At 45.3% G+C, this 58,955-nt stretch overlaps 1 protein-coding gene and 1 long non-coding RNA gene across 3 annotated transcripts; both read left to right on the forward strand.

The window, feature by feature from the left end:
- The first annotated feature begins 8,352 nt into the window (after window positions 1-8,352).
- On the forward strand, window positions 8,353-27,307 carry WSCD1 (WSC domain containing 1). 2 transcript variants are annotated; one of them, XM_068210784.1, is made up of 9 exons: window positions 8,353-8,487; window positions 14,379-15,068; window positions 17,894-18,008; window positions 18,486-18,670; window positions 21,257-21,378; window positions 23,361-23,526; window positions 24,024-24,188; window positions 24,852-25,052; window positions 26,084-27,307. In XM_068210784.1, exons 2-9 carry the CDS (start codon window positions 14,645-14,647, stop codon window positions 26,434-26,436), a joined length of 1,731 nt encoding a protein of 576 aa, XP_068066885.1. In that variant the 5' UTR covers window positions 8,353-8,487; window positions 14,379-14,644; the 3' UTR covers window positions 26,437-27,307. The 2 variants fall into 2 exon arrangements, with proteins under 2 accessions (XP_068066885.1, XP_068066884.1); XM_068210783.1 differs by lacking the exon at window positions 8,353-8,487 and having other exon boundaries at window positions 14,148-15,068.
- Window positions 27,308-28,587: 1,280 nt separating this feature from the next.
- LOC137485964 (uncharacterized) lies at window positions 28,588-29,446 on the forward strand. The gene is made up of 2 exons (XR_011005524.1): window positions 28,588-28,963; window positions 29,067-29,446. It is a non-coding gene; the product is annotated as an uncharacterized lncRNA (long non-coding RNA).
- The last annotated feature ends 29,509 nt before the right edge of the window (window positions 29,447-58,955 follow it).

A 58,955-nucleotide genomic window follows, 5' to 3' on the forward strand; every position in this document is an offset into this window, starting at 1 on the left:
TTATAGTTCTTCCTTGAAATATTTCTCAACAGTCCTCTCATCACATGCATTTAAACAACTGCAGTCTCGGGGGTGTAATAACCAATAGCAAATCCACTGACTTTTCCAGGGCAGAAATGCAAGTCCTACATGCAGGTCACAATTTAATGAGTTCACAGACAACAAACCAGAGGGGAATCAATGCTAATTACAGCAGGGAATCCCAGTGTCTCCATTGCATCTGTAGTGTCACTCACCTGCAACCACCAACTGCTCACATATTGATTTTAAGGTTAGCATCAGGCACAACACCTTGATGTGAAATGTGTCCCTCTGCCCTCAGATTTGCACTGACAGGGATCAAACAGCCAGTAATCGGTAGGGGGGAAACATCCCATAATCCCCAGGCACAACTAGAACAAAGGAAATCCCAGATTCATGAATATTTAGCAAGTTTCCACACTCCTATGCATGACAGATGTATTCTGGTTTTAAAAGAATGTCAAAACCATTCACTGCAGTTCCCTTGAGAGATTAGACTGGCCCCTTTTCTGGGAGCAGTTGGTTTTGTGGCTTCAACCTGCATCTTCCTGCGGATTGGTTTAGGGCTGGAACTCTATTTAACTGGAACTTTTTCGGGGAGGAAAATGGCATCCATACAGACATTTTTATTTTCAATTTTCATTTCAATTGCATTTATATTTGGGCTTTGAGGTTGTTTACAGCTGAAATATATCTGGCAGGAGTTCGAGTATTTCCTAGTCATTGCTCACATTAGTTCTTTGAAAGGATTGTCAAGACAAAAGGAATCACACACAACCAAAAGTGTCACCTGAGCAGGATGTGTGAGCAGCAGGTGAGGCCAGAGGACAAGCCCTGCTGGCATCCTGAGCAGCCTGGCTGCTGGGGGCTGGCACAAAGCACTGCCCTGGGCTACAGCCAGAGACTGGAGCTGGGGACATGAGAGCTTGGTGTGCCCAGCTGGCTGAGACAGGGCGTGGAGCCATGGCCACCCCTCCCTGTGCCAGAGCAGCCACAGCCACCTCCCCGTGGCTTTGCCCATCCCTTGGGAATACAGGCCTGGAGTGGCCAGGAGAGCTGTGCAAGGAGCAGAGGGGTGCATAAAATGCTCTATTGGTGAATTTAATGCCTGGTGATAAAACACTTTATCCATTCCAAAGGACGGTGCTTAAACAGATGCTGTTAGTGGTTGTATTTCAAAAGTCAATGGGGCTAAATAAATCTAAAATTTACTTCTACTAAAAGTGTTATGAGGCCAAGGTCTTTTTATTCTTTAGGTGTTCAATTAAGCAAAAATCCAGAGATCTGCTGGAGAATTTAAGACTGCCATGAACAAGAAAGCTTTTTAGTTAAGCTTTCATCTCTTCATGTGAAGAACTAAATTGATGATTTTAAAATAATTTACATCCCAGAAGTAGTATTTAAAAAATGTCCCAAATGGAGCTAAAAGCATCGTAAATATAATTTCCTGTCAGATTATATGAAATACCCTGATAAATGAACAGCTCTTAAAAGGACACTAACAGTGGACTTGGAAGGTCTGACTCCAGCTTTCTGAAAATGCCAGCTCTGAGCAGCTGCCATTTGACTTCAGCTCTGCGTGCCCTGAGCAAGCCACGAGATATAGAAGTATGAGTGTGCACTTTTTTCCTTTCTCTGACTTATTACATCAATGCTTATGTTTTGAAGAGCCTTATCCATCTAAGAATAAAAGGGAAACTAGTCATCAACCCAGAACTTGGGGAAGGGGAGAGAGACATGACTGTTTATTTGCTCAATAAGGATCTTTTTGAATGCATCACCAGCTGCCAACAAACACAAATGACTTTTATTTTCCTTTCAGCGAGTGCATGTGGGAGGGGAGGAGAGAGAGGAGGGAGTCTGTGTTAGCTCTGCTGTTACACTGCTGAATTAAGACAACCACCTACCCATCATCTACTTCCAAATCCCTCTTGATTTTCAGACACATCTGACATTTCACAGCCTTCTGTTGCCCATCCTGTTTAAATATTAATGCATCCAAAGGTTCAGATGACTCCAGCCATCCAGAACAGAGAATCAGAAATTAAAAGCAAACAGGCAGAACAAAGCCCAGTAACGAGTGTGCGGTTCTGAACTTGCTGGGAAGGCTGAGATGAGCATACAGTCAGCTTGAGCTGTGAGTCACCCTTTCTTGTTATTAATGCAGTATTTATCAGCACTCACTCCTTTCCTCATGATTTCTGCCAGCTCTGTTTTCACACCACATTCATCACCACAGCTTTCCTGTTTCTCTGCCCAGCTCTCACAGTGCCTGTCGTGCCCAGCAGGCCCAGCTCATGTTCTCAGGCTCTGTCCATGTCCCATACTCCCATTGTGTCAGCAGCCTCTTTCTCTGGGTGTTGTACTTCTTTTGCAACTGTTTGTGTTTCTATGTGATGGGGCAGCAGTGGTGAAATAAAAAGTGACAGCCTACACTGAGCGTTGTTATGACACCGTCATTTCAATTCTCAAGCAGATGGAGCCAGCACGAGTTGAGCGCAGCTCTTCGGACACACTAAATGGCTTCAGCACGATGGCTGACCTGACCTCTGAGCCCGAGACGTGGCACTGACCTGCAGAGCACAAGGGATGATCTCACTTGTCCTACTACTGCCGCTGCCACCCCAGAGATCGCGGTACCGCTGGACAGGGGCTGTGCGTCTCTGCTCAGGAGCCCTCTCAGCACAGCGCTGACACTGGGGCTGCTGCTCCCTGCACATCCTGCCAAGTTGCATTGTCCTGTGCACAAGGAACGACCGTGGGCTCTTCCTCCAGCATCCAGATCACCAGCACTGAATCTGCATGCAGAACCTGACCTGTCCCCATCCCCACATGGACAGGGACAGCAAGGCCTGAGGAGCACACAACATGTCCAACGGGGACATCAAGCAAGCCGTCACAAGAGCTGAGAACAGACACCAAGCACTTCTATGACACCAGTCCCACCTTCCATACTGACCTGTCAGCTATGGAGAGAAAGATAGAACTCTTAGAAGGGGAAAACCATGCTCAGGAAAGAGAAGATGGCAAATGCAGACGTTATGGGAAGTGCTCAATGTTTCCTTCCATTCAGCCTGAAAGTCAGAAATTATAACAGCTGAATCCTAAGGAGAGGAGGATGAAAGGGCTTCGCTCCTGGGCATGTGACACTGCTCCCCTTTGTGGTACCAGATGCAGGGAAAGAGGAGAGAAGAAAAGCAAATCTGGAGCTGAAAGGCTCTTTCCCCCCCCACTCCCTTTTTTAAAGAAAGAACAAAATTAAAACGGTCCTGAAAGAACAACTCTTCCTTTCAAAGACATTAGTTTGGGAAGCTGGCTGTAAAAGGGTACATTTTTGAAATGTGGCTGCAGTTACCAAGCAACCTGCTCTGCTGGCAGCAGCGTGTCCGAATTCGGGGGAGGCAGAGCCCACGGCTCTGCCCTCCCAGGACAGTGAGTGCAAGCTGGGCAGCCTGGACAGCTGGCACACCACGGTGTGTGCAGCCAGGACCCTCCACCCAGAGTGGCCTTCAGAGCTAGCTGGGCCTTTGGAAGAAGTGTGGATGGCAAAACAATTGAGACATTGCACTGACAGAGGATGGAGGAACAATGAGAAGAGGAAAATCTGAAATCAGCCCAGTAGCTGCAGCAGAAGAGCTCTGGGTTTTTGTGGGCGCAACTATAAGCATAATTTCATGTATATTACTAAAACTAAGGCAAACAACAAACAAAATTCTCAATTAACATTCACAGTTCTCATATGCATTGGACACATTGCAGTGCTTTGCAGGATTTTCTATAGCCCAGGGACCTAAGAGCGGGAAAAAGAAAACAGATGCCCTGGCACCCAATCTTTCCAGGCTGAAAATCCCCCAACTCTGCCTGGGTCCAGAGCTCCACCAGAGTTTTCATTCCATTAACTCTGCACAAGGATATCATTACACTTTTCTAATCATGAGCTGTTTTGTTGCATCCATTACTGTTCTAAATGGGAATTAGGCACAACATGCACTTAATTTAGGTTATGAGTTGAGCTGGAAAAAAATCCAAGCATATATATCCAAGACAAAGAGCTGAGATGTTTTATTTCCCCCCATGTGGTAAAGAGAACTGACCCCAAAACTTCACAACCTCACACTGTCCCAAATGTCTCCTGGCAGCCTCTGCCCTCAAAATGTCCTGAGCTGCCTGGTGCCGAGGGCTGGGTTCAAAGCATTAACAGAAAGGCTGTGATTAAATGTTGTTTGAGACACCTGAGGATGCTAATAGTAAAGAGGGGAGCACGTCCCAGCACCTCTTTCTACCCTTTTGAGCCACCCTCCCCCATCACCTGAGCCAGCAGCAGCAGCATGAGCCCCTGTGCTGCAGTGTCACTTGCACAGAGCACTGTAGCACCTGCCCTTACTCCAACAGCCAAAGCAAACTCAGAGATACCTTGGAGTGTAAGATTGCTCACTGATCTGCACAACCTTCAACAAATGTTCTGTGCCTGGCACTTGGCATACTTATAGGGTGCTCTGAGATCATGTGAAAGTTTGTCAATAATCGTATTAGACTTCATAGTTTTTCCTTTGTTACACCTAACATGGCATGTATGTTATAAACACAGTCGTTGTGAAAAGAGAGTGATGTCACTAAACAGCTGGTTTGCTAGTTCTTTCATAAAATAACTGAAAATTGTAGGTAGGCATTACACGGAATGCCTAATCCCTGAGTATTTAGGATTATTAGATTAAAAGGACAAGAAGACTATTTGCTACATTACATTTCTTTATGAAACCACACAGTCTTTTAGATATTTCTTCTTGAAACCGCACTGGCAAAACCTGTCACTTTCCTGAACTGATCCTTAATGTTACAATTGAGACTATTTTCTGAAGTGACTGAAAGTTTGAGTCATTTAGCACAAGAACTGCTCCCACAACAGGATTCTAAAAGTAATGCCACTCATTCAAAATTTCTTTGCTGTATTTTGTGCAACAACCATGCAGAACTATCAAGCAGAGAAAGAAAGTGCCCAGAACTTTACTGAGACACAGACTGCCTCCAGCTGCCACTTCTCCATCAGCGACTGACTTCACAACATGACCATAATGCACACAGGGTTTTTTCCCTATGTTTTGCTCCTTTTCTCTTAGTATTATTAGGTATCATTTTTCCATGTCTGCACCCTGGTCAGAACACCCTTTGGGTTTACAGTCCGACCCACTTCCCTCTTAATTTAGTAGGAGCTGCAGTGGGCACTCAGATGGGTCTTGTCAAGGTACATCTTCTTTGCAGACAATGGGGTAACACAGGTAAGAAAACAGTGAGAGTAAATAATGACAATAATTTCCTACAGGTCTGACCCTGAAAAACATTTGAAACAATCTCACACATCCCTCTTCATTATCAACACCACTTGTGCCTCTTCATTCTCTGCATTTCCAACTTCCCCATCCCAACAGTGGGTGTTCCCAGCAGTCCCCCCTTTGCGGGGCCGGGCTGGTGGCACTGGGGCTGCTGGTGGGTGCTGAAGGCACAATATTCACCTTCACCACACAGCTTCAGGTGGCCTCCTCTGCTCACCCTTCACAGTGATGGCTTTGCTCCGCCAGGCTCATGTCTGTGCTGGTGCCTGAAACACTGAACAAGTATTTCTCTTTAAGGCATTTAAATTGCAGCTGGGAACAAAGTACAAAAACCAAACACACCACCCCCCTCTGCCATCAGGCTGGGCTAAACAGAGCTGAGCATCTTTCAGCTGTGACAAGTGTGCATCACAAAGCCAACCTCTCACAAAGCTGCTTGTGAGAGACTGAAAGATTCCCCAGCGAGTGAGAAAAAAGCTGTATTGCTAACCAGACTGGAAATTAGGGAGTTGGAGATGTTACGGCCAGGACAGGGAGCTGCCGGTGCTCACACTGAGGGGCCGCGCCCCGATGGCAGCTGCGGCTCTGTGGCTGTGAGAGTGACACAGCACCAGCCAGCAGGGGACACCGAGCACCCCCTACCCCCACCACCAAATACTCCACCGCAGTGATTTCAGGAGAAGGGACTGCTGCCCTCACCCCTGGATACAAGACCACCCTTCCTTTATTTTCCTGCTCATTTCCCCTAAGTGGGGCTGGTTGGAGTCCGAGTAGTGGCTTGACACTGCTGTTTGCATCCCATAACCCCTCAGCCAGGTTATCTTGAGGCAGCAGGACTCTTGCCCAGGGATGTAGCGGGTCTTGCAGTTCCCCACGTGGTACTTTGTACACAAAGTCCTGGAAACAAACTGCCATTAGAGAGGGTTCAATGCAGCGGGGCTCTTGCTTTATAAACCCCCTGGGCTTCACCTGTGTTTAGAAATCGAGGCAGAGCAGCTGTGAGACCCCCCCCAAACAACAGCGCTTGTTTTCGTGTCAAATCTGAAGTGCAAACAACTCCTGTGTCAAAGTGACAGCATCTCCCTGGGATGCTCCTCACACCGAGCAGGACTCCCCGGTGCTCTCAGCGTGCCAGGTGACTGCAGACCCCACCGCCGCTCCTCCCACAGCAAAGGTCCTGAGTGGCCGTTCCTGCCCACACACACCTCCATACACCTCTGCTGCCCACGCACATGCTGTGGGGCACGTCAGGAGTTCGGTGCATTTTCAGCTTTGTTTTTCTCACTGAGAATGCTGACTGCATTTTCTGCCACTGCTTCACCTGGGCACAGTCCTGTAATTCTATTGATTTAGGCCCCAACCCAGCACATTTGAAAATGTCATTACATTTAACATTTGATTAATTTAATTTCAGTAAAACTAAATTAATTTCCCAATTTTACAGCCTTAAAGCTGTACACCCACATGAAGGTTGGATGGGTTGCAATCTAACAGATGCACAACTTCTTGGGGTTGAGAATAGATCTCTACCCATCAGCATTTTAAAATTTGAATGTTACACTGCTAAGCCTCAGGGTTTTCCGTTAATCAAAATTCACCAAATCACTCTAGGATTGCAGCCCTGTCAGTCCATCAGGTGCCAGAGGACACTCGTTATGAGCAAAAGCATGTTGAGCTGAACAACCAGTCTCCTCCAATGTCATGTGGAGATGGGAAAGCCAAGTGTCATTTAAGTAGTGTCAGCGTCCCATTGTGGGGTTCAGACCCCACTCATGGGGTGCACTCATGGTGATGCATGATGCACACATCTGCATCACTCAAGTCCATGGGACTGGTCAGAGCATGAAGCAATGTGCAACAATTTGAGAGGAAATAGGACCAGTCCAAATGTGGCATCCCAATTCCCTCTTTCCTCCCACATCCAAGAAACCCCGAGTGCTGTCTTCTCACAGCCAGGCAGGTGTTGGGTCTGATGTTTCTGATCCACATTCTGTTTTGACTCCAAGAGATGGATCTCCACAGGTTTCATTAGATATGTGTAGACCATAGGGTATTTCAAAACCCTAGGCAGGGGTGCAGCCAACCCCCATTTAAATGCAGATGCTTTAAGAATGATTATCAATTGCTCAATCTCCATGTGAAGCAGCAGCACGATGGAGCTGGAACATGCAGGAAAGGTGGCAGTGCAGGCAATCCTGAGGACACCAGCAACTGCCTTTCAGCTCTCACATTTATAAATAATTTATTTCCAGCCACCTGTGCCCAGAATAACAATTCTCTGCCCGAAATCTCCAAGCTGGTGCTGGGAGGCCGTCAGGGACTCGCTTTCCCGGGACCCTCTCGACCTGTTGGGAAGGGGTCCGCGTCTCCAGAGGGGCAGCTCTGAAGGGATGTGCCCCTAGAGGGAAGAGGCACGAGAAACAAACACGGGAGCATCCGTTCAGCTGATCGCATTAGGGCTTCTCGCTGCTGCTGCTGCCACTCAGCTCTCTGCCGATGCAGCCATCCGTGCGTTTGGACAAACACCCAGGCAGAGGGAATGGGTAGGTCTGGAAACGTCGGCAGCTGCAGAAGGCTGCAGAGCTCTGCTGTGAAGCAGCCTTAGAGGAGAGGCTGCTTCCCCGGGCAGGGGAGCGTTATGAAACACGAGCGCACTGGCTGTGCTTGAGGGTTTTGGCGGCGCAGGCGGACGCCGCTTCCATCCTGCCTGTTGGCGCAGGAGGCCATGGAGCGGCTCCCTCCGGCCGGCTCCTGCAGGGCGCAGGACCCCGGCGCCCCGGCCCGGTGAGCCGCAGGGACCCCGGAGAGCCGCAGGAACCCCGGAGAACCGCAGGGACCCCTCGAGGGACACGGCGGCAGCGGTGAGCGGGGCGCGGAGAGGGGCTGGGCGAGTTCCCGACAGGGGCGGCGGGAGGGAGCGGAGCGCCGCAGAGCCGGGCACGGCACCGAGCGGGGCGCGCAGGATTACGGCTCTGCGCGCTGGAAGCGGGAGGCAGCGGAAGGATTAGTAGGGAAGGGCAGAGGGAGCAGGATTTATCAGCTTTTCAGAGATGCATTACGGCCCTTTGTAATATTTCACTGGATTGCACAGGACTTTGCCTGGCTACAACAGGGGCTCCTCAGCCACAAAAGAGAGGTGAGGTTTTTCCTCTTTTTCTTACACCGTTCAGTATCTGCCTCTGTGAGCCGTGTGCCAGCTGGCCTGGGCACGAGCAATAACCGGACAACTTTTTCGAGGCTGAGGTATCAGCATTCATTGCAGTCTCAATGACTATTTGTTTCACTAAATTAATCCACCGCATCTAAGTAAAGGGGCTTAGCGGCATTATTTACAAAGACTGCAGGTTGCTCTCGAGATGCCCTTCCCCAAGCATCCATGCAACATTATACTTGAAAAGTCAGCAATGGATACTGCAAGTGTGTGTGTGTGTGTCTCAGCCTAGTGAGGCAGGCTAGAATATTCAGCTTCTCCCATCAGTTTCTGGAGCATCACTGTGCTGAATAAATAGACTCTATCAATGTTTAGTAGATGAATGTTGCAGGAATTCAGATATTGAAGGTTTTATGAAAGACACTTCTAAAACACCTATGATTAAGTTACAGAGCTGTGTGTAATTTTAATTCTAGTAATTTCTTTGTACACAGGTAAAGATCTCATCTGTAGACCCTGTGGGCTAAGGCAAACATAAATATATGGTACATTTGTTACAACATTCTTGTGCAAAACTTCAGCCACAGACCACATAGGAGCTTTTGGAAACTGCAGATAGAGCATTATTTGCTGGGTGGTTGATGTCTTAATACCTAAGAACGTACATCATTCATGAATGTTTTATTGTTACTTAAATACTTTTGAGATACAGTAATAGTTTGCTGAAAGCTTTCAGTTTATCAGAGAATGGTGACAGCAGACTGTATGTTACCTCTGGAGCACACATCCCTCTGTTTACAGAATGCACACACATGGATGTGGATGCACATGCACACCTGAAATGTGGGTATGCATATGTCTGCATGCATCTCTTCCGTACCGGCATGGATTTAGTCCTGCTGATTACTGCATTATTACTTGAGCTAGGTAAAAAGTGTGGGATTAATGGAGAAATACCACAGTGTGATCTCTGCTCAAGCTGCCCCTGAGCACTTTCCAAGTCAGCACTCTCACAATAAGTCTTGCTGAACCATCTGCCTCCCACAGGATCCTTTGCATCCCTCACCTGAGGCTCACAACAGCATTATTGTCTGGATTTATACCTACGTATGCTAAAAAGCCAAATATCTGGTGAAAGAGCCACTGGGACGGGATTTGCACGAGTTAGTGCCAACTTCTCCAGCCTCAGGTTGCAGCTGTGCTCTGTGGCATTGCCTTTCCCTTCCAAAGCTGAATTATCTGTCTCTGTAAAACACCTCCTGTATTGAATAAATAGGGTATAATATATATTTTAAATTTGTGTTACTTTCAACTTGATTTGACCGGTTAATGGACTATAGAGTTTTTCTCCATCTTTCTGCTAACTCTACTTAAGATTTTTTGTCTTATTTGTCACAGTTCAGTGTTATTTAAAGGTTTTAACACAATCTCACCATCAAAGGTAACTTTGCAATCTGATTACATCTTGTAGCAAGCCCACGTGTAGCAAGCAATGGTAAATTCGCTGGCGAGTCCTCTCAAGCTGCAAGACTTGTCACCACAGCATGTGGAGAAATTTGTGTGCTTCTACCTAATTTCCAGCTTGTTGGCAGACCTCCCTTGTTGGAGGGAGGGAGATGTGTGGGTTCAGCACAGTCACATCCTCTAGCAAGGAAAACATTGTAAGTTGTAAGAAGTGCTTGAAGTTTCTCAGAATGATTGGAATAAAGGGAACTGCAAATAGTTGACAGGGTTCCAACATCAAATCTGTGGCTTAAGAGTTTTACTTCCTATGTGCATTCACACAAGTTGATATTTGTCTTGACTTTCCAAAACACTGAGAAAATGGCAGCATATATCCAAGGAAAAGGCTGCAAGACAGAATCCTTCAGCTGAGGCCTGACTGCATTTGTCCTCAAAGAAAGCTGACAAAAGAAAGGAGAGACATGGAAGAGGGATGGATTTTTCTAAAAATAGTAATCATGATTCCAATTCTCTTCAGTTTACAACAGGAAACATCATCTTGCTTCCTTGCCAACAACTCTGAATTTGCAAAATCCTGCTGGTCTTTAGACAAGGACCAACTCTTGATGACCTGCGGCTGTCAATGCAGCAGTGACCTGAGCTTCTGCACTGAGCACACATCAAGGGACAGTCCTCAGTTAAGCAACCCTTCACCTGCGAGTCTGGGGCTGTTTTTCAGTGTCTTCAGCCTTCACCAGCATTCATGGCATCACTGATAATATTCAGTCTTTCCTTAAAAATTCTGTAAATGCTCCTTCAGCTAGAAGAGTAGAATTGCCAAGAACTTGATCATATTTCTTTTATTTCTCTCTACAAATACATTAATGCAGCTGCCTAGAGGGATATCCTCTGTCAGATTTTGTGAGTTCATTTTGGAAGCAAGGTACTGATCTGCTTTTCCTTATAGCAACTCTTTTGGTGGCAAGAGATCCTTTCCCTGCTGAAGTCTCAGCACCCTGTAGATCTGTGCTTCCACTCTCCATGCCCAAAGCTGATAATTTCCAGTGCTAATTATTGCCCTTTTTTCAATGCAGTGTTAACCCTTTCATTGCCCTCTTCACCTAGAGGTCTCCTCTGCCCTTTAACTGTTCTCACTGCCCATCAATTATCCATCATTGTCCTTTCAATTATAATTTTATGATTTTACTAACAACTTCCAATTCTTATGGTCCTAAGCCCCCTTTGGCTGTGAGAACTGATATACAGGGATAGAAGACTTGTTTTCTTCCATTTTGCTTCATTCATTTTAGGTGAAACATGCATGAAAAAGACAAATGTTGCATTTTCTATTACAGATACTAGTTCTTTCCTCCTTAGTCTTTCCTTTTAAATATCATCATCAGAAGTGATGCACTTCAGCTCTTTTAGGCATACTTTGATGATATTGCAATATGCAGTTTATGGAAAAATCAAATGACAGTTTTTATTTCAGCAGCACTTTGCTATTTCCCCACTAAAAAGCAACATTTAATTTTTGAGTTGCACATTTGCAGCAGTGGTTGTGGGCGGAGAGTCTGCTTATTTATTTGGTTGGGTTTTACTACAATGTACTGTCATGGCAACTGCTCTAAGGGTGAGTGCATCTGGAGTTAATTCATACACATCATGTTGAATGCAGCAAAATTACCTTGTACCATTTAAACTTTTTCAACCACTGGGCAAGGGAAAAGTTACCCCTTTGAGACTCTGAAGCAGCTTCTCCTTACTAAACAAACAAATACATAAACAAACTTGGCAGAGCACTAGGAGCAATGCCAAACATTTCTTGATGTTTGGATGCAGAGCCTGCTGCACAGTTAATTTAGGTCCAATACCTTGGGTGTTTTCCCCAGTTCTGCTGATGCACAGCAAGCTTTCCATCCTGTTCATGTGGAGGCAGAACATTATGCCCAGCCCAGGTGCTGTTTGGGCAGGCATTGGCCAGACTAGTCTCCCTTGGCTCCAGGAGGCATTGCCACGTGCTGCCCAGGCAAGTGCCAGATCCTCTCATCCTGGCATTGATGTGGCCTCCAGCTGTTCCATTTTACATCACTGCAAGCCTGGAGAAACTATCAAAATCCACTGATCAACCACACAAGTGGCATTAAAAGGGACTAAATTGGGCCAGTGAGGCAGTTTCAAGCATAACATGCCTGACCTTTGCTACATGGTCTTGATGGCCCTTCTCCAGCCAAGTTGTGGGCACTGCTTGATGAGCCAGAAAGCTCCAGCTATCCCAGCAGAGCCTCTCCAGCACCAGCAACAAGGACTCATCTGAGAACTTGAAGCATCTCTCTCGGTGAATAAACTAAAAGAACTCTGAAACCCTGAATTACAGCTGGGTGGAAATTACTGCAAATCTGATATATTTATCTCATCTTTCTGCTGGGGGGGAAAATCTTAAACCTTTTGAACTGGTGTGTGACTGCAGCAATTGCCGTCTCACTGCTGAGGGTTCCCAGCAGCTGCACTGGGCAGGGCTGCCTTGGGCTGAGAGAGCCTGGCCACTGAGGCACATGGGCACCTGCCCTGCTGACCCAGCCTCACCTCGAGGTACTGCACGGAGCACGGGCATCCCCAGTCCGAGTCTCAGGTGGCCGATACCTGCGCACTGCTTGCTTTCAGATCACACAGCCTCCACTGGGAGCAGCTCAAGTTTACAGTAGCCCCATGGCAGGAACAACTAGTGAATCAAATCCCACCTATGCTCATAGACAGTATTTCTTCAGATGAATTAGTGCAGTAACATCCTGCAGGATCTAATTATGGCTAATTTTCCATTCATTTGTCTCGATACATCTGACCCTTTTACTGCAATTCTTGAGCACTCACAACATTGATCAGAGATTTAACTCTAAGGGTCAGCTCTTTAGCTGGTGTAAATCAATGCATTTTCTTTGGCTTTGGAGCTGATCCGAAGGGAGGTGTGTAACTTCTGCTGTAGAGAGAGCAGTCAGAATTCACTGAAGATGCTACAGCCTGGCAGTGCTTCGCAACTGCTCGTGCTCACCAGCCCTTGAATACTTCTGGATATCACTCGGTCCTCTACAATTAAAATCAGCATACTTTTCCTAAAACAAAAAAAATACCAGTAATAAAAGTACCTAAATCAGGTCTTCAACATCACCTGAATTGTAAGATTAGAGACAGAGACTCCTGGCTTGTGACAGCCTCATTTAGGAATTGAGGATAAAAGGTCACACAAAAGGAATTCAGGCTCAACTGACAAAAGATTTAATTGAGCCTTAATTAATTTTTGTCCTAGAAGTTTTGGATCTTTGGTTTGGTTGCTATCTAAGACAGAAAGAATTTGCACAACCAAATGAAAAAGGGAATGGGTGGAGACTAAATTGGTAACATTTATTTAATAAAGCAGCATAAGTGAGCATCCACAAAACTTTCAATCAACAACTGAAACAAGAAACAGTGAGCAGATGTTCGTTGCCAGGACTGTGGATTTCAGGAGTGTGCCCCAACTGCAAGCTAAGCAAAAGTCATAATATTTTCTTTTCTGGAAAACACTGCATCTTTTCTTAACACTTGCCTGGCTCCACAGAGAAAGGATAGACTGGGAAAACAGAAATTTATGGGGAGATGCCAGCTTTTATTTGCCATGGGAGGTTAAAGGTTCCCTAGAGTACAAAGGAGCTTTTCTTGCCCAGACAATCCCATCGTGGTACACATCAGCACAACTAAAGTTGCAAAGCTCAGCAGCAGTCAAGAGAGGTCTGCTGAACTTGAGCTGAAAATTTTTCAAACATTCATTAGTTTTTCTCCACATGCATTCCCACATCACCAGTTAGTAATATGAATCCACTAAAAAAATATATATAGCAGGATCTCTGGTTTCGGTTAAAGCAACACACACAGAACCCCCAAATATCCTTCCAACATAAAGCCCAATTTCTTTGTGCTGCATAGAGATTAATAATTATTATCTTATCTATTGTGAGTTGATGCAATTTCTTTTTTCCTCCCACACACCCACACTTCTGTTTCCTTCTGATCTTCATTTGTAGCTGAGCTACTGTTTAGCTGAAAGGAAGGAATTTGCTAATACCTCCCTAAAAAGATGCCTGTTCATCCAGTGACAAAGGATGGAGAAAATAAAGAACTTATTTTCCAAACATCCCCAGAGAAATAACCTCCTCATTAAAGTATTTCTTGTACATTCCAAGTTAAAAGAAAGAAAAGAAAAAAGTCTGAAGATCTGAAACTCACTTGAGCTCAATCAATCATTCTCATTTGACTATAGTTCTTAACATGCATAATTATAAACAACAGATGGAGAAATGCTCAGATAAAGCCAAAAGGGGTGGGTGGGGGAAAGTCACCCTGACGGTGGATGTTTTCAATTTGGATGTGAACCAGCCTTACACCCCTTGGTCTTTCAGGTTTCAGCATTGGCTGTTCGGCAGCTTGGCAGGGCACGATGAAGGCATCGCCCCAGGAGCCCACGGAGCCCCTTGGCCAGCCAGGCGCCTGAGGCTGGCAGCAGTGCCACACCAGGCTGGTGTCTGCTGCAGCCAGCTGGGAAGAAGCTTTTCATCAGGAGAAGGCACCGAAGTGATGGGCTGAACTTATGGGAGGAATGAGTGTCTGGCCAGGCGAAGGTTTGGAGGCCTGTTGGGAAGCGTGAAGGGCCAGTTTCAGTAAGGGCATGGCCAAAGCTTTCTTCAGGCTACAGAAGTTTCTCCGTCGGATCCAGTTTCTGCTCTTCTTCCTCACAGCAGCTTACCTGATGGCTGGCAGCCTCTTGCTACTGCAGCGGACCCGCTTGGTTCTCCAGCAAGGTCCGCGTGGGACCCCCACTAACCAGGCCCTGCCCGTGCCGGAGGAGATGAGCAGGGCTGGGATCATAGACCCCAGGGCCCTGCAGAACCCCCCTGGCCCCAGGCTGCTGGTGGGCATGGATGCGCTGCAGGAGCCGGCCCTGGAGCAGCGGCACAGCCCGCACTGGCTCATGTCCCGAAACTCGGAGCTCAGGCAGCTGAGGAGAAGGTGGTTTCACAGGCTCACCAGCGACCAGGAGCCCCTGCAGACAGCAGGATTTAAAGCAATGAAGCACACTGCTGAACACAAAGGTAAGGGACGGGCCCTGCCCGTTTTCTGGCACACGCACAGCCTACACTTTGCTGACCCCAAGCAGACACAGGCGAGCACCACACGCCCCTGCAGGTCTGCCTTCCTCCTTGCTCATCACCACTTTCAAAACAGCTCTTAGGCATATGCCTAGGCCAAAGTACAAAGGATCCATGCTGGGAGACTGCTGTGCCCTCACTGCAGCGGCAAAGTATTGAGTTATAATCTTTGATGCTTTGCCTTTTAGAAGAACTAGTTGTTCTTGGAGATGTTTCACTGATAATAGAACAGGAATGAGATCTGGATGACTAGACACCACATTTCAGAACTGCTTTTTAGTTTGTTGAATAAATTTGCCCAAACAAAAGGGCACAAAATCCCACAAAATGGGTGCCACATCATGCTAGTGACTGAGGGAATTGTCAGAAATGAGAATGAGAAGGTGATAGTGGTGGGAGATGAGTCATACAGTGTGAGTCGGGCGAACTGAACCGCTGGAGATACCTGAAGCTCCAAGCTGGAGCTGCTCCACAGATGCTTCAGAACACCCTGTTGGTGGCAGCTTTTGGTGGCAGGGGACAGACTGAGAGCTGCTCAGCCAGGGTCTTGCTGAGGTTCTAGCTACTGATTAGAGGGGCCAGAAGGACTATTTATTTTTACATCTCACCATATTGAACTGTAGATTAAAATATGCATCATTTGAATATCTGATTGAACATGAAGGGACATTATTAATAACAATATTGTTAACAAGCATTGGAATGCCTTTGAAGGTAATTAATTAAAACTTAACTACCTACGTAGAGCATGTTATCTTCTCCAATTCATTTCTAGTAAACTTAGACGCTTGTTATTTCATTATGGATCCCTTTCAAGACCTAATGAACTCCTCCGTGCTTATAATGCTTAATGATGTTTCAGGGATGCCCTGTGGTTCCTGCTTAGTGGAGCAGCGCTGCCTGACCATGGAGGTTGAGCTTGTGCACCCCTCATGGGTGTCATCCTTATAAGCCCGTGGTGGCTCTGAGGCAGTGCAGCTCTGCCCGGGGGCTGCTAGCCAGCCCTTCAAAGGCTTCCCCAGGCAGACCCTTAACCCAAGCCACAAACAATGGCATGTCCCCAGCCTGTTGTGAACCTCCCAGCTCATTTTGCCTCACTCTGTCTCCATCCAGGAACACACGGCCTTTGGTGAGAAAATCGAAGTCCTTTTTGTCTCCAGGTCAGGCTATCTCACCTGGTGACATTGGAAGTGGCTCAGGGTAGGGACCACACTTTTCCTGACAGAGACACTGACAAATACTCTTAGTACAACTATGAGAGTTTTCTATTCTGATTGCTCCCAGTGGATGGAGTTTTGCAGTTCCCCATGCCTGGTTCTGCCTTTGAACAGGATGCAGAGGTGGCAGGGACTGTATCACTGACATGACATGACATGCCACTCTGAGACTGTGGCATCTCCGTGACTCATTCACGGGAGGATGCGAATGAGAAATTGCTGCCAGGCTGGCAGTGCCTTGGGAGGGACACAGGGAGGAGGGCACACGGTGCCTGGCCTGCCCAGGACTCCCCCTCAGGCTCTTTGGCCCCACATCCTCAGTTTTCTGCTGCTACAGGTTTGAGACAAAGTACCCAAATCAAAAGTCTCCAGTAAAATGTGGTGCATTGTTTCAAGTGCATGACTCCCACCTCCTTAATGGTGTGCTGGGGGTGTGTATTCACAGCTTGTGAATTTTCTAATTACACGTTGGCAAATTACCGTGTGCAGGTCTTTGAATCTACAGTTGTGTTTGCAATATTTAAATGTTTGATTTATTATTCCTAGCTCCAAAATCCCTGATGGAGCAACTCAAACTTCCTTTTTCTTGTGGATTAGTTAATATAATGTTTTTAGTTTCACTTTTCACCATATATTCTTTTCCTATCCACATTATTTAATGTGTGCTTACATTATTTAACTTCCCTGTGTTATCATCTCAATGTTGTTATTTCTAAGATAAAATTTCCTTTTTTCCTTTGTATTTTGATGATAAAATGTACTTTTAGACATACAATTGCTGTATAATAGTGGGAATCCATATCATCATTCCAATTGTATATTAAAAAATGGGCTGGATTTTTACGGTATTTTGTTCATAACAACAAAAATTAGGCTGAGCACTGAATGCAGTCTAAGAGAAACATTTATCTTTCCTATGCTAAGTAAAGCAAGACATATTTGAAGAGATTCCTTTTGCACCAGAGAGGAGATAGCTCAGTGTGATGGCTATATTGTACTGCCTAGTTAAAAGTGAATTTATCTTTCCATTACAGCTTTAATGTAACTCCCTATATCCAAAGAAAATTGATTTTCTTAATATTTCTCTTGCACCATCTCATTATCAGCTAGAGATTTTAAAGAACACTTGGGAGAAATCCAAGAGGATTTCTGGAAGTTTTCAGCATTTGAAGGCTACATTCTCCTGTACTTTAGAGAAGTGCCCTGTTTTGTCAGCCAAAGGAGGGAGTTGAGCAGACAGCAGCTGCATGCAGGAGCTGCAGTCCTGGGTGGGTTGTGGACTCGGGGTATGCAACGGCAGGTCTGCTGAAAGGAAGCAGTGGAAGGGAAAGTCTCATTTCCTCTTTGCCCATTTCCACAGGACAGTGGCACTGACCCCTTACCGAGGGTCAGTGGCAATGGAGAGGTCTGCAGAGGGTGTGGGACCCCAAACAGTTTGGGACTTGACCAAACGCAGCCCTGCTTCCAGCATGAGGCACTGGATAAGCCTGGGATGGGTTTTTCCCTTACGTGCCATATGCATTGCCTAACCCTGGTCTTGTATGCACACAGGCACCTACATGGGCTGCTTCACTCATGATTTGAGGGAGAGGACACTGAAGGGAGCTGTCTTTTATGACTTAAGAAAAATGACAGTAGCTCACTGTCAAGAAGCTTGTGCTGAGAGGTGAGTGGTATTTTTTCACTGCAAGTTTTCTCTTTTTTGACAATAAGTGGAACTGAATTTGAAATGGGAAAAGCATTCCTATGTTAAACACACAGCATCTATGAAAACAGTGATTATCTCATACCTTCAGGCACAGCATAGCTCTGCTTCACTGCTTGAAGCAGACTGCTGCGCTGCTGCCTATTCTCTATGGCACCATGGCTACTTATATTATATTCTCTATTGTCCTGGACAAAAATGACTGGTTAAATAGTCTTTGTAAGATATCTATCTTTTGATAGATATTGGTCCTAGCCCGTATCTTGTTGGGGGGCTGCCCCTGCTGAGGAGGCCACGCTGTCTCCCGGATGGACTCGGCTCCAGAGCAGGAGCACAGGCTGTTTGCAGGGACATGGGGACAGGTTCGTCCCTTCCTCAGGTACCAACTGGGGAGCCGACGGGCCCCTCTGTGACAGTGGCTGGTGTTTGTCCTTGCAGAGCTTACAGCTACGCGGGGCTGGCATACGGAGCAGAGTGCTACTGTGGGAACACGCTGCCAGCTGCTGCCGCCAAGCCCGAGGAGTGCAACAGCGAGTGCAAGGGGGAGAAGGGCTCCGTGTGCGGGGGGGTGAACCGGCTCTCGGTCTACGGCGTGGAGCAGCTGCGGGCAGCAGCCAGGCCACGTAAGTGGGCGTGTGACCGGACAGGGGAGGCCACGAGGGAGAGATGTCACGGCCAGGCTGGGTACAGGGGCTGTCCCTGCTGCTTGTCTCACTCCATTTGTCACCAGAGTTTGAAGCAACAAAGGACAAAGGTGCCTGAAGGGCACAATGTCCATTTGCTGCTGGTCACCACCCCACAGCGGGGACATGTGCCTGGCACACTACCTCGGGGCTGCCACCGACGAGGTTCCTGTCACCAGGGAGGAAACTCAACACAGTGCAGAGTGACTGCAACGCAAGCAAAATTTCAGCTGAAAAAAAACCACTCCCTTTGGTAACTACTGAAGGAGTACAAACCCATGTGTGTTTAGGAAATAGCCTGGAAGAGGTGCCCTGTAGCAGGAGGGCAGATTATGACTCAGATCAAGGCCACCCTACGCTCAGATGATCCTAAACAAAATGAGTAATATGTGACTGCAAGGAATAAGTGGAGGTCAGAAAGAGCCACATCAATCCCTTTCCCAAGAGAAATGAGACCAGAGTTTTGTTTTTCCATGGAGTTCTGTTTCAGCAGGAGTTGGGAATTTTGTTCCATCTTTAGATAATCCATCGCTACCCCATCGTTCAGTTAACTTCCATGGGACACTCAATGGATAAACCTTTAGGCAAACACAAAGCACATACGAGATCTAAGCTGCTGATCACTCTTTGCAATTGGCAAGCTCACAAGACCTTATGGATGTTACTTGCTGAGAAGAAGCACCAAGACCTTAGGTTGAGCCAGTATTGATGGTCTTTCATTTCTTCTTAAAGACAAGTCAAGGTTTGTACAATAATCCAACCAGCTACATATAAATTATATATCAAAGGTACACAGACCTAAATTGCTACTGTCAGGCTGACAGGCATGTTGGCAGGTTTCCCAGGACATGCATCGCTGTTTAAACCTCCAGTATGAAATATATATACACATTCCTCAGGTAAAGACAGCATTTAATTTTTTTTTTAAAGTATTAATGAATTACTCCTCAAATTAGTCTAGCCTGAAGCTAGAGTTGTAATTTTCTTGCCCTTAGTAATACCTGATAGTTGTCTGTTTGAAGAATCCCCCTGACACAAACCAGCTGAGGGGCCAACAGAATTATTAATCACAATGAACAAGTATGCTAGAAAGCAACTCTGAGACTGTAAAGGCCCCCATGATTTACGCTGTGTATTGTAGAGCGCAGACCTCACATAAGTCTTTTACACGGAGCAGATTCAGTGACATCTCCACTTAAACCTTCCCAGACAGGGCTTGCTGTCTCCCCTTCTGTCTCTCCCCTCCCTCTGCCCACCGTGGTTCCCTGGACACCCTGACTCCTGCCCCCACATCATGGTAAGGAAGGCCAGAGTGTGCAGCTGTGGCAGCCAGGGTGGCCAGGGTGGCTGTGGTGGCCAGGGTGGCTGTGGCAGAGTCCTGCATGCCTCAGAGTGTCCTTCCCCCAGAAAAAGTGGGCAGACCACACAGACCTGGCTGTTTCCAGTGGATGCATCCTGCTCCCTCCTGATGCCGCTGTAGGCAGGTCAAGCTTTCTTCCTGACCACTGAGGTAAACATTTTGTTTCAGGAATTATATATCAGTGTGAGATTTAGTAGAATACCTTTCAAGAACATTCTGAGAAGTCCAAACACTCCTTTTATTCTTTGTTGCCATGCTCAAAGGGACCTGGTTCTAAGTAGACTTCTGTTCCTTTCAGCTGGGGTGGAGTTATTGTATTTTCACATCACCTGAGTCATCTCAGAGATCCAGCTCTGCTTCTAGTAAATGATCTGAATAGTTACAAGAACAAAATTTAAGCAGCTTCTCCTCAGATTGCTCTAGGCTCTTGCTAGAGAGTCTGGCCTTTTCTGCCAATAAATTCATGCAGAACCAATTTTTTTTTTCATACCTGCACCACGTCTCTCCTGTCATTCAACTCACTTCCCACATCAGTTCTGGCAATACCGTTTAAGGAAGCAACGACAATAGTGCAGCGCTCTGTGGTGTTTCTACAGAAGCAGGTGCAATCTGAGGCTGGTGCTGCAGACACAGTGGAAGCTGATCTCCCCGAGCAGTTGACAAAAGCCCGGTTTAGAGTCTGAAAGACTGCAGCAAACTCCCTTGGCCCGAAAAGGCGTGGGAGCAGAGGGGCAGCTGAAGAGGAAGGTGGGTCCATGACAGGGTTTTCAGGAGTCATTTACATTCCTTTCCTTTTCTAATGCAGTAGCTCTGTAGATTTTTACCAGGGCTTTTAACTCATTGAGGGGAAAGCAGGCCTTCAGAGGAAACTAGGACCTGCAAACAATAGCAATGCCCTCCGCTGGTGGAATTTAACTCAAGCTCGGTAATGCAGCGCTGCTTCCCGAGGTTAGTACAAAGATAAAGACATGTGCTCCTTTCAGTACCACAGGATTTGCAACACGTTTTTCTAGCGTATATTATAGTTTCTCTTATTTCTGCAGCCTTTATAATATGAAATTTATTATATTATTTTTGGCTTCTGAACCTAATATTATTCTTTGTGAAAGAGGCAGGATACTACGGACATCATTTTCTTAAGAGAAATCTATTTCATATCCCCGCAGGGAGGAATGTTATCTATCGAGGATGTTTTAGAGCTCCAGAAAATTTAACAGACACCTTTCCAGCCTCTTTGATACAGCCCAATTTGACGGTGGAGATGTGCTCTGAATTTTGCTCCAAGAAAGTAAGAACAGCTCTCATTTCACATCCTTTCTTTTATTGTTATTTTAATTTCTAATCTACTGAGGGAAGGACAGAGATTAGTGCCTTAGAGCTTTGAATTTGCAAATGAGTTTCTAAAGGACAAAACTCATCAGAGTAAATACCCAGTGATGCATCTGGTCCAACTGCTGGAGTGGGGATGGTGGGAGTGAAAGTCATCAGAGTGGTGCCACCAGACATGAGACACAGGCAAGCTGCTCCAAGTAATGAGTATCGACCGAGAGGAAATCGATACCTTTTCCGTGTCACATTCCAATCAAGCCCCGAGCCACATCTGCCCCCGGTGGGGCTGGCTGCAGTTCATGGGGAGGCGTGCTGCCAGAGGGTGGATGTGGGCTGGCAGCATCCAAAACGAAGCTCTAGTGCTCCAAGGGAGCCCGCTCCACTCAGGGAGCCATGCACAGGCCACGGGCAGGGCACCCTCTGCTTCAGTGGCTGTTGGTTCCCTTCCCTTCCTCCCCACTCCAATGGGGCTGGTATTTTCTACTCAGGGTTCACTAAATGGTCAGATTTTGCCTGCAGCCACATTCAGCCTCATCCACTAAACTCAGTGTTCAATTACTTTCTGCAGCATCACAAAATTGATTAAAACTATTAGCTGGCTGATTACAATGCTTTGACCAGGACCCATGGCCTCAGTGCAATCTCCTCTCCCATGGAATAAGCAAATGGCCTCAAGTTGCATCAGGGGAGGGTTAGATTGGATATGAGGAGAATGTTGAGATTTCTCATGCAAAACCCACTCCAGGTTTCTCTCCTTCCTCACTCATGTGCTGCCCAAGCCGTGGGGAGGTTGTGCAGGTCAGGGTCAGCCTGCCCTGGGGACAGACACTGCACCACTGGCACCCTGCACTGACCACCTTCTGAAGATGCAGGAGTACAGAGGAGCAGTTATTTTGCTGCCTCACAGAACCTCCAGCCTTACAAAAAAGTTCATCACTTGCAGAGGCCACTTGGCATGAGGTACAAGGAACACTTTTATTCTAGGTTGTGTTTGAGGACAGCGACACTTACTAATTTCTCAAACTGAGAAACACTGCTTCATTGTAAAGGAAAAATTTCTGTTTGCAGGCAAACTTAGAACTGTTTTGCCCTTGGATCAAATCTGTAAATAGTTTTTGACAATGTCATATCTCATTCCCTAAGTAAATGTTGGCTGTTGGGCACACACAGCACACGAGTTGCATTCGACTCCTTATCAGAGGATGAATGCATGGGAAAGAGCAAGAGATAAGCTGCTCAGCAGTCCTGTCACATGCTCCCCGACTCCAAAAGACTTTTAAAAGGCAAAAAGTGTTGATATGGAATAGATGGACTGAAACATTCTGCACTCAAATACTCCCTGAACTCCTTCAGCCTTCTGCCCACCCACACAGCCCCTTGCCACCAAGAGAGCCCACAGGACTCTAAGGCAACCCAAATCTTTCTGGTAAACCTGAAAGTAGAAAACCTGTATTTTAGGGCCAGTAAGCAACTGCTAATTTCTTCGGCAAATATTTAGCACATTTCCCTCAAATTTGTTTTAATTTTTACCACTATTAGCCCAGAAGCTGGGGTTTGGTACCCCACCACTACACAGCTTTGCAGCCTGTTACCCTTCCTTGGTAAGATTGGCACACCAAAACATTAATTACTCTGCATCAAATCAATTAAAAACTACTTCTTACAGACAAGAATTTTCCTTAGGAATATATTCCTTGCAAACAACATTAACTTCCTCATGATTGCACACCTCAGTAGGCTTCCTACCTAGAAGCAAGGTGAATTTCAAAATTTACAAATATGAAGACAGTAACAGGAAAGTAGCATGAGCTTTAGAATGACAATGCTTTGATCTTGACAGTGGCCTTGTGAAGATTTATTTTCTTTGCATGGCAGCATCGTTCCCTGCAGGCTGTTGATGCCATGGCATTTACACACTGATCCACTTTCCCTCTTTTGCAGGAATTCCCGTTGGCAGTGATCCGAGGGCAGGAATGCTACTGTGGATACCCCACCAGGCGCTTCTCGCTGCGCGAGGGCACGGACGGGCGGCGCTGCAGCGGGACCCACAATGCCAGCAGCGCTGCTGGGGGAGAGTACTGCCTGGTCTATCAGACACCTGTGCAAGGTACAAACTCCAGCCTCACAATGCCAGGGCCACCACTGCTGGGAACAGACCCTCTGCACCTTCTGCTGTGGGTAAAAGTGATCTCGTTTACAGCAGTCTGAGCCACGCTAGTGGGTATCACCATACAGGCAAGAGTTTAGGAAACAGTCTTTCTCCAAATTCCCCTTTTGCAATGATGCTCGTGAAGATGCATCTTTCCATTCTCTCATTACGCAACACCTTTTAAGACAACTTGCTGGCAAGTACAATGGTTTGTTGCAGCTTTATCAAAAAAGTGTTGCTTTACACAAAACCAGCAGAAACCTCTTTGAGGATAATCTTTTTGGCCTCATAGAGCTGAATTAATTTTAGGAAGTAGCTGACTCATAACCAGACCAAATTCATACCCTATACTACTAAGAGAGAGAAGGAGGAAGTAATAAACTGTAATCAAGAGCTGTCTGTGGAATTATTAAAAAGCCACAATACTAACAATGAAGTATCTTCTCTCCTCACAGACACACGCTGCACAGACAGGAAATTCTTAACCACCAAATCCAAAGTGTTTGTTGCTTTGTCAAGCTTTCCTGGAGCTGGGAATACGTGGGCACGCCATCTGATAGAGCACGCCACAGGATACTACACAGGAAGTTATTACTTTGATGGAGCCCTCTACAACAAAGGTATCAAAGCCCAAGAGATGGGACACAGGCAGCCCTCCCAAAGCACAGGGCTTACTTATTGCCCTGTCATCCTTCTGCTTGAGCCAGCAATGGCTGTTGCTGTTGGCATGATGGTACAATTTAAACACGCCTGGCCTGAGCAGCCTCCCGCAGTGCAGATGGCAGCAGGGACAGCTCCAGCAGCACGCTGCTCTGACAGGCAGCTGCCAACACACCCACAGCCAGGCTCTCCATTTGCAAATGGGCACACTGCCTGCACTGGTGCCCTGTGCACACACTGCTCCCACCTGGCAGGCTGGTCCAAAAGACCAGTTACCTAAACACTGTGGGTAAGACCCTTCAGCAAATATGTAGGTTAAATTTTCAAACATTACTAATTATTCTGGGAGAACTGTATCCTGAGGTGGCAGAGGTTCAGCAAGCACCAAGCACTGGCCCTGTGAAAAGCTGCCTCATTGCAGTGTGGGGCTGAGGATGCCTCCCCCAGCAGAGGGATAGCCTGGCTGCCAGCACGTGCCCAGTGTGGTGGCTGGGGCTCCAGCCAGGGTTTAGCTGTCTGGTACTGTCACACCAGCTTTACACTACTGTAGGGAATGATTTTCTGGGAAAAGGCACAGACATATAATCAGGCAAAATAGCCAACAATCCTGTCTTGTAAAACAGGTTTTAAAGGAGAAAAAGACCACTGGAGAAGTAGAAGGACCATCTGTGTGAAAACACATGAAAGTGGCAAGACAGAGATTGAAATGTTCGACTCGGCAATCCTGCTGATAAGGAACCCATACAAATCACTGATGGCAGAGTTCAACAGAAAATATGCTGGGCATCTGGGCTATGCCACTGACCGCAACTGGAAGAGCAAAGGTGAGCATTACCCAACACAGGCAGGTTTGAAAGCCATCTCCTCAGTGTGCTGGGAAGGGGGGGACACACTAGGACCTGAGTGAGTGCTGCTAACAAATTCAGTGGGACTTGAGTCCTGCCACAGCTGAGATCAATCCCAAAACCTCTGACACTTGCACAGTGGAAGCAGTGTGGTCTTGCTGCATGTCCACCCCAGAGGAGAGGGGAGTGCAGCACCATTGCCACAGGCACACAGGAACATCACTGCCCTGTTGGGCATAGAAAACATGTCCATGCACAATACTCTTGTGCACAGCCCATTTGCCATGCTGAGGTGAAGAAAATTTGTCCCTACAGCATGTAATAACCATGAGAAATCTAACTTTAGATCTGGAGGAACCAATGGAGCATGACATTTCATGAGGGATATTTTACAGTGCTGCACAGGTGCTACTGCACTGCAGAAAAATAAGGATAACAGCAATAAGTGGACCTGAAATTCAGTGTCCCCTGAACACGTGAAAAGGCTCCAGAACCTGCCTGCCAGACTTCACATGTTTGACTGGCAACTGGCTGGTGACTGCAATTTCCCCACTGGATACACTGCTGCATTGAGACACTGCAGCAGAAAAGCCATTTGGCTTCCATTTCTCCTTGTACATATTTTAGGCATTATAGCTGTGGCTTGGCAGGGGGCTGGGGGAGAAAGTGTCCTGTGTCACAGCACATTTCTTTCCTAAGCTGATGTATCACCTTTCATCAGTCACAACTGAAGACCTATTAATCAAAAACTGACAAAATAGCCCCAAGAAAAAAGAAAAAGTCTGCTGGGAATGGCTTTCCCATACTGCAAACTGCAAATTGTTATATTTCAGCCACAAATGCTCTTTGTCCAGCCCAAAAGGTTTCACTAGGACTGTCTTGACTTCAGGAAATTAAATTATCAAAGAGAGCAAATAGAGATCAAGGTATCATTAATTTTCCTAAAGGAAAATTGCTGACATGCAGCATGGCTAACAATGTCTCATTTTCCTGGTTTCCTGCTCATCCAGAGTGGCCGGATTTTGTGAACAGCTATGCCTCCTGGTGGGCCTCCCACGTCCTGGAGTGGCTGAAGTATGGGAAGCGCCTGCTCGTTGTCCATTATGAGGACCTGAAGCAGAGCCTCATCCCCAAGTTGAAGGAGATGGTGGAGTTTCTGAACGTGACAGTGACAGAGGACCGGCTGCTCTGTGTGGAGAACAACAGGGACGGGAATTTCAAGCGGTCTGGTGCTAAGCAAAAGAATTTTGAGCCATTCACCCAGGAGATGAAAGCTCTTATCAACAGATATATCCTGACAGTGGACGAAGCCCTAAGAGGAAGAAACTTCTCAGGGCTGCCCAGGGAATATGTGCCAAGATGATAGGCTGAAATCAGACTGCTGTGGTTAAAAATGAAGTTATTTTTTTTTCTTAAAAAAACAGACAAAAAATAAAAAAAATAAAAAAAAAAACAAAAAAAAAAAAAAACCACAAACAAACAAGAAGAAAAAAGAAAAAGAAAAAAAAAAAGACCAGACCTCTTTAGCAGTTATAGCAAAGATATTTGTGAAGTCTGCTGAGCAGTGCAGCAGTTGGGAATGCCTGGGTTTTGTCAGCCCCAAATCTGGCTCCAGAGGCATGGAGGAGACCCCAGAGGGGTAGCAGAGAAGGGAGTGCCACCTATGCTAGGGCCTTGACACAGGTTTCTGCACCTCCATCTCTTCATCTGGAAAGTCATGGTGGGTCTAGGGGGACACCAGGGCCAAATGTCACTGTGGTCAGTGCTCTTGGTTCTAGAAATGGTCAGCTGGGAAGACCTGGGGAACAGGGACAAAGGGGGTGAATCCCAGTCCTTCTGGCCCCAGCAGGGGTAGGATTACACCTCCTACCTCATCCCTGAAATCCCTGGAGGAACTCCAAGGCAGTCCAGCCTGGAAAACCACAGCTACTTAGAGCTGCCCTCTGGAGCCCCTCCAGCAGCCATACAGGTTTGATTTTTAACTCCTGCAGTCACCTTGGGTTTGTTTGACCCTGCAGGGGGCCCCTGTGCACTGGGGCGAGAACAGGGGCACCCAGGGCTGGCAGGGCAGCTGTCCCCATGATCCTGGGCCACTGGGCAGCTTGGAGGGGGTTAATCCCTGTGGCCAAAGGGGCTGCCTTGCAGCAAGATGCTTCTGTTCACGTGAAGTAAAGGATTTCTTAAAAATTTGAGAGAAAATACTAATTTTAATAAAGCAAGTTTATATAAAGGGAGCTGAACTTCCTCTGCCTGTGTATCATTGGTGCTTTGAAAACAACACAAGACATGGAGTACCCTTCAACCCAAGTCTCTCCCCCTTTACATCCCACACGTGGCTCATCTCTGTGCCACCTGCCTGGTATGGGGCTTGTTGTGGGGCTGTCACATCCCCATCCCTAATGCTCAGTGCCTTCCTTGGCAGTAAGGGTCTCAAGGGCCACAAAGGTGTGAGAGATTGCGGTGGACTGAGCTGGTTCACAAGAAAAACTGGAATTCTTTTGGTTTATGCAAGGGGTACAGCTCAAAAAAACCAACTCAGTTTGGGTGCTGTAAGCCCAGATAAAGGCAAGTGGTGAGACCCTGTGGTGCCTGCGCAGGGTGGTACAGCCCTGCCTGGGACACCATGCAGCCCCTGCACAGGAACACAGCTCACACACACCTGGACACCGAGGAAAAAACCCCAAATAATATTGTGCCAGTACCAAACACTACAGACAGTACAGAAACACCCAGGTACAGAAACATTCCCATAAAGCAGATAAAATAAGGATGCTGCAGAACAGGACTATCACCATCTCCACTCTGCCTTAGTAAAGAACTGATTCTTTTGGAAATTATGCATCAAAGGTCTTCCAAGTTTCATTTGGCGGCGGTTGCTGTTGATGGATATGGGTCACATCCCACAAAGTTTGAGCCCAGACTATGGACAGAGGACAAATACTTCACAGAAAGAAATTGCTCTTAGCCTCACTGAATTACATGCCTGAGAGCACAAAACAGGATTTGGGCCCACCACAAAACATGAAGATTATGAGAATGACATTTTATTACATTGACTTTCCAGTCTTGTCTAGCATTACAGGATCATTTAAAAAAACATTTTGATCATTTCAAACCTGTATATGGTGAGCAAGGACTGTCTGTAAACTCTCAAGAAGGCAATCTAATTACACATATGTCCTGTAATGAAGACTCTAGGTGGCTAAAGTTAGATCTGGCAAAAATTATGAGTATACATTACCTCTGTAATGCTAAAAACCAGCTCATTTAACAAAAAAAAGAAATTGTAGCCAACCATTTCTTAATAGTTGAGGTACAGGGGGCTGCCACTTTATTTTGATACATTTTGTACAAAATATGTATACATGATTTATACATTATACAACTGTAGGTACAGACACACGAAAATATCACTTGCATTGTCTGCCAGGGTTCTTTTAGGATCATAGGAATAGTGAAGGAGTTCATGGGTCATTGTGCACGACCACACCAACAGCATGGACAGAGACATAGCTCACACTGTGCTTCCCTGCCACATCTGCTTTGGTCAGTATTGTCTTTTAGCTGAAGCAGCTCTTCGTCTTTACCTTGAGATGTGTTCACAGATATTGATCACGTCCTCTCTCAAGCTCCATCTTGCCAGGGTAAATACATGCTTTACCCAATTCCACTGCAAGGCAGATTTTCCTCTCAACCATCTCTATGCTTATTGCCCTTAGCTTTAATTAACCAGAATGTCTCAGTAAAAAAAAAAAAGAAAAAAAGAAAAGGAGCTATCATGCCACTGAGAGCCATGTTGATGTTCACTCCATATAGACTTGCCTTCTTATTTTGTATTTGAAATATTAGAAATGGAAAAAATATGCATGCAATTCCCTTAAGCTTTTAGTGTTCCTCAGGAAGTCATGAGTCATAAGCAGGCAACCAGAACAAAACAGACATGCTACATTTGAAAAAGAAGAGCACAGTCACACTGTACAAGGTGGAATGCAGATTCTCTATTGAACTGCAGCTAAAAAGTGGATAAACCATACTAGAAGAGAGGGCATAATAGGAGACAAAATCGTTTTTCTTCCTGGAAACCAACTACAAAATAAAGCCTTTAAAGCAATCCTAAAAAAGCATGAATGTCATCACCAGCAGTTCTGTCTTTCTGTACTGCTTTATGAATTTTCCTTTAAACCCATTTTTTTAAAATCCATTACTCACTGCTAAGACCACACTACAAACTACTGCAGCAATATTAACCTCCATGAAATAATTAAAGGATGGATTATGAGCATGAGACCTTACATGACACCTTTTTGGAACCTAATGTGTCTTCCAATGGCCTGCAATATAATGAGATGTTCAAATATAAAACACTGAGTTACTGCTTTTGACAGTTGTGACATTTCTTCAGTCAGAAAGACCCGAATTCCCAACTGCATTACTTACACCTTACTTTTGACCTTGGGTGGTTGAGAGCAATCTTTAAGGAAGCTATCCCTTTGAATCTCCTTTTTATATCAGCATTTAATTAGTCTAACAAATTTCCTGATGTACAATTACAATGGACTGTAAATCAGCTGTCCCCCTTTGAATCATGTCGTTGCATTTTTTAGCCTTCTGCACACTCAGACCAGCAAACACATCCATCTCTCAGCTCTTTCTACACAGCACCTATTTATCTTCAGTTGCTGCTTCCCAGACCAGGAGCTTTTCCCATCACAGGACTCCACTTACCATCCACACACTCTGGTTCTTCAGTCTGAGGGCCCCTCAGGTTGCATCATCATGTACCATCATGCAAACAGAGCAATTCACAGAAAATGCTAAAATCTTATCAGGAAGTGTATCATTTCTAGACATGGGGCATGATCACCACTACTGGCTGCATGGTTTTGACCAAGCTATCTGAAAGAGCAGCAAAGAGGAGAATGGCTTCTCCTAATCACATGAATCAGTGTCAAGCAATCCCTCAAATGAAGAGGAATACAATTGAAGTGCATTATTATTAAATGCTTTATGCAATAGTTGAGATGATGTGAAAGGCCCAAAGCTTTTTAAATTAAATCAGCTCTGATTGAGGAAATGTGATCTCATCAATGCAGTCTCTCCATGCCCTCTTACTGCACAGCTGTGTCCTGCCCCTGCTCTTTGAGCCTGCTTGTCACACCCCTGTCTGAAGGAAGGTGGTCTGCAGGTACCAGCTTGCCTCCTGTCCCCCCTGGAGACACCAGGTGGGATTTTTCTGCAGTTCAAGGCTCTGGTAAATATCACCAAAGCCTTGGCTAGAGCTCCTTCATGTGCTGCCCCAGTGCAGGGAACAGCATCCAGCTGCCCACATGGCTCTTGCTGCTGTTGCCTTTCAGCGTGTCCAGTGGAGAGCTTCAAGGTGTGCTGGGAGGAGAGGCTATGGAATCACAAACTCTTAAAAGTACTGATAGCAAAAATAATTTCCTCCCATGAACCACCACAGTGCAGAGACCTTTCCAGGTCCATTGTGCACCGGTGGGGTGGGGTGGAAGCAAACTGCATTATCTGGAGCAGTTGCTGCAGTCACAGAGTGGCTGGATTATGAGCGCTTATCCCGAAGGCAAAACAGACGATCACAGCCCTTGGATTTTTAGATATGTCAGAAGCTGCATTAACCTATAATACTTCTGAAATAAAGCACTTAGTACCACTCTAGCAAAATTATACAGCTCATTTCATAGGAAAAAATCCATGTCACAATGAATGAAAAACACAGAGAGGGAAGTGATTTAAAGGCAACACCTTGCTAACGACAAGAACATTTCTTTGACGAGTAAGGTTATAAAGGAGTGTTCTGCAGTACAACTGCATCTTTCATGAAGCATCAAATATGCTGGAAAATAAACCAAATCTTCCATGCTGACTTACCCTATTACAATGATGTTCTGGAAATTGTCAAACACACACGTGTGTGGTTGCATGTGCAGCTGGTCCCACATTCCCCATGCAAGGACCAGGAGGTCTGTCCCTGCCTGGAGTCTCCTGGAGCCTCTGCACTGCCTTGAGGGGCACAGGGCTGGGACCCCACCCTGCAGCAGGGAGGGCAGAGCCGGGACAGCACCCACCACCCCAGGGGAGGGGCACAGCTGCACCTGAGCCGCTGTGCTCTGGTGGAGGATTTCTGTTAAAAGAATGTGCAGAACATTTGTTTTCTTAGAAACACTCTTTTTTTCCACAATCACTCATTTAAATGGATTCCACTGTGCCTGTTTTATGCCTCTCTTTATTCCAGCAGAGACTAAATTAAGCTTTGAAGTTAAGTGAGAAATTCTAATGGCATTCAACTTCAATGCTATTGCCTGAATCCTGGGGAATTTAAAGAAAGGGGGAGAGCGAGAGAAAAGAAACCACTCTTTTATTGTTCTCTACAACCTAATCCTGAAATGGCTGACTTTGAAAATAACCTTAGTGCCTATCTTTATGCATTATTCATATATACTAAAGCATGTAAATACAGTTTTCAAAGGTTAAAATAAAACTCTTTTCCTGTACAGGTTACAATTATTTAATATTTTGACATGGCAACTTACATCATTAAGATTAAGCAGCACATAGGGGGTAAAAGTGACCTAAAACAAGCATGAACTTTTCTCATCAGTATGGAACATCTACACATTACCCAGAAAACAGTCAGACTACAAGTATGCATAAGGTCTTCCAAAAAGGAGGGAAGAATCAAGCATTTTAATTTCATATAAAAGTGTAGCTGCCACTCTGCCATTGACTAAGAATGAGGTCTGTCAAAATGTATATTCACAAGGAATTTCTTGGCATGGTAACAGTCTTGGGGGATCAAATAGTGGTATTATTCCAGTTTTCAGAGTAATAATGAGCACGTAGTCAGAAATGGAAGATACATTAATGTGTATTCAATTACTACAACAATACATAGGATGCACCTGGAATGTACCTTACACACTGTGTGGTCTGATTTAAGCCCATGCCCTCCCCACGGCAGAGCTTTTGTATGGCTGTGAGCCACAGCCCAGAGATGCAAATTCTGTGCTCTTTGGGCAGTGCCAAAAATATCATTTCACCCAGCACTGTCATGACTAAATTTCCTGGCTGCAGGATGAAGCAGGCCTGGGCTTTAAGCAAGTGTTCACTTCTTGTAATGTTCATTCAGAAAGGGAGAGACAACAACTCCTGCCCGTGACAACTTCTTCCCAGCTACAAACAGGATTAATCCTAATTGCCAGGGACAGAAATCCTGTTAGGCTATCCAGCCTGGCTCTTTGGTAACACAGGATTCTCCCCCGGGCTCCTAGGTTATTATCTATTACTTTGTTTAGTCTGTCTTCCAGCTCTGTGTTGATGCCCATACCTAGTACCTGAGCACCTCTCCAGTAATTTACATTGCTGAGGAAGATCAATACATTTCATGGGCTCCTCAGTTCTCCATTCAGGTCACTCAAGGACACTGGGGGAGTGGTGCAGGACCAACTGTTAGATGCCAGCAAGAACACCCTTCATCCTCCTTCTGCTCTGTCAAAAACTGCCTTTGAAAAAAGGCCATGTTCAAAGTGTCCCAAATTAAGCTAATAAACTTCAAAAAAACAAACAAGAAAAATTGCACCTGCCAAAGCAAGTGCATTGAAAACGACTTGGTTTAGTTCAGACTACCTCAGCTTTACAAACCCAGTTCATGGTTGGTTGTTTTTGAGTGACTGAAGGTAAACCAACATCATTCCTGGGCCTGTTTTGTCCCTCAGACTATTTACATTCATGCACCCACAGATTTTCTCTTCAGCTGTCTTATGTGGCAGCAATATGGGAAAATAAAAAGGGGAAATAAATAGAATTTTCAAATTTCTTCTGGGTCACGAAACAAAATCTTCTGCTCACATCTACAGCAGCATCAAAATTAAGTTCAGAGCTTTTGTAAACATAGAGGTTTGTCACAAATGCTTAATCCACTTCTACTCACTCTCCATGTAATGAGGCACAACAAAATTATTTTCAATGTACTTTCTGCATTATTTCACCAGGGATTGTTAATGCTGTTTCATTTGCTATTGCTGCAAATATATAGCTAATTATAATTAGACAGGAAAATGCAAACCATGCATTGACTGTCATTCTCCAGAGCTGTGTAAGGAAGACTCTTGTTTTACAGAGCATCCCTTACCCAGAAGCAGTTCACTACTCTCAAGTCAGAAAAGCTGAAATCCTTAATTTTAATCACTCACTACAAGACATATGCTAAGTGTAAATACATCCAAGTTGAAAATTGCTAAAGCACTAGCATAAATGCAAAATACCTGTAATCAGAAAAATGCAGAGGGGAACTTCCAAAACAACTTGTTTCCACGGCATTTTACAAAAACTCATATTGTAATTTGTAAATTGCTTTCAAAAATAAAAGCAGGCCTGCATCCCCAGTGTGGAGAAATAAAAGCTACATCCATTTCTAGTCAATCCTGTCAATTTTATCTGTACTAGGAGCACAACAAAACTATTTTTATAAAAAGACCAGAATGAAAAGTAATTAACTTTTATTTATTAACTTAAACTTTTATTTAATCTAAGAATTAATTAAAATAAAGATTTGCAGTCAGTTGTGAACATCAACAAATGAACACAACATTATTCTAATAATGGCTTATTACATTATTTCTCTGCTGGAATGCAATATTGATTGGAAATCCTTGGGATGGAACAAATTGATTATTTGTGCAAATTTAACAACTGTTTGCTTACAAATGCAAATGCTTATTGTTTAATTTGAAATAAGTCCATAGGAAAGTTCCAGATGCTGGCAAAGAAGGCCCAGTGCATCCACTGCTCTAAGCATTTACACCTGAGATCAATTAACCCTGGTCAGTTTCTCACTGTGCTCAGGGGTGACTCAGTCCAGCCTTTCCCAGAGCCCACTGTCTGAGCCTGGCTTCCACCGGCTGGTGCTTCAGCAGAGCATTCAGCCCCGGGAGTCAGGTGTGCTGGGCAGCAGGGCCGGCACATCCGCTGGGCTCCCACGCTCCTCGGGCTCCAGCATCCCCCCGGCTCCCTCATCCCCCCGGGCTCCAGCATCCCCCCGGGCTCCAGCATCCCCCCGGCTCCCGCATCCCCCTGGGCTCCCGCATCCCCCTGGGCTCCAGCATCCCCCCAGCTCCCACATCCCCCCAGCTCCCACATCTCCCTGGGCTCCAGCATCCCTCCGGCTCCAGCATCCCCCCGGTTCCAGCATTCCCCCAGCTCCAGCATCCCCCTGGGCTCCCGCATCCCCCTGGGCTCCAGCATCCCCCTGGGCTCCCACATCCCCCTGGGCTCCAGCATCCCCCTGGGCTCCCGCATCCCCCTGGGCTCCAGCATCCCCCCAGCTCCCACATCTCCCTGGGCTCCAGCATCCCCACGGCTCCAGCATCCCCCTGGCTCCAACATTCCCCCAGCTCCAGCATCCCCCCGGCTCCCGCATCCCCCCGGTTCCAGCATCCCCCTGGGCTCCAGCATCCCCCTGGGCTCCAGCATCCCCCCGGCTCCCGCATCCCCCTGGGCTCCAGCATCCCCCTGGGCTCCAGCATCCCCCCAGCTCCCACATCCCCCCGGCTCCCGCATCCCCCCGGTTCCAGCATTCCCCCAGCTCCAGCATCCCCCTGGGCTCCAGCATCCCCTGGGCTCCAGCATCCCCCCGGTTCCAGCATCCCCCTGGGCTCCAGCATCCCACCGGCCCCCGCATCCCCCTGGGCTCCAGCATTCCCCCAGCTCCCGCATTCCCCTGGGCTCCAGCATCCCCACGGCTCCAGCATCCCCCCGGTTCCAGCATCCCCCTGGGCTCCAGCATCCCTCCGGCTCCCGCATCCCCCCGGTTCCAGCATCCCCCTGGGCTCCAGCATCCCCCCAGCTCCCGCATCCCCCTGGGCTCCAGCATGCCCCCGGCTCCCGCATCCCCCCGGTTCCAGTATCCCCCCGGCTCCCGCATCCCCCCGGGCTCCCGCATCCCCCCGGCTCCCGCATCCGCCCGGTTCCAGCATCCCCCTGGGCTCCAGCATCCCCTCGGCTCCCGCATCCCCCCGGCTCCCGCATCCCCTTGGGCTCCAGCATCCCCCCGGGCTCCCGCATCCCCCTGGGCTCCCGCATCCCCCCGGCTCCCTCCCCTGCACAGCACCCAGCCTGAAGCAGACCCAGGCCTTCTGGGGTGTTGGAACACCCACCTCTAGTGTTCCACATTTCATGAGAGTCACCAACAGTCCGCCCACACAAACACCGAGACACAGCTCTGCCCGCACCCTCCTTCGGCAAACTCCTGCGAAGTGCCGGTGACCGCAGGCGGCGAGAAGAACCTCGAGGCAGAAGCGCTCAGGCAGCGTTTGACTCGCGGCCCCAGCCGAGCAGGACGTGGGAGGGGAGCAGTGGAGGGAAATCCCTTGCTTGTAACGTGTCTTTGCTTTGGCAGCACTTTGCTTACCCTGCTAGGGAGCTGTCATCTCCGTGACACTCCAGGGATCCCTGAACGGGCAGCCAGCATTAGATCTTAATCAAAAATCTCCACAGGCCAGAAAGGGGAGGGGTCTGTTCTGTCTCTGGGAGTAAATCTCACAAGCCATGGTACAGTATCACCTGCCGGGAAGCAAATGGCACAGCTCATCCTCTGAGATAAACCCCCGCTGAATTTACCTGAGCTTTGCCGGGCAGTTACATGGTTCAGGAGTCAGTCATCCTGCTGTTCTAGGGCTGTCAAAAACCATTGCTTTAGCTGGTAAAAGTTAGCATCATTCTATTGACTTCTAACAGACTCTTTTTGGTTTATCAGCTGCTGAGGATCATCTCCTTCAGCCATTTCAAGGTAATAAAAATGTTGTTTAAAAAACGTATTACAACTGATAAACTCCCCATGCAGGGAAACATTAAAAACAATTTCAAAGTGCAAGTTGCAAGCCTGAAGAGATGCCTATTGCTATTTGTGCAGTAAAACAGACAAGGGATTCATCAAGTGATTTGGTTTTCAATACAGAAGGACAAATAGAGGGGAAAATGCTGCTCTGAAGTAGCACAGAATTCGGGTTTTCATGATAATGAGATTAGCAAGATAAATGCAGTGTCAGAGTACTTCACTGCTTTTTCCCATCAGCAGAAGCCGCACTGTTAGCCTCACACTGGAGCAGGGTTACCAAATGGTTGGCAAAAACAGGAATGAAGTTTAACATGGAAAAGCCTCAGATGCTAAAACTAAGGTCTATTAATATCCACAGGCTTCTATCTCTGTTGGGAGTAACAGTATCAGAACTGCCAAAACAACTCCCAGACCTCAGGAAGAAATTGTAATCATTCTGAAGAACGAAATACTCTCAAACACCTGTTTGTGGGTCCAGAACAGTGAAAGGCAACTACAATATTAATAAAAAATATATCTCTGAGGCAAAAAGCAACAGAACTTATTTCACCCAAAACAATGACACACCTTTTAAATTCAGCCCTTGTGCAGCTCTATAAAGTACAATAATTGAAAGAGGGGGGAAAGCTTAATGCTGATAGATGATTTCTTTCAGTGAGTAACAGCTTCTGACTTCTTGCAACTTGATAAAGAGGAAATGACCCAGGGGTCTATTTCACATCACTTCCACTCAAAGCTTACCTGCCTCAGTGAGGAATAACACATTTCTGCTTTGGCTGAGGAGGCTCAGAGCTGTTGCCAGCAAACTGTCCAAGATCCCCTGTGCTCTGTGAATATTCATGTACCAGAAGGATGCTCAGTGGGGTGAGATGGCAGCAACCCTTTCAAGAGGAGTCAGGAATGCCACCAGCACTGGAAAAGCCACCCAGCATCTTGTCATTTTACTCTTTATTGAAATATTTTGCTTTCCCCTACTTCCATACAATTAAATTTGCCATGGTGAATTGGCATGCAAAATTGCCCTCTCCATATACATTGTTGCTAAATTACTCTATAATTAGTACTAACATATTGTACTTAGAGCATTTACTATGCTTGATGGTTCTATCAACATAACCTTATTGTGATCTACAGCAGTAAGGATGACAATTAAAATGGTATTACTCACTTTTAAAGAGCCACTGACAACTTCTACCTACATTTGCAAGCATCCTTTCAATCATGCTTAGCCTCCTCCATAAACTCTTTTAATAATTCTATAGTGCTGATTTCCCTGTGGGGAGAGAAAGAAAAAGAAAAACCTTCCCTCCCTTTTGGGCAGGACAGGGAGGCAGAACATCCAGAGCCATGATGGGGTACCTGCCTCCCATGGAGCAAACACCAGGGCCTTTTGAATGCCCAGGAAATCAGTCCTGGAAATCCCCCATATTATTCAGCAGGATTTGGGATCCTAAGTTCTTGAAGCACTTCTGCAAATCCTGGTTTATTGCCCAGGAGGGCAGAATTTACATACCCCCAGGGACCCAACAAAACAGAGAAGTAATTCCTCTGTTGGAATTCTATCCAGTCACATGGGCCTATTCCCTGTGCACTGTCTCAGAGCCAGGACCAGGATTTAGCCCTTGGTTAGAAAGAATATTTATATATCTGCTTCATGCAAGCTGAGTGCAGGATCCACCATAAATAGGTAACTTAACACTAGAATTACTTTTTAAATTAAGCCTTCATTTTTCATACAGAAAAGGAAATCCATTGGAATATTAATAGCCCACATCTTTCAGATTTCTATTCAGGTACGGGGGAGCAGGGTGAGGAGGAGGGGTAGAAGTGACCTCAATTCTGACAGTCACATAATTTTGTGGTTCAAAAGTTATTGAAACGTTTCAGAGCATAATGCCCAATGATTTGCATTCCAGAGACCTTCCCCAGAACCTGAAGGATTGCTAAAGGGTGCGTACCGCAGCTCTAATGCTTGTGCCCTTTTCTCAAATTAGTGATACTCTCAAGCTCTGATGAGATCGTATCTGACACAGAGCAAAATTATGGTAACAGTCATGTGTGATCTTACCCAGTCCAACTCCTATTTCCATGGGAATACAAAAGGAAGGAAAGTTCCATTAAACTGTATTTGAGAAGGTGATATTCACCCTGCAGTTACAGGACTCTATCTGAGCACTTCTTGTCACATCCTGGGAAAAGAGTAGAAAAAGAAAATTCAGAAACATCACCAATAATCTAAGCAATCATGTAATACAATCCCAGCTACAATTTAGTGCTGATTGTAATTCTAGGTTTCTAGATGCAAGTGAAGGAAACCAGATGGATTTTGGGGAACTGTTTCCACATGTATAATTAAAAGGGTGCTATAGCAGCTGAGGATCTGGCCTCGCTTGTGAGAGGCAGGGTTTGAACAGTGTGTTTTGCCTATAATTTGGCTATGGCCAGAACACATCCAAATAGCTTCCCACTTCCTTAAGGGAGGGATGATTAGTGACTGAGAGAGGCATGCTCTGAGAGTCATCTGTGAACTGGGATTTGAACCTGAAATTGCTATCAAATACCCAGTGCACAAAGAGACACACCACACATGGCCACTAAAAATATGAGGAGCGGGCCTGAATTATTTGTTTAGTTTCTGAGCTCACCACCAGCTGAGGAGCCTCCTGATGGGTGTATCTGCCTCAGGTCTGATACTTTCAGGGAGGAACCACAACTGCTGTTGTAGAAGGAGAAGCACTTAGCAACACCTCCTATTAAGTGTCAGTGGTCTCAAACAAGCACACTAATATGGATTTAATAAGAATGCCTAAGTTAATTATAAATCCATTTATTGTTAGAAGTTCACAAAAGATTTAATAAGAGATTAATCCAGATGTGTGCTAATTAGCTGAAAGCTGTATGAAGGGTAAAACTCCCACCTGCACCAGGTGGTGTTTGGTCAATGCCGGATTTGGCTTCCGCCATCCCTGGTGCCGAAAGGACTGAGCTGGTCCTGAGCTGACCTCACTGCAGAGACAAAACTTCACTGCAAATGTACAATGACCTTCCCATCAATACTAGATAGTTGCAAAGATATTTTTGTAAAATCATTTTAATGCTCTACCTGCAATTCAATACCAATGCAATCAGATGAAGATTATGCACATACAGCTATGACTCACTGACTGCCCTGCTCAGCCACATGGTGTGTTTGAGCGGGAGAATATAAAGCAAAGAATTTCCCTTCAAAATATAGTGTAAATGTTAAATTCTAATGTGTATTTTTTGGAGGACCATCTTTAAACACATATGCATGTGTTCATTTGCTGTCAGGGTTATTAGACACCGTTAGATGTGAGCCAAACTCTGCTCAGAGTGCTGACAGCACTGGAGGAATTATGGATGTGATCCACCTTCCTTCCCATGGCTAGACCAAGAAAACAGTAACTTGATCTTTAAAGGTCTAGACTATCTGTTGCAGAGCTCTCTGGGGCCAAGAAGACTTTTCCACAGGGAATAAGCCTCTACCCATTCTTTAGAGTAAAGGGTTGGATTCCAATGTCTGTCCCCATAAAGTACATTTATTTAGACCTCATGCAACTAAAATTCAGTCATGTTACTCTGGCCAAACAGGTATTAGAGAAGAGAGTTTTAACTTGAATATCAAAACCATTCAAACTCCCCTCAATAGTTGTTAAACAAAAAATCATTCAGAGTAAGACTAACTCATGTTAACATTAAAACAACTTGCAGGGGGAAAAATGTGAGAAAGCAAGCGAGAAAGTAAACTTGATATAAATCAAGCCTAAACACTCCACCAATCATCAGCTCTCTAAATCAAAAGATCTGACAGATTTTCCAAGTGAGAATCAATCTTCCTGTCTCTGCAGTAAGTATACTGTAATCCTTTTTCCAGCACAGTACAGAAAACTTAACTGCCACATTCAGGATTTATTGAAAAATATTCTGCCAGACTGTTTGAATGCTGCTGTCTTGTTTTTAAACAAGAGGTCAGAAGAGTTTTCATGGCTCTATCCTTCTCCGCTGTCCAAAACAGCTTTGGTGGAAGATAGCTCACATAGTTCATGTGCCTGCCCCAACAGTCCCTGTGTCCAGAACCTGAGGTGATGCTCCTGCCGGATGACAGCCCCTCACCTCCTGGGCGTGGCAGACGCTGCTGAAAGCACAGAGAGGTCAGTGTGGGGAAAAGGAGACAATAAAGCAAGGACAGTTAAATAAGAAGGAAGCCAGTACTAAATCCCCCTCACCCCCAGCACTGCCCCTGCCTTCCCTATCTATTGCAGCCTGCAAATCAAAGCTCAGCCCTCAGCAGACAGACTGGGATAGGAATAGATTCTGACTATAGGCAACAGTACTGGAAATCAACCCCTTAATTCTCAGTGTAATACAGCAAATCAATGCTTCTGGCATTGGAATCTGTTCATGTTACAACAAATTCAAGTGATTCTGCAAAAATAACCCTGAGGCAACATGTAAAGAGAGAGGGAAAAGCCATTGTATTAAGAAACTATTTAAATTCAGAAGCCACTGAAAAACCCATCAGCTAAGATTTCACCAGAGTTTCTAGGGCTATTTTTAAAGCACACTGATGAGTTGACAAGAGGTATTCTTCTCTTCCCTATTGCTTAGAGCCGGGGGACTTCAGCAGATCCATCTAAGAGGCTACCTCACAAGAATTTTGTGGCTTGCAGCAGACACTGGCGCTGTGGTGATGCTCCTGGGCTGGTGGTGCTGGTCACTGAGCTCTGAAGATGGCAGAACTGTGACTCCTTCAAATATTAGACACTGTGTGCTAACACTGGTCCTGGCTCGATTTCAGTTTGCTTGGTTACACCCCAGCAGTCTGCAGCCCCTGCACTGCTGGCTGGGAGGACGATCTCTCTCTGCCCTCCATGACCATGACATGGCAGCGCTGGTCCGTGCCAGGGGAGACTGGGTTTTGGTGAGGGCAAAGCGACAGCCACAAGTCGTCTCTGTACGTACCAGAGACGTTAAGGTGTGTACTTCCCATGGGAACTTAGAGGAATGTCAGAACTGCATGGTTTATCCATGATAACCCAGAGGGAGGGGAAGGCTCCAAGCAGGGATGTGATGAAGCAGCAGTGTGAGGAGCCCAAGGCTCAGTCAATGTTGAATGAACAGGCTGATGCTTTAGGAGCTGGCCTGGCAGGGAGCAGGCAGTGAGATGCAACTGAGCTTTCTCACTTGACCTTCAGAGGAGGGAAGTGATCTGGTAAAACTTTAAGAAATGCATGTTCCCACTAGTGAAAAGAAGCGAGCAGAGGAGAGGCCGTTTCCTTCCTGTTTATCCTTTAGTCTCTCTAAAAGCTTACAATGAGAGCTTAATATAGTTTGTTTTTTAACTAGGATAATTTGTATTCCAGGAGAAAAGCTGAGGTTTGATGTTCCTTCTAAGTCTAGAAGATACAACAGCCAATGGGTCTGTTCAACAGCAGAAGCAGACCTTGCAGGTATTTTTGTTCTACATTGATAAAGATGGTTATTCTTTTTCAAAAGGCATATATATATATATTTCTTTGCTTTCTGCATGTATTTTTACTTTCTTATAAGCCCAAGTAACACATTTAATGCAAAAGTCCCGTGAGAATGCCCCCAGAACTGCAGTGCAGATGTGTCACTGTCCACTTTTCCCGTGAGCTGCACCTGTTCCTCACCCCATCAGTCAGGAACATACCCCTGTGGGGAACAGCCTAACATCCCTTCAGGTGAATATGCAGGAAAGATGGGATCTGAACTGGTGTTCAAAATTCAGCAAGAACAATTTCCTTTAGAAATTAATTACTGCTGACATCTAATACAATTGCAGCATGCAGGCAGACACCAGCAATTAATTAATCGTCAGTTTTCAAAAAAGAGGGTATTGATTTGTTGTTCCTCATAAACCTGGAATATTAGATTGACGACAAGACAATTACATAAAGTCAGGGAAGGAAATTGGCTTTCATGAACGAGACAAATGGAAAGGAGTCTGGGTGTCTCTGGTTTTCACATGAATCCCAGTTTAGGGTCATACACCAGAAAGACACATCCAAAACAGCTCATTCATTCCTCTGAAAAATTCTCTCAAATAAATAAACGAGGCTGTCCCATCCCCTGCTCCACCTCCAGCACAGAGCCACTTGCAGCAGAGCAGGACTTGGCTGTGCTGTACAGCCCAGCAGCCCACTCCTCCACTGGAAAATGTCAGCTCTCAGCTCCAGAGCATCTTCTGTGAGTAGTTCTGTTCAGTCCTGCTTTCCTGCAAGCTTCCTCCCCTTCCAGACAGCTGTATCACATGGAACCTGAGTGGCATGGCCAAAGCAGCATACTATCAATCACACTCTCTTTATTCCTGGAGCACAATTGTCTCTTTTAAATTATTTGCCCTATCCATCGCTCTGTCACACCTCTCTGTTTCTCTTTGTCTGCATACATATTATTTACCCCCCATAAATACTCTTTCCCATGAGATGGAAGCTCACATTTGGGGCATTATTTAGGGGTTTGACTGGCACAACTTCAGTGATTCAAGAGGGAAAACCAGCTGAAAGACCCTGTCATCCCTGCCAGTCTGTGCACTGCAGCCCTGGAGGGTGACAGGGCCCTCAGCAGGAGCAGGGGCATTGCTGCTGCCCTGGGCACCCTCTGCCCCTGCTCTGCCCATCTGTGCCTCTGGCCAGTCCCACGGCTGCCCATCCTCTGCCACGGCCAGGGGGCACAGAGCACCGAGGTCTCCCAGGGCAGAGAATGTGACTAAGCAGTGAATTTCAACTGGTTACATGGTGTCTGGTGACAACACCACCAGCACAGAAATCCTGGAGAAAAACAAACAGGAAGATCTCACGCAGGCAGTTTCCATGGATGCAGCTGCTGCTTGAGTGGGTTAAAAAAATAAAATAGTCTGTCGTCCAGAATTTCACATTCTCTTTCTCCCTGCATTCACATGCGTGGGGTTCGAAGCTGTTAATTCCCATTTCTGTTCCTGCCGCTCCTCCCCAGAGACTGGGAACGTGCCACGTCCTGATTGACATGACAGGCCAGGGAAAAGGGACGTGACCAGCTTGCCTGTTCAGTGTTCAGTATGCTGACAAACAACCCAATACTACATTGCCAAGGAACTAAAGCCTGTCTCAGAAAGCCAAAGCTTCATTAGCAGAAGCTATTTACTTGCTGCCCCGACCAGGAAGGCAAGGGCCCCGCCAGCCGTCATGGCTTTGGCTGAGGACAGTGCTCAGACCTGGGTGCTGCAGACTCACTGGGTTCAGTGAATGTGAGAGGAACGTTCCAGCCCTCAGTGATACAACTTTTTGGCTTGAGTTCCTAAGAAAATCAGGAAAATCACCTTTAACTGTGCTGGTCAGGGGGTCACCTTACAGCTCTCCTCCTCATCTTCCATTCCACCTCCTTTCAATACATTTTATCTTTTTTTTTTATTTTTTTATTTTATCCTTTAATTTATTCCTTCCAAGGAATTTGGCAAAATCTTCAAGGCTTCTGAGCTCCCCAAGTTCTGGTAAGTTTCACCCCAAATAAGCCTGCTGCTTGCAGATGTAATAGGCTGTTTGGGCCAGAGGAAATCCTCCTCCCCAGTGCTGCTGCTAACAGGTGTATTCCCAGGCAGCACTGATCTCTTCCTGCGGGTCTCTGGCCTCCTTCCAGGCAGGACTCACTTTGCAGGGAGCGGAGAGGCAGCCCCACCAGGCTCAGTGCAGGGTTAAATTGGTGCAGAGGTGTTACAGCTGGGTGAAGGAGCTAGAGACACAAAGCACAGGGGACAGGAGGGGTACCCAGCAGGGCTGAGCCTGGGAGCCCCAGCAGAGTTCCCATTATCAGCCTAAGATGTCCCAGTCTTGGGAACCACTAGGAGGATGCACCCTGCTGTAGGAGCAGCTTGACTGCATCAGCTACCGACTGTTCCAGAAACACCCTGCTGGTGAAGCCAGATCAGCCTAATTAGACCATCTGAGGACTCTCAGGCTCAGCACAGCTGATCTCATTGTTTGCTTGGGAAGGTGTATCTTCCAAAACCAGGAATACGCTTGACTTAAAAGGCTTCCCTGCAACTGAGGCAACTCTCAGTATTGTTTTCAGAAGTGACTGAGGCAGATTTGGAGGTGGGAAGGAGAAAAGGACTGTCACATATGTGATTTCCAGTAAAAATCCCTCACTTCCACTCAAGGACATCACCCAGAGCATGTTGCCCAGGACCACCACCAGTCAGGCTTGGGTATCTCCCAGGACAGAAGTCACCCTCCCTCTCTACAGCCCATCCCAGGGTCTCACCACCCTCACAGCAAAGAAGCTTTTTCTGATGTTAAATGTAATGTTCAGCATTTCCATTTGTACCCATTCCAGTGACAAAGCTGAAAGATAAATTTTGGAGTGCTTGATGTGCTAAGATTGTGACACAGAGACAGCAGCTCTGCCCATGGGACTTGCTGTAAAGGAGCAATCCAGTCACTGGGAGTGCTTGTTTTTACATCACCTGCAGAGAGAACCACTCTCCATCTACCCCAAATAAGTCCTGCTTCAGAAACATGCTGTGAGTGAAGTCCACGGACAGAAAAAAACAACCTGCCTTCGACTGCACATGCCGGAGCCCTTTGTGTCTCCCACGAGAGGGAATGGGCTCTGGAATGTGAAGCCCTGGCACCTTTCACTGTGGCCTGGCATTCCCTGTGCATCTTCTCTGCCAGGTGAGGAGCTGGCAGTGACTCCAGTGCTGTGCAGTCCTCTCCCTGAAGCCCAGCTCACACGTGCTCAAATTTGCAGCCTTGGCACTGCATTTCTAGTGCAGCATCTCCCTCCTGTTACATTGCATTTTTCCTTTGCTATTTAGCACTTGAGAAACAAAACTGATTAGAGATGTCTCACTGGAGACTTTGGTTTCAGGGAGTAGAAGGAAGCAGCACTAAAAGCATACTGAATATTCATTCAACAATAAAATCCTAATTCTCCTTAGCAGCTCTTCTGGGCAACACATTCCAATGTGAGATTTGAACATCAAGGTGAATATTCATTATGTTGCAGTTGGCTTTTTCCTCAGCAGATCTCATTTCTACATCTCATTGCTGCAAAATCTCGTACACAAATAAACTTACTGCCAGGGCTGAACAGAAAAATAACATCAACGAGATTTGTATGTGCAGGGTGGGCAGCAAACACTAAAGATTTGTAAAATGCAAATTTCACAGCAGTTTAGTAAATACCAACAACTACCAACTCACCAGAGTTGTCCAGGGCATCCTAATGTCTGCTTGAACCTTTATCACCTTTAGTTATCCACATGCTGTCACCTCAAGGAAGAGCAAGATGGGGACAGGAGCACGAGCACTGTATCACTGTGAGCTGTACAGCACTTACACAATGGCAGGACTGGGATCTGTGCTGAGCTCTTCAAACACCTCTTTTCTAAAGAAGGGTTACTTCACACTGTACTTAAAACTATTCCCAGCTCTTCATGAAACAATGTCCCAGCTCACTTCAGACATGAATTGCAACGTACATGTGCAAAGGAAATAAGAGTCAGTTTTTATGGACAAGCTGCCTCAGGGATTTCATTCAGAATTATTGTCTTCAATTTTATTAAAATCAATATGAGATTTTATTACAGTATAAATTAAACGGGAGGCTATTTGCTCCTCAGATACCAGAAGCAATAGTATGAACATCGCTTCAAGCGATGATATTCATCCAGATGTCTTAGCTAATGTTATCCATGTACAAGTGTGGAGTACCATTTCTTTTTCTCTCTTATTTTTTCATCCCTTAAACACTGGGCACAGTTCATGAAATGTGACTGAGGCTTACAGATGATACTCAGATATTTTTAAAGGCTCAGGAAACTCAGAAAGGGCTTGAACAAACTATTAAGATCTGTGGGAAATACTCTACAGTGAGTGATTAAAGAGATCAATTTGTTAAGTTTATTAAAAAGAAGGTGAAAGGTGGCTTGATTACAGGGTATTAATAGGTTCACAGGGAGACAAGTACATGGAACTAAATGGCTTTTACCCTAACAGAGAAAACGGCCACCATGCTCAGCAGCATGCACCAGCCAGGCAGGTGGCCCGGGCAAGGGGTGCTGCTGGGGTGCCTGGTCCTGGCACCAGCACCACTGCCAGACACAAACCCTGCAGCAGGGTCAGACAGGGGGTTTGGGAACTGAAACAAAGAGATTTGGGTTCACCTGCTTGCAGGCAGCAGCTGAGGTCTGCTAGAGCTGAGAAGCTCTAAGCCCTCACATAGGTGGCAGTCTGGTAATAGCACTGCTTTGAGACTGAAATTTCTAAAACCAGAGTGAGAAGATGGGAGATTTCATGGAAATGCCAGAGTTTTGGAGGAAAACCGTCAAATGCTGTGTTACAGTAGATGTAAAATAAACTGTGATAATAGCCAATATCCTGTCAAAGTTGATCTAATACTCACTTAAACTGGACTTAGATGCTCGAAAGGTTAATGTGCCAACAACTCATTTCACTGAACTGCCATATATCAGTAGACAAATCATTTAAATAAATATAGACACACTCTGAAGAAGGTCAGCAGGGCCCATAAATGCAGGTCATATCCTAAAATGATGCAAGTTACTGTCACTTAGAAGGAAAACATTATATCAGGCTGATTTGCATAGGGAGAAACTGTCCCTAAATACTCAAGATGGAGAAATCAAATGCAGACAGCAGCTAGTTACACAATCTTTAAAGCTCATCCCAACACATGATACAAAACTAAAGCACTCCCAGTTTCCCTCTAGATCTTACTCTTTCTTTAATTAGGTCATTTGCATAAAAAATGGATTTCTATATTCAAAGTTTAACAGTTCTAGCTGAGGTTTTGTGCAGGGTTTTTTTTCCTCACATCTGAAATTGCCTTTGCTTTGGGGACATAATAATTTCTCTCTTACTAATTATGATGTCAAAACCAAAGGATTAGCTACTCCACTAGGAATATATACACAATGAGAGGTGATTACACAGCATTCCCTTCTCCATGCAAAAGCCATTGGCACAAGCCAGTTACACAGAAATAACACAGACCAAACACTGGCTCGTGCCCCTGAGTGCAGCATCAAGTTGAACTGGATGTGGTTATGTTGCATTTATGCCAACCAAGGCCAGCTCCTGCCCTCTCTGCCCAGTCTTATTATCTGTATCATGTCATTGCAGTTCTGTGCATCATCAGAAATTGGGCACTGCTGTTTCTTCCTTCTGTGCTCTGCTCACCCATACTGAACAGAGCAAAGTTAAAGTTAAAGTTAGGACCAAAGTTAAAATTGCCTCTGACTGCAATAGCAGTGCCCTAGGTATCTTGGGTGCTGACAGAACTAATCAGGAGATTTACTAGATGTAAATAATAATTAACAAACGTAAGTGAACATGAACAGAATTCTAGCCTCATGCAGGTATTGTCTGACCCTTGCTCTAGCAACTTAATAGAGCAGAGCAATGTAAAATGCCTGCAATGGAAGCACTAGAGAGCAGCAGCACAGGCCCTTTCAACCCAATGGAGATTAAATATGGGACAATAATTTGCTTTTTAAAATGTAGGACAAATGACCAAAATAGAAGATGCAGCAAAATTAGTAGAGCAGAAAAGTCCAAAGGATGCATTAATAATTCATTCTGTTATCAAATGCCTGCTGACACACAATACAATTCAAAAAAGGCATTGCTACCACCCTGTACTGCTGGAGAGGAAACAATGGGGCAAAGAGACAGAGGTGTCAGGGCTGTACAGGGACTGCACCACCCCAGCCCAGGGGAGAGGGCTTCCCGTGCCACCCTGCCATTGCAGCAGCAGCCAGCCACGGCACAAACTGAGCCAGCAGCAGGCAACACACAGAAAACAGAATGTCTTCAGAAGATTTACCCTTCCGTAGAGTGCCACAGATAACAAAAACTGCTCCAGCCCAAAACGTGTGAGCAAATGCCTGGCTCTTGATCACCTGCTCAGACAGCACAGATACAGGTCTTAATTAACTCTTGATGCAGGGTGTTGTTATAATGACAAATAGCACAACAAAAGTGGAAAAATATTTTCCACCTGCTGCATTTGGCTCCTGCAGGGCAAAATGGCTCATCTGGATTGTTATGAAGCCGTTCATCACTAAGATTTTCTGTTATCTTCTCACATAGAAAATTGCATTTTAACAGTTTGATGGTGAGTCTGAAGCAATCCTCTTGGCTTCATACAACAACACATTCATGAAGTTGAAGAATCTTTCTCTTAATTCAAGCTTTCTACTTGATATTTATTTGTGTGACCTGCAGTGCTTACTAACTGTGGTCCCTACCAGCGGTCTGTGACACAGGGCACTTCAGATGACTGGAAGTTCCACATCTCTGGAGAAATATGGAAATCTGCCTTCCTTAAAAAAAGTATAGGGCAAAACATCTATTACCTTACCTTGACCTTATGCACAGAACTCTGATTTATCCTGTGGGTAAGAATGGATGTAAGTGGCATTTAATCCTGGTTTTATGCTCCTTTTGAGTATCATGAAGTCTTACATCACTGAAAACCAGGACAGGCAGAATTAGTGCCTTTTGAGGTGATTCACAGAAAACTGCAATAGCCATCTAAAACTGGAGGAGCCTCTGCATTCCCATGGATCACCACAAGAGAAACTACTCATTCCTGGGTGAGGAACCTCACTGAATTCTGAGGAACCATGTCCAATCCCTTGGCCACTCCAACCAGCACAGGAGGGGTTCCAGTTTGCTATTACAGATAACCTGATTAAAAGAAGCATCCAGCTTCATAGGGAAAAAGGGGAAATATATTTTCCATCAGCTGTCTAATCCTAATTGCTTATCAAAGCATAGAAACAAATCCAATAGCATTACTACTGCCATGAGAAATTATGGTCATGGTCATTCTCATCTCACAAGCTGTCAGCCAAAATCAATGCTCCCACTGCTGCCACAACATCACCAGGGGACACAGGGATCTGGCTTGCAACTTGCTGTGAGCATGGGGTCAAAAGCTTTTCCAGAAGCAAGTTGAAAAGAAAGGATTCCAGCCGCATGGTGAGCTAAGGTCTTAGTATTTTAAATGTTTCTCTGTGTTCCCATGTCTCACTCAAACTTGAGCTGCTTGATCATTGAACAGAACTGCCTGCTCCACTGCAACAGACTGCAGTAACAACACCTTGCAGCCTGGTACTCAGCAAGGGCCAGGCCATTTCCCAAGTTTGTAGACTTGTGAAAAAAACATCCATTTGTCATTTCATTCCAAACTTTATGAATGTCTTCAATTTATCAGTAAAAATTTGAAAATGCATTAAATTCTTCCCAAAACGTGACAAGAAGAATGAATTATATTTGCCATTAGATATCTATCTTGTTGTAGTCTTTAAACACAACACACCATCTGTTCAGAGTGGAATTATATACTCCTCCTATCCATGTCTCAATCTTCCTGTATATTCATTTATCTCCTTTCATTCTTTCTTCTTTTCTCTTGCTCACTACTTGTGGTTGATGGGACTGTGATTAAGCCTAGATGGACAGTGAGGCAAGCAGGCCCCAGCACAGGGCACTTGCTCTGTCACCACAGTGCCAGGAGGAGCCTGCCCTCTGTGCCACAGTCTGCCTGCCTTGTGTGTTTACTCCTCTATTACCAGCACTGTATCACAGTTAATAACAAGCTATGCTGTGTGCTGATATGCCTCAGGGAAAGAAACATCTGACTTTCCAAATGAATAACTCTTAAAACTATTTAGAAGTCCTCTCCACAAGATGATGTGTAAGATTATTTGTCATGCAGTGCTTTCCAAAGAGCTTAGACTAGGATACAACATACAGATCTAAAGACTGAGAGTTAATAGTAGAGGAAGTCTGTTCCTGCACCTTGGTGTGTGCCAGCAGCAGTTCCCAAACCCAGACACCCATCCTGAACAAGTCAAGTTGTCCCCAAAATGTCCTTTGCTCTTCCCAGGTTGTGCCCTCTCTTCAGTAACCAATGACCAACTTCAGGTAGCTTCGGTTCAAAGTTACACAAAGCTCATAGTATTTCTCTTCATTTTAACATATGAGCAGACAAAACCTTTGTCTCCAGACTGAGCAGTATTTCAGCTTTCCAGGTTTCTTAAGCAGGGTCAAAAAATAAAAGATTGATTTTGAAACTTACATTTACCCAGCCGTAAATAGGGTAAATTTCTCTCAAAAACACCAACCAATGCTCACCCAAAAGATCAATCTTCAAGCCATCCTAGATACTGCTGGGGTGCACCTTCTTCTCAGCTGGCCTTCACCAGTCTGCTGCTTGCTACAGGGACCTTTCTGTTAGGCAGAAGCCCAATAATCACTGTAATCAGGAATAAACTATGGATTTTTTTTTCTAAACAGATGAATTAAAATTGTTGTGAAACAGACAAATTTAATATATGAAGATATACTCCATCATGTATTATTTAACCCACACCATTAGCTCATTAAATGAGGAATGCATAAAGTAGTCAATACTCAGTAACTAAGTCAAACTAATCAAACTAAAACAAAATTAAAATGCAAAATGAGCTTTAAGCAATTCCATTTAATCTCCCTGTTTACAGAGCTGGCAGTGCTGCCTTGGGTTCCCATGCTTCCCCCACAGTGCCCAGTGGCACAGAGGACAATCATTTGACCTCAGCCCCACACACCTGGAGATTGTCACCCTTCTTCACAGCACACGTGTGTGTTGAGGGATTTAATTTAACAATTCAAAGGTGTACACAGGCCAGAGGTCCTTTTGTGCTCCCTTCCCTCTGGAATACACAATGCAGAGTCTGTGGTCCAGCTAGTGAATGGGAAAGAAATATTCTCTTTCCTGTAAGCAGGAAGGAACAGAGTCCATATTTCTCACTGCCTAGAATGCATGTGCCCAGCACAGACACAAGAAAAGTGATATTAATCTACAGGGGAAAAAGAATGTGTGGCTTTAGCCTGAAGAAGACAGGTCAGCACCCAAAGAATGGCTGAAACACACCTTTTCCCTGTGGAGCTCAGGTGTTCTCTCCATACCTACTCTCATATTCCTGTGTGGCAGCAGACCTGGAGATTATCTGGAATTTTATGTCAGATTTTCAGTCTCTTCAGGCTCTTTTTAATGAAATGACATTGAGGAAAAGAGAGCAAGTTGGGATTATGATAATGCTGTGTTTTAAACAGAATTATTTAAGGCTCCCAGGAGACAGCTATTTTGATAGCATGCTTAGGGTATCACCGAAAACCAGGAGACAGACTCTCCAACAAGTTTGTTAAGTTAGAAAACTGACATGACTTTATTCAGTGCTGCGTACGTGGGGGATCGCTCCACCTAACACGTGTGTTGTTGAACGAGTGGCTCCACTCTCCAGAGAGCAAGCAGCTTTCGATAAGCAAACGCTCAATGTAATGGATGAAAAATATCATTAATAAGTCACAGTGCTGCAAACACTGAAAGATGATCCACCTTTCAGTAAACTGCACATGCTTTTCAGATTTTGTGACTTCATATCCAGATCTCTTGGAAGTAGTGTATAAATACAAAATATTGCAGCTATCACCCTTCATTTCAGCAATCAATTTTGCTCTTATGAGATATTCATGTTTTGCAAAAACAGCTGCTTAAAAGGAGTTTGCTCTGCTGTGTGTGAGCTAAAAACGAAGACAGTCTGTTGCAAATGGAGGCGTAAAGTGGGCCAGTGGTAAAGGTGTTTTACAAATTTAATAATTAAGAGTGTGGTTTCCTGAAGAACAAGGAAAAGAGGTCGTGTAAGCTTCAGCCTTAAGCAGCTCTCAGCTTTTCCAAACATCCGTGTTTTCAAAGCATGACCTTAAACTGTGTTAATCCTCAATATCTGCACTGTGATGTTTACCTCTATAAGTAGTTGGTGTTTAGACATAACACCATATTTATCAAATACTTGCTTCCTATGTTTGGTTGGGGTTTTGTTTGCCTTCTGGTTAGCATAATGAGTGCTGTGAGCTGACTCAGCCTAGCCAGCTTCTTCAAGCCCACAAAGAATGATAAATGTAGCCAGAGTGCTTCTCCCTTGGAAATGCCATGACTGATGATCAGCATTTCACCAACAGCACTGTCCTGACATCTCCTTATGCCCTCCACGCACCAACACTCCTCAGCCCCACAGTCTACCAAGGGTCAAATCACCCAGGAGATGAGCAACTGGCACAAGAAACAGAGTAGCTTCTCCTAGGAGTAACACCAACTAAACACACCTTCACTTTTGACAAACCTTGCCTTCTGCTGTTCATTATGAATGCAAACACAAGCCATCTGCTCTCCTGGGGCAAGTCAAAGTTGCCCAAATGCACACGTACTGACTGTGCTTCCTTCAGCACCGCATCACTGCCCAGGGTGCTCCTGCTCTACCTGCACCAGAGCCGGCTCTGGGGGGAGCACCCACAAGCCGATTTCTTTTATTTCACAAACAAATTTCAGGGGTACCTTGTGGTGAGTTTCCACCTGTGCTGGCTGCTTAGGCTGTCTGGAAGGCAGACCTGAAAAAATGAGATGCCTCACAGCTGCGTTCAGTCTCAGCGGGATGTGGTTCACTGTTTGGTCTGCCCCAGCCTGAATTCCTCTTGCTCTTGCCCATCACCTCCTCCAAGGGGATCATCTGCTGTGACAAGTATTTTTATGGCTCCTGCAGTACTGCAAATGCACGCACATGGTCTGTAACAGACACTGCAGAGTTGTCATCACAGCAGTTTGTAGCAAGCCTGCTTCTTTGGATGCAAATCAGTTTTTTGGATCACTGAATAATAATCACTGTCACTAGCAGAGAAAAAAAAGGGGAAAACTTTCAAGAATGGGGACAAATATCTTGCTAGAACAGGAAATAACATACACTAGATAAGACTCTCAAGTCCTGAGGCCGAACAGCAGTACAATAGATTTGAGCTCACCCCAGATTTCCATGTACACCTTTTCCTGGTGTCTGTACCTGCTGCAGCATTTTTCCAGCAACACCAAACAAATTACATTTTCAAGTCATTCACGCACCAGGATCACTACAGGCACAACTCTGCATTGACCTTTATGTTAATCTCTGGCGAGGTGCGTGAAATTGAGCAAAACAGTACATTAATCACCTCTGATGCCATAGTCTGGACACCCAGACGTGTAAATGCACTCAATGCACCCCTGTGAGCAGAATCATTTCCTACCAAGCTGCTTACTAAGTTGTAATCCTGCATAAAAACACCTGCATCAGATCCTCATGCTACAGTTATGCTAAATTGGTTTTCACTCTGTTTATCCTTTTTGTCTTATTTTTTTCTCTTGTTTGCAAATAGAATTTTTATGGAAAACACCAAAATAATGAAGCACCTGACTGCCAAATTTCTTTGCTCTAGATTTGTAATTATACAGTGCAGGTACAAAGGGCTTGAAGCACTGAATGCTCACTAAATCCTTGAAAAATTTCTAATATTATTTCTGATTTCCCCATCACATGGCTCATTTTTCTGCTCTTATAAAGCATGAAAGAAAACAACCATGAACCAAGAATTCTTGGAAGTGTGACTATGTGTATTGCACAACCGAGACAATATACAGCTCATGAATGCATCAAAACCCATCAATAACCCTGCTGTGGAGTTTCCATGACAAGGCGCTTTCCATGGCCCTCTTTAAAACTGGGAACTCCAGCAGTGTATTTCATGTCTTGGAGGTAACATGAAATGGGACACAGAATGGGACTGTCTGCACAGTAACCCACCACCACTCCTGCTCAGGCAGCAGCATTCAGCTGCTGTGGGCAGCACTCAGCTGCTGTGAGCAGGGTTTGGCCCTGCTCCATGCTCAGCCTACCCCTGCCTCGGGGCAAAAGCCTCCAGAGATGCAGCCAGCAAGGGGGAGGTGAGGAAAAGCTGAGAACAAGTCGCCCTTGTTTCCCCTGGGAGTATTTCCAAGATTAATCTCTGCAGAGACAAGAGTCCTGAAATATTTATATGAAGGATTTCATGCTTCAGTGTAAATCCCATTGTAAACCCTACAGAAGCGACAGGGTTCTTCCTCCTCCCTTTCTCTCCTTGGCTGTCTCTCTCCACATATATAAAAATAAACGGATAATATCCAGCTAGGCTGAATAAATTCAAAGCTATTGAGCTGTGGAATTACAATTGCCCAGAGAAAAACACAGAAGGAAGGAAGTGACTTTCCTTCCTACAATGCAGGGGTGAATAATGGACCATAAACATGAGCTGAGCTCCTCACCCTCCTGACTGACACAAATACACATCAGCTGGAAGATGCCAGCTCCATTTGAAGCCAGGCATTGCATGTGTTAGAGCTGAGGGAACAGGAGATAGGACCATCATTATGGGGGAAAGAACAATGCTGCCATCACAGCACAGAACTTCCAAACAGCATAAAGAAATCAAATGTAACTGGGAGAGGTGCAAACAGTAATTCACAGTATTGAGCACCAAACTTCCCACTGCTATGTTCCCTCCACAGACAAGATGTTTTTCAGCCAACACTGGTGAGGCACCAGCAGGTCCCAGCACCTGAGGCTGATGATAGATTCACCAAGAGAGAGCTGGCACTGCTGCTCCATGGGAGTGATGGCAGGAGACTTTGACCCTCAAACTCCATGCCTACTCTAGTATCACAACAGCTTAATAATGTGGTCATCTTCAAGATTAAAAATACTTCAAACTTTCTTCATTACAAGGATTTTTGCAATGAGCTGCACTGCTGTTGTCAAACCCAAGGTTTGCTTACCTAAGAATAACTTGTGCAGAGGGCCAATCCCAGTTGCTGGACTACACCAACCTGCCAGTGACCCAGGGCTAAGCCTGCAAGGAAAGGGTCCCCTTAGCACCATCCCTGTTCGTGCTGGTATTGTGGTATGTCTGCTGAGTAGAGGGATTACTTTGATATGCATAGAATTTCAGGTGAGAAAAGACACCCTGTAAAAACTGCACTCCCAGGCATTACTTCCCATGGAGAGCAAGAGCTCAGGCACCCTGATGGATCAGCCAGTGTTTGGTGCTGGGCACACAATATAAGTGACAGACAGTGCCCAAAAAAGCTTTTTGCTCTGAATGAGCTACAAAGGTAGTGATTAAATTTTTGTGAGCTATAAATAAAGCAGAAATGTCCTTTCATAAAGGGTCTTTTTCCATCCACAGATGGGGGAAAATAAAAAGCTTTCACACAGGTGTCCTCAAACAGCACAATGCTGCCTTTTCCAACATCCTCAGCTTTTGTCTGCTCCCGGAGGTTGTTCCCAACCCCCCGGCTCAGTGTCCAGCTCATTAGGCACATGCCTTGTGCTTGGCAGTGCTTCCTACAAGAGGAAGGAAAGGCAATGCAGAGGGGTTTCAGCACCCGCCGGAGCTTCCCAGCCACGAGCAGAGCCCCAGCAGAGCAGCCCCAGGTCCAGGGAGGCTGAACGTCCACGCCTCAGGACAACAGGCTCTGCCTCCTCCCCTGCTCCAGCCTTCAGGGACAGCCAAAAAGCCACAGGGCCTTTCCTCAGAGCCCGAGGTCCTGCTGCACACGAACAATATGAATCAGAGTGAGTGGGGCTGACAGTATGGTGATAATATATGATTTCTTTTTCTCAGTAATTGTTGCGTGCTAAATTTAAACATGACAAAGCACATTGTATTTCTGCCTCAACTTTGTGAAGAGCTTAGAAGAGCTTTCTAAGCTTCTAGCAGAATTGGTTATTTCAGGTTAATAGAAGTGTTGCAAGGTCAATGCTGTGAGTCCAGCACATGCCTCTGTGTGGAGGATGAGAGTGTGCCAAGGGCAACAAATGCAATGCAGAGCAGCAACACTCACATGGGCTGTCAAAACACTTCCTGTACTTCTTTAGTTAATAAAAATTAGGAAATTAGTCCCAGCATTTTAGGAACAGTTAACACTACAGTAATGTGGTAAGATATAGATAATCTATTGCAACATTAATAGGCAATCTCTTAAAATGCATTTACAGCCTCAAATAATGGAGAGGACCCTGAAGTGCCAGCTCAGTAATGTGCACCTGCTTAATTCTGAGGACACAGCTCATTCCTGGCAAGCTTCCCTGGTAGACTAGCTTTGGGAAAGCAGAGTCAACATCTGGCTTTCCTGACTCCAGTAAAGGCCAGCCCCTGCCCACACACACAGCACTGGCACCGCACACAACTGCTGCACTCCTCACACGTGGGCTCCAAATTTCAGAGAGGGAAAATCTTGAAAAATGTATCTAAAGATCAGTAGAATAGGGCAAAATGCTTCAGAGCCCAATGAAGTGCCATGTTTCCAAAAGGAAATGAGATGGTGGGGAATTAGTCTCTCCTGTAATACTCCTGCTTGAGAGTACCACTGGGGAGGAAACCCAGGAACTCAGCCATCAGCTGCCAGCTCATGGCACAGGCCACACAGATCATTCCCAGCCCATTACTGGTGACAGCTTAAAAGTTTGATCTGCTTTTGAGAAGTTAGTGCACAAAAACATTTCAATGCACTGTTCCGTGCCGGGCATCCATTAAAGGAAGCAAGTACAATCTAAGCCTTCCCATGTCATTTTCATAGAGAAAATATGTGAACTTTTCTGCCAATATTGTGTCACGTCATAAATTCCCTTCACAGCAGAGCAGCAGTGAATGATGTGAAGCAGGCACTAATCCATTCCAGTGAATTACAGCATAGTCCTGAAAGCAGTTTCTTAACACTAGCAGTGGACTTTGGCTCCACTGGGTATTTAGCTATATTCGGTTATTTAGCTGTGAATTTTGGCTGCTGAACTGCTCACTTATTATGTTAGGCATGAGAAGTAGTGACCTGGATGTGCACCCCAAGCATGAAAGGAGGAGTACTTAATATCTAGTCTCATGTCACAGGGTGCTGTGCAAGTCTCACACCACTCTGGGGACTGTCTCTAATACCAGACGGCCAGAAAACAGAAGATGGATTTAGTTTGGATCTTTTGCATTGAGGTAAAAGTAATGCTATGACTTGGCTGGATGGAAATGCTACACTGAGTATCCCCACTACACAGCTTACATCTGCCAGTTGTAGAAACAGTAGGATGGACAAGCCAAAAAGAGATCCAATGAAGCCAAAAAGGTTCATTTGTGTAATTGAATGACTAATCAAGAAGTCAGCTCAAAAAAATGCATCCATGGTGTGATAGGGATGAAACAAGGCAAGTGCATTTTACAGTGAAAGACACAAAACCTAGACAATTTATTTTCTGTATCCTTGTCCATTTGTATGGCTTCTGTTAGTAATCAGCATAGAGTCAGAGCAAGATCTTTTCCAGATCAAAAATATTTTAAAGTTCTAGCCGTGAGATCAACAGATAGAAATTACTGTAAAAACCTGTCTAGAGCCAAGCTGTTCCACCCTTGTGAAAAGGAGACAGATAGCCATGTACTGCAGGGGACACCTCTGGAGAAAACAGATTCTCACTCACTGTCCCCTTGAACTGGGGAACAGACAAATTCCTGTGGAATATTTCCATGTGTGCCTTATTAATGCAAAGAGCTGCACAGCAAGAAAAAAAGAAATCAATGACTTGTAAAAACTCCATAAATCTCCTGCACTATGTTGCCATCTTCTTTATAGTAATGGTCAATACTGAATATTAATTGAAAATCAATGGTACCAATAATACTTCAACTAAATACAGACCATAGCTCTAAGTTTTCTTGTATCTCTGTGTGAGGCTTTCTCCAATATGATCTTAAGCACTTCATTTTTTGTCTATAATTAAAAATGCTATCATGTGCTGTCTGAAAACTGATGACAGTCTGTTCATAAAAACCTGTTAGGAAATGTATCATTGTGATCAGAGCTTTACACAAAAGCTTCTCCATGGAGCCAAGGCAGTGGCATGCATCCATTCAAGATGATCAACTGGGCCTTCAGAACACACAAAGAAAGATTCTTTTTCCCATTAATGGGTACAAAGGCTGCAGTTTAATTTATAGAAATCATACCCTAGTACCTTCCCAGAAGCATGGCTTTGAATGACAGGTATCTTGATTTTGTAAAACAACATCTGAAATAGAGTGGCACAAAAACGCTGTCTCCAGCGTGTCCATAGGGCCACTTCACTGCCCATCAGGACAAATGTCCTGGGGCACTAAAGAGATTGCATTTATAATCATTATGTTAGAATTACAATGATGAATTCTGATAGCTATAACTTCTTCAGGGTTATGACTGGAATGCAAAATTACATATTATCTCTTCATCCTTTGCCATTTGACTTGCATTTCCTTCAGCAAGACTTGGAAAATCTGAAGTTAGTGTTAGCATTGGTACACCTCCCCTGCAGATTCATGGCAAAAACATGAACCCATTTCAACTGATTGTCAAATTCATACCTTTAATAAAGAAGGATTTAAATATAGTGTAACATCCAAGTAGTTCACAGATGATACAACAAGAGTCAGGACATGAAACAATTACAATTAAAAAACCTGAAAATAGAACCTAAGCTGCAAAAAGAATAAAACTCTGCAGGGATCAGAATTTCTATTTCTCAATGTTGTACAGTTTTGAACGACAGCTAATTCCAAGTCAGAAATTACTTTTCATTTTAACACAAATATATTTTATAACATTTCATGAAACTACAAACTGCAAGTAAACTTTTGTATGAAATATGTAGATGCATTACTTAACTCTCAAAAAGGTATATTTTGACAATGTGGTTTTTTTTGTCACTTACTATTTCCTTGGTATCCCATTTTCAGTGTTAATGAAACAGCAATTCCCAAAAGAAAAATGTCCCATCAGAGAACTCTCCATAGCCAGAAGGCCAGGCTGCCAAAGGCAGCAGAAAATTTGGTAAATGAAATGCTTCAGCTGTCTTTTTGGAATACCTTATCTCAGCTATCAATTCTGGGGTTACTTATCCAAACCTCGGACCACAGGTCCTGGGCTGCAATTCTGCCTTGCTCTGAGCACTTATGTGAAAAGAACAGCTCTAGGGAATGGGATTTTCCAGGACAGCAGAAACCACAAACATTCTTTCCTTGGAGCTATTCTTAGACTGAAATATTCATCCTTAAATTGCTTCTGTGTCTCCAACTGGGTTG

This window comes from Anomalospiza imberbis, chromosome 20 (assembly GCF_031753505.1).
Source record: "Anomalospiza imberbis isolate Cuckoo-Finch-1a 21T00152 chromosome 20, ASM3175350v1, whole genome shotgun sequence".
Lineage (NCBI taxonomy): Eukaryota > Metazoa > Chordata > Aves > Passeriformes > Viduidae > Anomalospiza > Anomalospiza imberbis.

Bases quoted from the DNA above. Each gene is read 5' to 3' on its own strand.
- WSCD1 (XM_068210784.1), top strand. From the start codon at position 14,645: ATGGCCAAAGCTTTCTTCAGGCTACAGAAGTTTCTCCGTCGGATCCAG. The intron at 18,009-18,485 runs GTGAGTGGTATT...TTGTCCTTGCAG, and splicing joins CAAGAAGCTTGTGCTGAGAG to AGCTTACAGCTACGCGGGGC. The intron at 25,053-26,083 runs GTGAGCATTACC...CTGCTCATCCAG, and splicing joins CCGCAACTGGAAGAGCAAAG to AGTGGCCGGATTTTGTGAAC.